The sequence below is a fragment of the Papaver somniferum genome, chromosome 3, assembly GCF_003573695.1.
Source record: "Papaver somniferum cultivar HN1 chromosome 3, ASM357369v1, whole genome shotgun sequence".
In the NCBI taxonomy this organism is placed as follows: domain Eukaryota; kingdom Viridiplantae; phylum Streptophyta; class Magnoliopsida; order Ranunculales; family Papaveraceae; genus Papaver; species Papaver somniferum.
The window spans coordinates 35,969,507-36,041,595 of record NC_039360.1 but is presented as its reverse complement, the minus strand read 5'-3'; the positions used below and the strand labels follow the sequence as shown (position 1 = coordinate 36,041,595).

The 72,089-nt window shown below is 36.3% G+C and overlaps 2 protein-coding genes and 1 long non-coding RNA gene across 4 annotated transcripts; 2 read left to right on the top strand and 1 right to left on the bottom strand.

The window, feature by feature from the left end:
* Window positions 1-49,434: 49,434 nt before the first annotated feature.
* LOC113359293 (aspartic proteinase CDR1-like) lies at window positions 49,435-50,862 on the top strand. Its single transcript, XM_026602956.1, has one exon. It carries the CDS (start codon window positions 49,435-49,437, stop codon window positions 50,860-50,862), a length of 1,428 nt encoding a protein of 475 aa, XP_026458741.1.
* Window positions 50,863-53,480: 2,618 nt separating this feature from the next.
* LOC113359292 (E3 ubiquitin protein ligase RIE1-like) lies at window positions 53,481-55,964 on the bottom strand (the record flags this gene model as incomplete). The annotated part of the gene is made up of 6 exons (XM_026602955.1): window positions 53,481-53,920; window positions 54,017-54,175; window positions 54,267-54,394; window positions 55,118-55,237; window positions 55,369-55,535; window positions 55,737-55,964. Coding segments are annotated over 6 exons (954 nt in total), but the record flags the coding sequence as incomplete, so codon positions are not given.
* Window positions 55,965-59,848: 3,884 nt separating this feature from the next.
* LOC113361142 lies at window positions 59,849-67,522 on the top strand. 2 transcript variants are annotated; one of them, XR_003364968.1, is made up of 3 exons: window positions 59,849-59,975; window positions 60,064-60,133; window positions 67,252-67,522. It is a non-coding gene; the product is annotated as an uncharacterized LOC113361142 (long non-coding RNA). The 2 variants fall into 2 exon arrangements; XR_003364967.1 differs by lacking the exon at window positions 67,252-67,522 and adding an exon at window positions 61,178-61,831.
* Window positions 67,523-72,089: the final 4,567 nt, after the last annotated feature.

The following is a 72,089-nucleotide window of genomic DNA, read 5'->3' as shown; positions in this document are numbered from 1 at the left end:
GTGAAGATTTATACTACTTCTAAGCTGCAGGTTAATCAAGATATCTTGCAGTTGTTTAATCCTTGTATCTCAGAAGAACAAAACTTTCAGCTCATCTGAGTTCCTGATGCTCAAGAAATTAAGGATGTGGTATTTCAAATTAGACCTTGAGCTTCTCCAGGCAATGACGGATTTCAAGCTGCTTTCTATCAACAATGCCGAGAGACTGTTGGCTCTGAGGTAATCTCTATTGTTCAATACTTCTTTACCTTCAAGCATATGCTCAAGGCCATAAATCATACATATCAAGTTCTGATACCCAAAATTCAACATCCCCAAACCCCAGCTGATTACAAACCAATCAGTCTGTGTAATGTTAGTTATAAAATTATCTCCAAAATTTTGGCGAACCGTCTTAAACCTATGTCTGACCTTATATCTCCTACTCAAAATTCCTTTGTTACAGGCAGGCATATTCAAGATAATGTTATCATAGCTCAGGAGATTCTTCATAGTATGAAGCTTAAGAAAATAAATAAGACTTTGGTAGGTTTAAAACTAGATATGTCGAAAGCTTTCGACCGGGTAGAATGGTTCTTTTTGTTATCAATTTTTCATCAATTAGGTTTTCATGAAGATTGGATTGCTTTAATTGATCAGTGTATATCTACAAAACATTTTCTCTGCTTATTAATGGTACTCCCAGTTCTTCATTTTCTCCAACTCGAGGCTTACGCCAAGGAGACCCTTTGTCTCCTTATTTATTTTTGTTTATCATGGAATCATTCTCTATAATTTTGCAGCATCATGTTGATTCTGGTCTTCTTAACGGTATTAAAATTAATCAACATTGTCCTCCTATCAATCATCTGTTTTTTTTGCAGATGATTGTTTGTTGTTCTTTCAAGCTACTTCTGGTCAGATGAGACATCTGCAAGATTTAATTCAAAATTTTGGACAAGCTTCTGGACAAGTTATTAACATGCAGAAGTCAACTTTATTCTTTGGTAAGCATACTTTAACTGCTGATAAGTCTAGTATTTCTGGTATTATGAATATGAAAGTTATGGGATTGGGTGAGAAATACTTGAGCATTCCCCTTTTGTTGCACAGATCAAGGCAAAAGAATTGTCAAGGTATTCTTGTTAACATGATTAACCGGTTGCAGGGTTGGCATAGTAAAATTGTTAACCAGTCAGGAAGAACAACTCAAGTGAATGCAGTACTGAGCACAATGGGTATGTATCAAATGCAGATTTTTAAACTGCCAGAAACAACAATTCATCAAATAGACAACATCCAAAGGCGTTACTGGTGGAACGATTTTATCAACAGTCATTCACAACAATTAATTGGTTGGAAAAATGTTTGCGTTCCTAAAAGATTAAGTGGTTTAGGTGTTAAAAATTTAATCAATTATAATTTAACTCTTCTTGCGAAATTGGCCTGGCAATTATTACATAATCAAGATGCTATTTGGGAAAAATTATTGAAAGTTAAATACTTCCCTCATAATGATTTGCAATTTTTCCCTCCACCGACATCTACTAATTCAAGTTGGGTATGGCAGAGTATATGTGTTGGGCTTGACATTGTTCTTAGAAATGCAAAATGGCAAGTAGGTAATGGTACTCGCATCAATATCTGGACAACTAATTGGATTCCTTCCATGCAGACTGCTATTCTAGATTGAAGTGATCTAAATACAAGTAATTTTCAATGGGTTTCGGAACTAATTGATCCTCTCATGCAACAATGGAATATCCCACTTCTTCGTCAACTATTTCCTGCAGACCAGGTGAATTCCATTCTCACTATTCCTTTACAATTAGATCAAGAAGACAAGTTGGTTTGGCCTTATACTACTTCTGGCATCTTTACAACTGCTTCAGCATACAAGATGCTATGTGAGAAAGATTTGCATATTGACATTTCAATGGGTTTATCTCAGAAATTTTGGTTAGCTTTTTGGAAATTGAAAGTGCCTTACAAGTTTCAAATTTTTATGTGGAAAGGAATACATGATGCGGTTCCTGTTAAAGCTCGAATTTTCAGACATCTGAATACTGATGATAAACTTTGTGTTCTGTGTAGTATGAATCAAACAGAAGACTTGGATCATTTGCTTCTTCATTGCTCCTTCTCTCAAGCAATATGGAAGAACTTTTTTCCTAATCAGTTTATCTCTATTGTGGAGCATCCTTCAGTCCTTTCCTGGATCCAGACTTGGCAGCTTAAGGATTTTAACATAAATATTAAACAAACACCTCAGGCTGTGCACTTGGCTCTCTGCATAATGCACTTTATCTGGAAGCATAGATGTAGGGCTGTTTTTAGTAATATAACACCCAACCATCACACAGTCATACATCAGGTAAACTCTTACAGGGCACATCATCATTTAGATACCTCTTTTGTTGATCATGGTCAGTCTCATAGGCATAACTACATCTTGCATTTGCCTTGGGAACCTCCACCTTTTCAGTTCTTAAAGATAAATATTGATGCTTCGTATAGTTCTGGATCTTTGTTAGCTGGTATTGGAATTATAATTAGAAATTCTACAGGAACGTATGTCATGGGAAGGGGAACACTGAAAAGAGCTATAAATATCCAGCAAGCTGAAGCCTGGGCTTTGTTAGAGGCTATGCAAATAGCAGCAACAAATGATTGGTCCAAAGTCATTTTCGAAATGGATAATCTGAGTATCAATTCCTTTTTACAGCATCAAACCAGTATCTGTCAGTGGCAATGTTTGCCTCTTCTTAGAAACTATGTTAACATGTGTAATAGTTATCATGTTTGATCTTGTGAGTTTGTTTACAGGTCTTGTAATAAAGCTGCAGATGCATTAGCAAAGGCAGCTCGTAAACATAATTTATGTGGGGATTGGTGGAGTTGCCCACCTGACTTTCTAATTCCTTACATAAATCATGATGTAAGAAACCTGCTCGTGTAATTCAAAGTTTGTTCTTTGGTTTAAAAAAAAAAAAGTTTGTCTCGTAACTTTGCGTTTGTTCACGTAACCTAAGTTTGGCCTCGTGACCTATATATTTTTTTCCTGACAATTTACCATTGTGATCCAAAAGCTGTAATGAAATCCAAGAAAAAAATAAAATCTCGAGACCTAATTTGTTAAGCGGTGCAAAATTTGCTTTGGAACCTGGAATGTAACTAAGTAAGCCGAAGTCTACATTATTCATGTCTCCAGATTTTCCACCTGATAGATGACCTGCTGCCTCCCTTGTGTCCCAAAATTTAGTTAGCGATCCAAAATTTGGCTTACTGACATTCCGAGCCAAAATTTGCACGCAGCCCAAAAAATCCCCATGAACCAAATTAGTCAAGTGCAACATTCTGGTACACAAATTCTGAGCTTGAGAAAGAGAGTTCAGGTGATAGTTATTTGGTGGCTTACGGCAATAGGTTGTTGTTTCGGGTTTTCAAAACTAGACTTTTACAACTGTCAAAGCGCTACCACATAGATCTTCTGATTTTCAGAAGTTTGTTTGACCCCAATCAATGTTTTGGCCAAGCTAAAAGAGATTGAAATAAGTGAATGAAGTGCAAAGCCTCAAGGCATTTGCCAAGACAATCTGCATGTGCGAAAGGGCATTGTGAAACGATATGGCACAATGTGTAAGAAGCAGATAACATTAAAAAATGGGCAGTAAGGATCAGATAAAGTTCCTAATAATCAAAATGGAGTGTCCGAACCACACAATTAGAGTCCTCTTCATATCTTCTTTACCATGGTACTGATGACGCCCTGTAGTATGACATACCACGAAAAGCATCTTCCCAAAGAATATCTATTAGCTTTTCTGAAAATTTATCCCGTTCAATCTCACCGAGATCCTCATCATCCTCATGGGCAATCCTTTTTTCCTTCTTCTCGTGCTTTGCTTTTGCCATTTTTGCCAGATAATGTGCAGCTTCATTACATGCCTTTGGATATTTTTCCAAACTCAGTTCTTTTTGGCTTTTAAGATCCTGGACAAGAGGCCACAACCCAATCAAGATAAGTCTTACACTCCCTGCAAATTTTGTTGTGCTCATATGAGTTTCTGCATTTATCATTACTGCAGTAATATGCAGCACGACGAATGAGACTTTCAATACGGAGCGAATTGCATCGGACAGAACAACCAGAAAGCTTATGATCCTCAGCAAGTTTGACACCGGCCTTTATTCCCATCAACACTTGATAAAGAAAAGATTTTCCATCTTCTGGGTACTTGGCTGAAGCAGTGATTGGCTTCGCATTGTCGTCATAGCGTAGAATAACTCCATATCCTCCTAAGCCTTTTTCCTTCTTTCTGTAATAAGCATACACATTAATCCAAGTCAAATGCTCTTGAGGATCTCCCTCATTCCACGAACCAACCACTCATCCTTGCTTAGCCGTTTAACAAGAGATTTGCTAACACTGTTATTGTCGCTTTCGCTCTCCGAGTCCTCATCCTGCAAACCTCTTTATTGTCATTACATCATCTAGAAATATACTGGATTTTTTTTTCAATCGAGTGTTTATTATTATACTCACAGTTGTTGATACGATCATTCTACATTCGATATCTGAAAACATCGGTGACAGATTGGAGAAATTAGTTACTTGTTCTTTCTCTTCCATTTCTAATATTTCAAATTCATTGTCCTCATCCTCATCTTCGCCGTCTTCATCTTCTTCGTCGTCTGCGTCATCGTCCTCATCTTCTTCATCATTCCCATAAGACTACTTGCTTGGTTCTTCTTCTTCTGAGTAAGTATATTCTATAATACTCGTAGTAGTAGAGATATTATCATCTTCGGTTTCTTGTTCAAGAGATTCTTCTTTATAGATCTTTGATGTTGGTCTTGTTCAACAACATTCGACTCAACTGGAGAATGGTTTACCAATCATTCTCAAACAGGTTACCACTCAAAATGTTACCGTTAAAACTTCTATTTCTGGTTCTGAGCCAATCCCTAGTGGTCTGATTCGTACTACCAACTCAGCAAGAAGGTTCAAGACTGCTGCTGTCCCAAATACCAACTCAATCACTAGAGGAACAGTTAACTCAACTGAACATGATGCTCTAACAAATCTCAAAAGAAAGATTAACTCCAGAGATGATTTGAGGAAACGTACAAGAGCTACTTCCAGTTTGGCAAGCATAGTGGTTATCTCTGAAGAACATATCACTACTCAACCTGATTATGCTCAATTGTGTCCTCCAATTACCAAATTGGGGGACTTACCAGCCATTGACCTTTCTACCTGCTCTCTCAACACACAACCAGTGTTTAATTCCTTTGGGAGCTATAATGTACCTGCTGACAGTTCCCCAAACAACAATGGTGTCCGCAATAATTCTCTTCTCAATGCTGCTACTTCTAGTCTCGATTCCTCCCAAAATGCTTCTCAAAGTGGTGATGATACCGGTGCTTCCCTTGGTGGTGGATCTGATTCTACCACTCAGGTAAATCAACCTCAACCAACCCATTTAATTGATACTGCAAATAATACTACAAACCCTTTCCATGTTAATAACATCAACCTGATTGCTTGGAACATTAGAGGATTTGGAAAGAAATCTGCTAATAAGGAACTTAGTCTACTGTGTAGGAATGTCAATCCAGACATTATTTTTCTCTCTGAAACAAAAATGAACAAAGGTATGGCAGCTAGAAAACTTAAAAATATGGGTCACTCATGTACTTTTAACATCCCTAGTGTTGGTAGAAGTGGTGGTCTTGCTTTTGCCCGGAAGAAGGAAGTTCATCTCAACATTGTTTCATCCAGTATGAGGGGTATCCATGTTACATCTACTGGCATCATTCACTCTAAGACCTGTCATATTCATTTCATGTATGGTGAACCTAATAGTAGTCTTAGACAAGCCTTTTGGGAACAAAAAGTCAGCAACCTAATGCTCCCTTAGATGAACCTGTTTTCTTCATAAGATACTTTAATGCCCTCTTAGGTACTGAAGATAAAAATGGTGGCCTAGAAGTTGATGATCATTTTGAAAACCTTAAAAATTTCTGTTCTGTATTTAACTTGCATGACCCTGGTTTCTCTGGACCCAGTTTTACTTGGTCCAATATGCAACAAGGTCCTGATTTAATTCTTGAAAGATTAGATATATGTCTAATAAACCAAACTGCTGAGGATCTTTGTCCTAAACTTTGTGTCAACAATCTCCCCAGAGACTCTTCTGATCACTGACCAATGCATATAGGTTTTAATTATGAGGATGATTGTATTCCTAGACCTTTTCATTTTATGCCTATGTGGATTGAGGATCCTACCTGCAGAGACATTATTGCTAACTCTTGGTCTGTCAATGTGGTAGGCTCCACTGCCTACTAATGAGCGTCGTTTACTCAACAAAATAATAATATGTTTCCCACTAATTAACAACTAATAAAGCGGTAGTAAGGATCGTTCCCACGAGGAGTAATGCAATTGATATGTTATCTAAATCAGCGATAATATAAAAGAAGGATAAAAAGGATAATAAGATAAAGAGGATGAAGAAATCCTTCGCCATTACTAACCGTTAACTCAACATTGTACCCGTTTATCTCTTGTTAGAATCAATTGTCACCAACCGTAGAATAGCAGGTACGCTTAGCTATCCCCAAAACTCCTTGTATCACCGGATATGGAAGCGCTCGACTACTGGATTCTATTCAAAAGAACCACCTTAAGGTTCGCTTATAATATGTAATTCCCCGAACGTATTAAGATTTATGAATTTAGGTTTGATCCCAGCAGTTAAACTCGGTACGCTCGGTCCACTTACTGGTGTTGTCTTTACTCGCAATTGCTCCACATAATCCCTCCGCAAGGTCTTGCAATTTATACTTGTGTAGGAGATAAGCGACAATTACGGATCGACTCAACTCTCTACTAGCATTAGAACGATTAATAGATTAATCTAGTTGTGCACCCAAACCAATCTAAGAGTCAATCATGAACCTTCAATATAGTAAAAACAATCCACAACGATTAACTTTAAAACTAGAAAAAAACTTGTAAATAATTGAGCTTCACAATTAGAACTTTGAATTCATCGTTAACAATAAAAAGAATATAGAAAAGATATAGTTCTCCCCCTAAGGGGGAGAAAAATGGTGAAAAGAAGATATATCAATTGTATCTAAATTTCCATATATATAGAGTTTTGTAACCTGTTCTTGAAGTAAACTAGGAAACCTAGCTAAAATAGGAATGTGCACCTCCTTAAAAATTGTATCCCGTGCATCACTTCCCGTGCCAGAGGGTTGCCAAACTCTTTCCAAATATCATCGAAACTCCAGTGGGGAACTCATGTCCAAGCTCTGCTCCTTAGAAGTGGTTGCAATCAGCTTACAGGCTCACGCAGGTGGTGAAAGTCCAGCCCACCTAAATTCATTCAACTGTCAGTTCCATAGAGCTGACAGTATACCCTTTAGTCTTCCCTCGGATCCATATCCATCAGCGTCTTTGATTCCAACTCTCATCACCGCAGATGCCATCCATTGTTTCTAACAGTCCCATTAATCCATTCCTGCACTCGAGCTTTATCTCTACTACAGACCCATACTTCGTCACTTCCATCGCCAGTAGCTGGCAACAACAGTCCTCAACTGTGATCATCGTGATCAACATCTCTCGCCATTACTGCCATCAATCTTCCTTCCCAAACTGATCCTACTCAAGTTCTTTCAAGCTCCCATTATTACCAGCATCGTATCTCCAAATGGCAGCAACCTCTTTCTTGTTCTGCTCTCAAACCCATTTACCCTGCTAACCTCGACGCACAGCTGAACCAGTGTTGTTGTTCGTGAACACGATGAACCACCTGCTAGTCACGTAAAGATGTGATACATCTTCTCTTAACTCGTTCTCGTCTGCCATCAAAATCCACGTCCAAACTCCATTCTTCTATGTTCTGTCACAGCTCGATAATTTAAACAAACCTAAATTCCATTACCTATACATTTCTTCAACCAGCACACATGTGCGATACCCTTGATGTGAACTCCATTCTAGAGTTTACACATTTTTCCAGCAAGTGTATGTGAAACATAAAGCCCATATTAATCCCATGTTGTAGACAACGGACTCGGTACCTCCAACCCATCAAGTTCAGTAGCAGTTGTGAAAATTATAAACTGATGAAATTTCTCTTTAGCTACAGACCGCCAACATCGTCTTTTGGTCTTTGAAGCTGACACGATCTTCGAGCGTTCGATATGTCCACGCGACTGCCCGAAGTGGTTTCCATGCGATGACAATTCTACCTTTTTTGTGGCCAATTGGACGATTTCTTGTTCTTTTCGGGAATAAGCTCCAAAATTCCTATAAAATATAAAAGAAAGCTAATAATACAATTTCGCAAGAAAACTAGCTAAGAAAGCATAATCAATCGACTTAGAGAGGTGTTTTCAAACACCTATCACCTACAAGCTCAAATCTAAATTGTTGAGTACTAAGAAAGGTCTAAGAGATTAAAATAAGTCTTCTTTTGGTAATATTCAAACCAGTATATCTACCATTAGGAAAAACTTAGCTGATCTCCAACTCTCTAACCCAACTGATACCAATAATACTGCTTGACTCAAAACTAGACTTGAGTATCTTTATAATTTAGAAGATTTATTTTGGAAAGATAAATCTAGGGAGGTCTGGCTCATGGAAGGTGATAGAAATTCACCCTATTTTCATAGAGTAACTCTCTTTAGAAGAAAAAGAAATGCCATCAGTTGGATTAAGAACTCCTTGAATACTATTCTAACTGATAGAGATAGTATTGGAAATTCTTTTATAGACTATTTCAAAAGCCTTTATTCTTCCCACCCTCAACAGTTTCAGGATGAAATCCTTGCTGATCTTCCTATTAAATTTTTCGCTGAGGATAATGCATTGTTAAATATGCCTCTAACTCCAGAGGAAATTAAGAATGTTGTTTTCCAAATGGGGAACAAAAGGCTCCTGGACCAGATGGTTTTACTGGTCTTTTTTATCAAAAACATTGGGATATTGTGGGAGATGCTGTCATTGATATGACCCAAATCTTCTTCAGAACAGGGCATATAGCTAAGGTCTTTAACCATACCAATATTGCTCTCATCCCTAAAGTTCCTCTTGCTGAACTTGTTACTCAATACAGACCAGTAGGGCTCTGTAATTTTATCTATAAAATTCTTTCCAAGACTCTGGTTAATAGACTTAAACCTTTTATGAACAACATAATTTCCCAAAATCAAAGTGCATTTGTTCCCAAGAGGAGTATCTCTGATAATATTCTGCTTGCCAATGAGGCTATATATGTTGTCAACCATAATGACAAAGTTGAAGGCATAGCTGCCATCAAACTTGACATGTCTAAAGCTTATGATAAGCTTGAATGGGATTTTCTAGAAAAGGTTTTAACTAAAATGGGTCTTTCTAACCACTGGGTCAAGCTCATAAACCATTGTGTGTCTACTGTCTCCTATTCTGTCCTTCTTAATGGGAGCCCAACTAGTTTTTTCCAACCTGAAAGAGGTCTCATACAGGGAGACCCCCTATCTCCATATCTTTACATCATTTGCTCTGAAGCTCTATCTTCTTACATTGATAGTCTTCAAAAAAAAGGTATTTTTGAAGGCATCAAAGTTTGTAAAGATGCCCCTGAAATGACTCACCTTTTGTTTGTTGATGACTCTCTCTTATTTTCTAAAGCTACTACTCAGAATTTTCAAGTCATTAAAGACTATCTTCAAAAGTACTGTTTAGCCTCAGGGCAAGAAATAAATTTTGAAAAATCTGGCATTTTGTTTAGCAGGAAGATTCCTGAACATAGAAAAGCTCTTCTAGCCAATATACTAGAAATTTCCAGCAGGGATTTAGGAGAAAAATATCTTGGCACTCCTAATGTGTTTCAAGCTTCTAAAATCCAAACTCACATGGGTATTCTCCAAGCTGTTGATGCCAGAATCTCTATCTGGCTTCATAAGCTCCTATCCCAAGCTGTTAGGACTACTCTCATTAGGCACATTGGCCAGGCTATCCCCCTTTTTCAAATGAGAGCTTTTCTTATTCCTAAGCACCTTTGTAAACAAATGGATTCTCACCTCTGCAAATTCTGGTGGGGGAAACTTTAGACCCAAAAGATAAAAAGCTGCATCTGCTTGGTTGGGACATTTTATGCTCCGCTAAAGATGAAGGTGGTTTGGGTTTTAGAAAGTCTGAATTAAATAATCTGGCTATGCTGGCTAGGAATGCCTGGAGAATCCTGTAAAATCCTAATTGCTTACTGGATACTGTTCTTAAGGCTAGATACTTCCCTAGAACTTATTTCTTGAATGCCAAGTGTACTGGTAAGTGCTCTTGGACTTGGAAGTATCTTCATTCCACAAAGGAACTAATCAAGCCTTTCATCTCTTGGATTGTTGGGGATGGTCAATTTATTGACCCATGGTGTGATAAATGGATACCTACTTTGGGTTCTGCTACACCCAACCCTCTAGTTCCTCCTGATCCTAGTATTAAAGTGTCTTACTTTATTGATCCTCAATCTAGAAGTTGGGATGTGTCTAGACTTAACACCCACTTTGATAATGCTTTTGTCCAGAAGATTATCACTATTCCCTTAAGCCAGCTTTGCACTTCTGATAGGAGGGCTTGGGATCTTTCAAAGAATGGCAAGTTTTCTTCTAAATCTGCCTACTTGGGTCTCAGAGGCCTCAGGCCTTCCCCTTGTAAAAACCTTTGTAAGCATATTTGGAAAGTTAGAGTTCCTTATAGAATTCAAGTTTTTTTATGGAGAGCAGCTAGACATGCTTTGCCTTCCAGAACTTCCCTTCACACTAGAATGCCTATGCATAGTGTGGATTGTCCTAGGTGTTCTGATCCTCAGGAAACTATTATGCATGCTATGATCACTTGTACCTTTGCTAGCAGAGTCTGGTTCATCTCTGATTTCAACATAAACACTCATTTTTTTCTTCAAAATAAGTCTTTTATTGATTGGCTTCTTTTCTGGTTAATTGATCCTCAATCTAAACTCCCTGAGGATGATCAATGTCTTTTTGTGCCTATTCTATGGTCTCTTTGGAGTAGTATAAACAATTTCAACTTCCAAAAAATTAAGGAAACCCATACTACAGTCCTTGCTAGAGCCAGAGCTATGCTCATCACTAGGAAGTTTAGTCTTCCTGTCTCTACTACTATCTCTGTCAGTATTTGTGATAAATGGATGCCTCCCTCTATTGGTTGGATTAAATGAAATACTTATGGTGCTTTTGATATTATCTCTGGAGCAAATGGTGCAGGGTATGTGATGCGAGATTTCTCAAGAAAATCAACCTTTTGTGTATCCTTAGTCTTTGAAATATTTTCTGCTAAAGAAGCTGAAGCAAGAGCCTTCTGGGCGGTACTGAAGAAAGCTTTGGAGCAACGTCTAACTCACATCATCATAGAAAACGATGCAAAGTCCCTTATCGACCAATTTTCAGTAAGGAATTTCGAGAGGAACTCGCATACAGATGCTATCTTTAAAGACATTCCGTTTTTTCTCTTCTAAGTTAGTTTCTTGTATCTTTACTTTCCAACCTCGTTATTGTAATTCTGTAGCTCATGAGATTTCTCAGTGGACTAAAAACAACAATTCTACCATGTACTAGTCTACCCCTCATGTCTGGATTTTACCAACAGTCGTGGAGGACCATTATGCTTTTTGAAGGCCTTCGTCTATATAAAAAAAAATATTTTTTATAAACATCTGACATTAACCTGTTGAGATTGACATTGATACCGATGGAAACATCACTGTATGAAGATACATGAGGATAAAGTGTAGTCCAATCTAGAGAATCAGAATCCACATCCACTACAAACTCCTTCTTCCCAAACCCTAACGCTAACAAGTAACTGCTTCTGCGGCTAGATTTCAGATTTATACTGATCTCAAGAAACAAAACGGGTGGAAAAAATCGGTCCATACTCGGCCTAAACGAGTTTAATTGTAGTTGTGGAAAATCCCACAACTACACCGAATGAAGTGATAAGAACACAAAATCTAAGCCATAGAGCTATACTTAAACATTAATGATATTATACACTTCTTGACACTAAATATGATCTTCAAGCGATACTTTATATTGAGAATATGATGTTCTTACAAATATTACAAAGATTCAAACACAAAACAATGCCAATGATGAGTAAAAGGTTAAACCCTAATGGATTCTCTCTTCTTGGGACGGTTTTTTTAACTCTTGTTACTTGACTGAATTCTTCCTCAACTTGCCTATCTCTTCACTATCTGAACCTTTATATAGGAAAATACCATGGTAGAAAATAACTGGGTTCACGTGCAAAATCTCTGCTAATTGATCTCTGTTCATTCTGTCGTATTCGCTAGGCTTTGGGGTGACGTTGTTGTCTTTTGCGTTGTTGCTTCGTACTCTTTGATATCGTGCAATGTCTGTCGTATGGTTTCTCTTCGTGCTTCTTTCTCTTGGTCGCATGATTACTCTTCGCCTAATTTCTCTCTTCCTCGTATTAATGGTTGTCTAAGCTAATGTGAGGTTATAATTTAGCATTTTGCGATATTTCACCCCTACATTTTGCCTCTTCTCGCGTTGTTCTTATGAAAGAGGAATAATGCGAGAATCCTTTGCTAGATGTTTCGTGTTTGGATTTATTTATTTACCTGACATGCTTCCGGTTTTCCAGTGTGGTTGTTTCCACGTGCAGTGATTCCTCATTTTCTTGATTGACACATCTAGGTTTTATGATGACCGACTACGGTTACAACCGATTATCCTATCTAAATAAATACCTCTGGAGAGAGGAACTTGTCTTCATCTTCTTCATTTCGTTATTCTTTCTTCTTTCCTGCTAAAAAAGAACCTGCCTCCGCGGGATCTGTTCATCTATAGATTTTATCACTATGTCGAGCCAATCTTCCATCCCTTCTTCCGGCGAATCGTCTCCCTGGTATTTTATATCTTCTTGGATTTTAGCGATTTACTGGGTTGCTTGAGTTTTTTCATATCTTGATCTTTTATTTTCCTTTTGGTATTCCCATGCTTCTATTTGTTATCTCAGGTCTCTTCTGTCTAAGCCTCCGGTTGACCCTGCTGTTGAATGAAGAAGGGTTGTGACGAAGGGTCCTGTAAGCGGAAACTTTAGCTGGTAAGGAGGATCCTTCGATCAAGATAAGAGGTTCGCGTAGCGGGTCTCTGGTTCATGTTGTTAGCCCTTTAACTCCGATGCATGTTGCGCCTCCAAAAGTCGAGATGACCACCAGTCTTTTCGCCCAAACACTTTCATCGCTTGCTCCTGAACATGCTTTAGAGGAGTCTACTATGGTCTGTGTCCCCCCAAGTGTCGTTGTTGCCAAGGAGGAACATGATGTCCCCGCCGGTGCTACTGCTGCTGAAGCTTCTCAATGGTCGGATTTAATATCTATTGCTCTGGGTTTGTCACCTCAACGGACTGGTGCTTAGTCTCCCAACTCTCCAAGCGCGATAAGCGTACCGCCATTGCCTCTGAGGTTAGTTTTCTCCCATTGTACTTGCTTTTTCCACCATTTTCTTTAGTTCCAACACTTTTGGTGTCTTGTAGGAATTTCGTCGCCGCTTGTTTGAGGTTGAATAATTGTCCAAGGCTGAGGAGGTTATTGATGATTTAAAGAGGCATTTATCTGAGCTATCTTCTGGAGCGAATGAAGTCACTAAGCTCCGCACGAAAAATGAAGAGCTTAGAAGTAAGATTCTTTGCGACATCATGATTTTTTGCATAGTTTTGCTTTCGCACTATCCCTTTTGATCTTAGGTCTTTCATACTTACGCTTTGAACCGAAAACGTACTTCCGAGCGATATGAGTTTAAATTCGCCGGGAATGATGCTCGTGCCGAGTGCGATGTCCTTAAGGATCAAATTTCCCAATTGGAGGGCGATCGTCTGAGTCTACGCGGTTGGGTATCAGGTCTTCAAATAGACAATTATGATTGGCGTGCTCGTTCGGATCATCATTGTGCTTTATCTGGTCAACTTGCCAGATCTCTAGAGGTGTCTAATATGTTGAATCTTGCTCTCCTTGATGAGAATCACACTTTGTCCGATGCCAATCGCGGTCTAAAGAATAACAAGCTTTCTTTTGATAATGCATACTATAGGATTTCTAGGGATCGTAATTTTTTGGAGAATTCCATTCAGTTTCAAAAGAATATATCAAATGATCTATCGTCCGAGTTAGCGAAACTGTCGAAGGAGATGGATGAATCCTGTCAGAGCAGAGATCAAGCTTTAGAAGATCTTCGGTTATTTCAAAGTGCTAACCATCATTCTGTTATTTCACATGATCTTCGTGTAGTTGTTTCGCCTGAAGCAAAGGTAGTCGCGGAGGCTGCTATGATTGTTGTCTTAATCTTGTCTTCCCATTTAAATTCTATTGTATTGTCATTCCTTTTCGCAGAGGAGGTAGTCACGCTAAAGAAAAGGCTGGTGTCTTCTTAGGAATGCTTGACCAAAGATCTTAAGGAGCGAGACTCCATGTCTCGGCAGTTCTCTGCGTTTTCCCGTTTAGTGACTGAAGTCTCACAGGAGCGTGATGATTTAAGGAGGGATAAGAAGGAGTTGGAGCATTCTTATTTGGTTCTGGATCAGAAGTATCAATATTTCGCGGATGAGTCTGAAAGGAAGTATTCTAAGTCATCCCAGCGTCGTGTTAACGAGGAGCCCCAACTCGCGGTTAATTGGGTTTGCGAGAAGTATAATCTGCCACGCGAGGTGTACCCTCAAGTTCCTGTTGGTGATGATGAAGAAGAGGAGGTTCCGGTCGAGAAAGGAGGTGGCGCGAATGTCGTAGCACCTGATGCCGCGAATGATGGCGATGGTGAAAGAAATGGGAATCCTTTTCAGGTTGGTGAGGATGTTTTGAATAAGAAGCTTGATGTTGATACCTCCTCTCACTCTTCTGTTACTGTATCTGAAGTTTCTTTTTTGTAGATTGTATCTTTGTTGTTTTTAACTTACTCTTGGTTCTGGGTGCTCCCAAGCTTGGGGGGGAAAGTTTGACTTGACTGTTTCCTTTTATTTCTGCATTTTCAGTTAGAATGAATAGAAAAAGTACTTTTAATCTTATCATATCTCTAAATGTTTTGACCGAGGAGGTGGAAGCATTATTCCCCTATTTGCCTCTGCTTTCTGCCTCCGTGGGGGGTTCGTGGTTTTAGTCATATGAGCTCTACTTGTGCAAACTAGGTCATGTTTTTTTAAAACGATGTGGTATAATTATGAGAAATTTGATTTATACTTTTGAGAATATAGATAAGATGTTTATGCGAAGAATATATTTCAGGGCTCATCATGCTCTCAAGTTTGGATGCTAATACATTAGTGCGAAGCAAACTTCCATAATGTGGATCTTTATGATGTATGTCGCATGATATCATGGCAAATGTGATAATGTGATCATTTTTTTAGGTTCTTCCTATCATTCTTTAGTTACTGGAATGTGTAAAACTTATAAGTTGAGTATACTTAGCTCGAGAGATGTGCGTTTTCTTCCTGCCTCATCGTGGTTTTTCCATGTATTATCTTCCATTCACGCTCCTTGGATGGCTTGCCTTTGCACGAACTTTATAGGTCTTATCTTCCTCCTAATTAAGGTCTTACTGCCTTCCCCACATAGAACTTTAAAATACTTATGATCGCCTTGGGTAGGGTCTTCCACCTGTTGGGCGACGAAATTTCAGTTCCATGTACTCTTGTGAGTCATTAGCCATCGATCTCGCCTTAACTGTGTTAGTATTCTTACCTCCTTAGGTTATTTCTATGACAATATACTAGGCCTGGGTACTCCCGTGAGTAAAAAGCCCCAGTACATTGTCGTCGTTGACACAATTCAGCTCCCTAATGGAGGGTGTCGTCCATTTATATTCCCCCTGAATCGCCCCTTCAAGGAAGTCACCCCTAACCATTTTAGTTGGGCTCCTCCCATCCAGTTATTCAACGACCAGTCTTGTCGCAACCCCATGTTTTTTTCCTAAGTGGCTTAATAGGCATGAGATCACACCCTAGGTGGGGTTTCTTTGGACCGAGTGTATCACAGGGCCAGGCCATCTTCTTCTCCACTGGTATGCTTTTACACCCCATACCGGAGATCTTATTCGCTGAGTGGTTCGTTCTCAGTTGCCTCCAGTGGATGGGCTTTTCTTTCACCCCAATAAGTAACTTTCCCAGGATACACCAGTTATGACGCGCGTTAGGGCTTAAGGGTCGCCTCTTACACACTGTGCAGTCCTCCAGTCGCACAATAGTGCGAACTAAGTTGACACGCCACAACTGTAATCCCATCCTCCCTAGGTAGAGGTTCTAATAATATCTTGTTTCCCCCTATTGAGGTCTTACAGAAATTTTTGTAGCTTTGTCGCATTGTTTTTGTTTCGCCTTTGGTTTGCTTGCTTGCTTATCAAAAGAACTTGCTTCATATTTGAGTTTCCTTGAATTGATACACAGCCTGCCTTCTTCATTGCATTGGGGTGTTTAATGACGTATTTTATCGCCTCCATTCTCAGTTGTTTTCCCCAGCACAGTCTCAATTTCTTGTAATTGCTTAATGGTTTTTCCCTTGTTTTCACGATTATCAGATTTTTCTTCGCAATCGTCAAAGTGCTCATTATCAATACGGCTCATATATTCATCGCATTGCTTCCTCCACCTTGATACCAAGTTTTTTAGGCTTTCATCCCGTTCTCTTCTTAGATTGAAGAGAATCTTCGTCCCCGTTATGAGCAATCCGAGTTGTGCATGGGTATTCATAAATAGTTCTTGCGACATGTCATCCATCTCCTGGTGGTACACATACTCTGACACTTTGTTTGGCTCTTTAATCTTCTCTGGGGATAGATTTCGTGACTGATTGACTTCGCGGATCACCTTCGCCTTTCTGCGCTTTAGCCTCTCCTTCCTTGTTATTTGGCTTTCTCCTCATTTTCTTATCATATTAATAATTACTCTTTCTGTTCCGATGTCATCTTTCACATTTTGCTTCTGTTTCTCTTTCAACTTTGCCTTTCCTTCATATTGTCGCACGTCCGCCTCATTACATCTTTTCGTGTTGACGCAATCTCTCACGATTTCTCCAATCCCAGATGGCATGGGGAATCGAATTCGTCTACGAAAATTTGACACGACTCCAATAACCCCATGAATCCAAGGTATCCCAATGATGGTATTATACGGCGACTCTACATCCACGACACAGAAAGTGACTATCGTTTCTAGAGTTCCAGTAGGAATGGTTAAGGTGATCTCGCCCTTTGGTCTCGACGCGACATTATTAAACCCATAGATTGTATACGTGGAAGGGATCAAGTCTGAGTCGCGATACCCCATAGTTCTGAACGCATGATAAAATAATATATCAACCGAACTCCCTGTATCCACTAGGAATTTGTTATCATCCAGGGTCACCCCTTTTCTCCTTAATATTCTTCTCACTTTGAGTGAGTTGCATAGTCATGGTGACTACCAAAGGATCAGAATGCATCCAATTCCTGTTTGCATATCCTCTGTCATGAAAGAGATTGGTTGCTTCTGCCATTCCTCGAGTGCGCGCCCCTTGGTTACTAGGTGTACTTCTTTTCCATTCCGATCTCTTTTGTAAACTCGGCTTAGAACATTATCGTGAAAGTTGCTGATGTCTTTGGCAAAATGGATGATCGAGTTTATCTTCCTCGAATTCTGTTCGATTTCAATACGATGGATCACGGCTGGTTATGGTGGTGCCCTTGGTGTCTCATTTTCTTCCAGGTATTGTTTCAACTTTCCTTTCTCGATTATATCTAGTATGAATATTCGCACATTTCTACAGTTGGCGGTAGTATGACCGTGAAATCGATGGTATGTGCAGAATTCGCCAGTTCTTGCTCTGTGTATGGGTTCATTCCCGAGATTGAATGTGTTAGAGAATTGCTCGGTCGAACTCGCATGCGTTGCTATCTCAATCATGTTTGTCAATGTTAGTGATCAAAACTATAAGTCTTGATTTCTGGTCTATTTTAGCTAAGTCTCAGACTAGGATAGAAAGTGTAGTTGAGCTCAAGGACTTCATGGAGATTCATCATACAAGAAGAAGAACTACTCAAGGAACCGATGGAAATTCTCGATAAAAAGGTATGTGAAGACTTGAACTTATCTGTCACTCAAAAGTCTATCTACTCTATCTCCTACTCTTTGAGACAAGAAGTCATATGCTATATATATAGACTGGATTATACACATTTGGTATTTCGAGCCGAGTATACCTCGCCTATCTATATCTTAAAATATGTGTTGGTAAGCGTTTCGCTTCGATCAAGTTCATATTTACCTAATGACGAAAGTCATGATATGTTTAAATCATTTTGAAAATTGCTTTGACGAGAAATGGTTTGTGAATAACAACTATATAACGTCCTCTAAGAATGTTTCAATGATTGAAATGAGAGTTTAGATTACATAATCAATGGTGGACATAAACATTGTTGTGGAAACACATTTATGTATAAGTCCTATTCCTTGAACCAAAGTTTGCGAAATTTGTTGATCAAGAGAAACCGGAGAATGGAGTGAGCCAAGTCCGCGAACTCAGTCCGCGAACTGCCGAACTTCTCATCCCGAGAAATTCTACTGGAGTTGACAAACTAGACTAGTCCGCGAACCCAGTCCGTGAACCGGCGGAAAGTCTTTGCCGAGATTTTCTGCTGGAGTTTGTAAACTTTACCGGTTGCTTAAGTCCGCGAACCTAGTCTGCGAACTTGAGAAAGGTTATATATCTGAAGATGATTTCCGAACTTAAGCTTATAAAAACTAAGGAATGAAGTTTGCAAACCGTGGATATAAAGTTCATGAACCGATTCGAGTGAACCAAATCATCTTTTCTTGAATTATGTCTTGTGTAGTACACAAGATTTCCTTACAATTGAACAACTATCTAACTAGTTCATTTGAGTCATTTGAACTAGTTGTGGTGAAGAAGAACATGGTTGATATGAGATGCTCATATGGCTAACCTTTTGGTTGACTATTATTGAACCAACAAGTGCATACGTTTGGGTACGGTTAACAAACCTAGAAACGTGCATTTTCAAGTGTGTATAACAAGCTAAGTTTTCGATCTAACGGTTGAGAAATATTAGCTTGAATCTAAATCAGGTTTTCATCTAACGGTGGATATTGTTTGCTTTGTGACCAAGGGAAAAACCTGATTTGAAAGACTATATAAATGAGACATCTAGTATTGTGCAAAACTAATCCCCACACCTTACGTATAATACTAGTTTGTGTACTAGAGTCGATTCTCCTTTAACCTATGGTTTTATTTTCTCAAACCGGGTTAACGACTTAAAGACTTCATTGGGATTGTGAAGCCAGACCGATACTACTTTTATCGTAGTTGTGTGATCTGATCTTGCATCATATATCGTACAAGTACAATCAGATTTATTGGCTTGAGATTGATATCTCCGATAGGCAAGATATAAAAAATAATCACAAACGTCTTCGTCTCATCGTTTGTGATTCCACAACATCTTGTTTCTCTACCATACAATTAAGATTGTTGTGAGGTGATTGATTAATCTAGGCATCTCTTCGGAAATATAAGACCGGATTATCAATTGGTTCCTGTTCACCTTGATTATTATCAAAAGACGGAACAAAACCTTTAGGGTTTATCTATGGGAGACAGATTGATCCTTTGATAGACTTGTCTGTGTGAGACAAATTTTTTTATTGTTAAATCCTACGATTTTGGGTCGTAGCAACACTTAGTTGTGGGTGAGATCAGCTAAGGGAATAAAGTGCGCAGTATCCTGCTGGGATCAGAGGCGTAGGAGCATAACTCTACCTTGGATCAGTGGGAGATTGATTGGGGTTCAACTACAGTCCAGTCCGAACACTAGTACAGAAATGGCCTTTAGCCATGCCAGGTATAAATTTCCCATTCACGCCTTTTTGGTTTTGGCGTGTCTGTAGGGTATACCCTATAGACACGCCATGTTCAATGGATGTGTTAATATAAGTGCTTTCAGCCACGCCAGGGCTAGTAGCGTGTCAAATATCAACCTTTTAGTCACGTTAACTTTAAATTTTTGATTGGGCGTGTTTATAGACCAGTCTATGGCCACATTAGTTAGTTGTGGCGTGTCCAAAAGGTTAGTCACGCCATTTAAGGTGTGGTTTTAAAGTTGGTTCATTAGACACGCCAGTATATGCGTGTCCATAGTGTACGATTGATTGACACGCCAGTATATGCGTGTCCATAGTGTACGATTTATAGACACGCCAATATATGCGTGTCCATAATGTACGATTTATAGACACGCCAAATTCAAAGTGTGGCCAAAAAGTTCCTTTTTTGGACACGCTAGTATATGTGTGTACATAGTGTGCATTCTATTGAAGCGCCAGTTTTATAGCGTGGCTAAAAAGTTTGTTTTGAAAAAATAAATAAAAAGCTTTTTCCCATATTCGAACGCATGATCTCGAAGGAGTTAGGTAACGAATCAATCCACCAAGCTTCCCATCTTTAGCTGTTTAAAATTAGTGTTTTGAAAAAATAAACTGGTATACGTTTTATAGACACGTTGGTTTATATGCGTGGTTAAAAAGTTGTTTTATTAGACACGTTAGTATGCGTGTCCATAGTGTGCGTTTTATAGACACGCCAGTTCTATTTATTACTGGGTATGGGTATGCATGAAATGGGCTGTAACTGCGAAAATACTGGCCCAGCTCTGTTGAAGGCCTTTTTCTTCTCCAGCCCAACAATCATTAACTGACTTTCAAAAAATAAATAAAAAAGATTCTTCCCAAATTCGAACGCATGGTCTCGACTCGAAGGAGGTAGAGGTAGGTAACAAGACGAATCAATCCACCAAGCTGCCCAGCTATAATTGTTTAAGATTAGTTACAATAACCTGTTTCTGCTGTTCCATAGGGACCAAAGGATAGTTAATTACAATCTAAAGATGAATCATTTGATGCTCCGCAACTCACAAAGAAGAAATTATTCATCTTCCTCCTCATGCTCTGCAACTCATTCATCCCCTTTACCCCAAACCTGTATTTTCATTTCCTCTTCCTTTACTACTCTTTCACCCCTTTAATCCCAAACACTAGTACTAATGCTTGGACTTGGTTTTGTTATTGTTTCTTGTTTTCTGCTGAATCCATTAAAATATTTTGGTTCTTAAGTGTTTTAATGGATTCAACAGCAAACAAGAAGACAACAACAAAAACAAGTCCAAGATGCTCTGCCAAGTTAACCTGCATCTGAATGGATATAAATAACTCATCTGATAGACTTTCCTTATATGAATGCATAAAACCAAACGGTTGACCTAACAATGCACCTCTTAATTGGGAGTAAAAGCTAATAAATTAAGCGACTAGATTTAGGCTTTGGAAATAGGGTTTAGCAGAGTAATGACGGCTTTGAAGAGGTTGCGCATGGCATTGAAAATGCGTTAATAGCCAAGCGACAGACACTTGAACAAGCTCCATAAAATACCATTTACGGCTAAGCTACTACTATTATTTAAACAAGGCAGGGGGATAAACAGATTATTATACCAAAAGAAGAAATCATAGAAACATAGATTAAGAAAACAGATAATGGCAGAGAATGCTATTAGTTCAGCCAATGGAAATCACAACGAGCCACCACCCGATTCAGATGCAATGGTACGTGCAAAGTTGAAAATTGAGACTTTATCAAGCTCTGATATTGAAAGGTTGATTCCTTTTCTGAATCAGGAGAAGATAAGGAAGAAAGATCAAGAGGAGCGAGAAGAATTTGAAAGATTAAGGGTTGAAAATGATGAGGAATTTCAGTTGTGGATGAGAAAGTTGGATGCCAAAGAGGCACGTCGACACATGAAGAAGCTTCAACGACGAGGAGAGTGAAAGTGTTCATGGGGGAAAACTCACAGTGCGACTGAAAGTGAAAGTGAAGATGAAGAAAAAAACTGTGAAAGAGTAGAAGATGAGGAGAGCAGTGATGATTCGATGAAGAGAGATGAGATAGCAAAAGAAGCAGAGAGGAAGAAGAGAAAAAGGAAAGAGTTTGAATATGTGATGTACAAGTGCTATCTCACAGAAAAGAAGAACAACCCTCGTAAGTTTGCTCGAACCATGTCAGAATCCCTAAACGTGGATTCTGACGGAGAGGAGATTCCTGGGTTAGACCTCCATGGGGAGCCTGTTTTTTCCGGCGGTGAGATGGTGGTTTGCAGTGAAGCGGAAGGTGAGGAAGAAGAAACCGAAGATGGTGATCTCCAGGGTCCCTACACATCTTCAGACAATGATGACGGTACTGGTGACTACTATGAAGATGTTGAGTTAAACTACAGCAGCAACAGTGATGTCGATTCTTGGTGATTGCCTTATAGGTACTGTCAAATCCCTTAGAACTAGAGTAATATGATATTTTGATTACTATTTTTCTTGTGCATCTTAGTGAAAACTTGTGGGGATGTTGATGGTACTTTATGTTGCTGAAGAAGTGTATTGAGAATGGGGTTCAATTTCAGACATTTGGTGGTTATTTTTTGTTTGATAGATGCATGGTGTTGATGAAGATCTTAGAAGGGTTCAGTTTGCAGCAGGTGCATGTTTGGATAGCAGCTGGGAGAGTTGCATTTTATGTCAGGTAGATTATTAATGTTGCAACTGAAATTTGGTTGTAAAAAGAAAGTTGTAATGGCACTGGTAGCATGTCGGGTGTTTAGAATTGGTATTATGTTTGCTTCTTTAGGTGTAATTAAACTAGTTGTGTTCTTCTAGTTGTTTGAAATTTCAGTAGTATTAAACTTGTGATGGATATAGGTCTGAAGGGTTTGAAGAAATTTGTCAGTTTTTCTTACTCTTTTGATTTCAGTAGTAATGGATTGAATACAATAGATGTACAAACAAGCAATGTTCTTGGTGAATGATTCTAAAATTCTAATGATTGTAAAGTAGGGATTGGTAGGAACGACTGAATTAGTGAATCAATAGGGTATATAAAATGCTGGTTAAGATGGTAGAAAGTAGGGTATTACTCCAGTATATAAAATGTTGTTGGAGTAAGATTAGAGAAGCTGACAGCACCAAAAGGAGAGGGAGGGAATCATTCTCATGTATCTGCGCTTTGGCATCTCAGGAATTGGTGTGGAGAAAAAACCCTGTCGTGCACCGCCGCAGACAACCCGCTGATCCCCCACCGGAACAATTCCTTCATTTATAACAAACCTGCTTCGATCAGGATGCATTGTAAACAAAACCCAACCATCCTTCACACCAACGAGTTCCCCATTCTCCAGACGACCTAGCTCTCCATGGTGTTGCTGCACACCTTCCCCTGCCACTGCATGTCGTTCACCACCACTTACAAAACTCTCATTTGCAATATTTCCTCCAGAATATCCATGCTTCCTACAATTACAAGTTCTGGGAGAAGATCCACTCACTTATGCAACCTCATTCTTGAATTTTTATGCAACATCACACAAGTTTTATTCAAAATCAATACCCATATTCACAATCATCTATTTAAAAATATAATAAATACCAAATTCCTCTGGAATTGCAAAATCATTTACCTGTTGCTTGGGCTGAATCAATTTGGCTCTCTTTGGTTCTCCTTGAACTCCTTCATTGGATCGGTTTTCTCCTTCCATATATTTCACTAGTAATCAAAGGCTGTTTTTTCCTTGGAATGCTACTCGACATAAAAAACTAAAAAGGTTGCTTGGTTCTTCTATGGGAAAACTGACTGAGAAACTAAAAGAACTTCTTCTTTCTATAGTTTTATTCGGTCTGGGAAGAGGAACAGTCTTCAAATCACAACCGTCAATCATCCGAGATGGCACTGCGATCTATACTCCTAGATATTGGACTTGCACGATGACACAATTTGGAAAGCCTACTGGCTACTCTCCTTGGCCTAGCAAAAGCAACTTCATCTCATTGGCTCATGCCCAGCGGAAACAAACACTTGGTGCTCATAAATTGACCATATATGCGGGTCAGACCCTGTATAAAAATCAATGGATATTACACGTGAATCTCAACCCGCCTGAAGTCTCTACTCAGCATGGAAGGAATTGTTTTGACCATCTGACTCAGAGGCCTCTTCACAGCATACCCACTCAGATGAAAGCTGATCCTAAGAGATTATTTTAGTCCCAATTCTAAAATAAAATCTATGTGCAAGCCTAATCTATTACTACTAATCCTAACATGACAAAATATTAATTCAACAATCAGTATATCCAAATCCAAACTCATCCAACATTGCTAAAACCCATCTGCATACAAACCCCACCATGATTTAAGAATCAATTTTTTTCAACAATCCATACATTCATTCTCTAGTTAACAGGAAATTCCAAACTGCTGACTTAAATTTGTACCAAATTCAGTACCATGATGATCATCATTACCAAAATAGTATAGCCCAAAACCAAAAACAAAGGCTAAAAGTATATAATTTAAACTAACTAGTTCCTTGAACAAAAACCAAAAAATGTTCCAACCTAATCATTCATCTATTAGCAAACACAAACAACTACATTCTATCACTTGGCTCGCTTAGTCCTTGGAAATTGTTGCTCAGATGTAGTCGTTTGAGAAGCAGGGACTGCTGTTGGTGTTGGTTCTTTCCTTACAGTTCTACCCTTAATATCGTCCCGATAGTAATCATCTCTGGATGTCTTTTGCAGGTCAATTTTATCTACCTTCGGCAATTTATACTCATTCCGACAAATAACTGCCATACTGAATTCCTCGTCGACTTCATCACCAGCATATTTCCAGCTTTGGGTAGGTGCACCTAACACAATAGACTTTTTCTTTATTTTCCTGGTCTGGCACATAAAATACCTGCTTAGCTTGGGAGGCTACAATGAAAGGATCATCCTGGAGTCCCAACTTATCAAGCTCAACCAAAATATAGCCATGTTTGTCTTTTGAGACCCCTGCTTTGATAACCCATTTACACCTGAAAAGTGGCATTTTCAGTGTATGATATGTCAGCACCCATATCTCTTGTAAATCACCATAATAACCCACCAGATTAAGGGTAATCCCTGCTTTTCTAATGTGTGTGTCAGTTGCCTATACGTAAACCCTGTTATTCTGGTTAACGGAACCATCATGAGATTTTGTGCGAAACAGGTATCCATTGATGTGATATGATTCGTATGTCTCTACTTGTACATTCGGTGGGAATGATAGCCACCTTAAGTCCTGATTGAAGTTTTCCCTAGAGTATGACCACTCACTCTCAACCTGAAATACATTATAAGGATTAGCCTCTGTCTCAACGCAAAAGTTACATAGCAAGAGTGACATTTTCTGCAAACTCTTACCACTTTTTTAACCATTTGGCGAACACTTGATGATGTTTTTGATCTAGTTGTTTATCATCTATACCAAGATATTTCTCCTTCAAAAAATTCTAGTGTCGGCTGGACAGTGCAATGATTAATGTTATTATCTTTACAGAAATTCAGATACAGAATCAAAAACTAAATAAAAAATGAGGTTATTTGGTTAGATCTAGTTGTGCTTACTCAATGTAAGGATCAACTTCAGGAGCATTCCGCAACACATAGAAATGCGCTTTATCAAACAGATCCTTATCAACACGAGGAAACTTAGGATTTGACATTAGTTTTCCCCTGAAAGAATAAGAATCTTCGCCAGTGTCAGATGTGTTGAGTTTGTCTGGTGGAATTCCGACCGTATCATTCATGCTTTGTTGGTGCTCATTGATAACCTCAATTGTATCTTCCACAAGGTTCCCTTCAGCAATGCTTCCTCCAGGTCTGTTTCTGTTTCGCACATGCCATTTAATGATCTTCATGCACCTTTCAAACAGATACATCCATCGAAAGAATACAGGACCACAAATTTGCACTTCCCTGGTAAGATGCACAGTTAAATGAACCATGCTGTCGAAAAAGGATGTAGGAAAGTATTTATTGAGCAAGCACAACGTCACAACGAGATCCGAATGCAATTTTTCTAGCTCCGCCACCTTGATTTATTTGCTAGATATTGCTCTGAAAAAGAAACAAAACCTGATAATAGCATACCTTGTTGGCTGCGGCATAATTGATTTAATCACAATGGGAAAAAAATGTTGCATTAGCATGTGATAATCATGCGATTTTAGTCCGATAAGCTTTCGATCTTTTCGATTCACCAGGGTTGAAAAGTTTGAACAATACCCTTGTGGAACCTTTATCTCGGATAATGTTGCACAGAACTTGTCCTTTTCCTCCGGGCTTAATGAGTGACATGCTGCCTTTAGTATATATCCCCCTTTGCCATTTTCCCGAGGTTGCAACTCGTCTCTAAAACCCATCTCCTTCAGGTCCATTCGAGCAGCAAGGTGGTCTTTCGACTTAAATTCATTGTTCAACAATGTTCCAACGATACTCTCGCATACATTCTTTTCGACGTGCATGAAATCTGTGCAATGATGGACAACATGATGCCGCCAGTAGGGGAGGATCCGGAAACATATATTGAACTTTTTCCAGTAGGGACTGTCGGTCTCCTTCTCCTTCCTCTTCCCCTTTTTTGGGTCGATGGTCTTTTCGATTCTCTTCATCTTTTCACCGCTTCCAGGGTTATCCTTCATGAATTCCACCACAATGTTCTTCCGTCCTTTTCCTCATTTATTCTTTATAGACTTTACCTCATTGTATATTTCTGACGGGGTCATAAGTTCCGGAGCCTTTTCATTTTCTTCTTTTCCGTTGAACCCCTTCTGACTTCTGAATGGATGATTGTATGGTAGGTATCTTCTATGCCCGGTATAAACCTCTTTTTTACAATGTTTTATCCTGACATAGTAAGTATTTCTCCCACACACCTTACAAGCGTCTCGTCCCTGGTAGGGGCAACCACACAGTATACCGAGAGCCGGGTAATCATTTATTGTCCATAAAAAAACCGCACGTAGAGTAAACATCTCCTGTTTCAGCGCATCAAAACATTCGACTCCCTCAAACAATTCCTTGAGATCCTCGACAAACGGTTCTAACATAACATCAATGTCCTTACAAGGCCCCCCATCGATAATTAATGACAGCATGGTGAACTTTCTCTTCATACACAACTCTACCGGAAGGTTGTAAATCACTGTCAGAATTGTCCACACACTGTGTTGTTTTTGCATACTGTTTACGTCAACCCCGTCAGCCGAAATGCCTAGCCGCAGATTTCGAGGATCATCACGAATTACACGATATATTTCGTCTATATTTTTCCATGCTGGTGAATCCGCCGGATGATTTAAAACACCCTCTTCTTTGTTTCTGGATTCGTGCCACAATAAATATTCGACAATTCTCTTTGATTGAAACAGCCGTTTCAGTCTTGGGATAATTGGGAAATACCACAAGACTTTTGCCGGAATTTTTTCATGCACCTCTTTGGTGGTGTCATCAACTTTCTATCTTGATTCCCCATAGGTGGGACACTTTATGTGATCCTTGTAATTCTTCCTATAGAGAATGCAGTCATTGATGCATACATGTATCTTTACGTAACCTGAACTCAAATCTCTCATCACCTTTTTAGCTTCACGTATACTTTTCATCATCTCATTTCCTGGAGAGGGAATGGATTGTAACAGTGGTAGAAGTTCATTAAAGAACTTGTCGGAAGCTTCGTGCTTGCTCTTCAAGTTAAACAGTTCACACATTGCAGATATTTTTGTAAAATCCGCACATCCTTCGTATAGGGGTTTCCCAGCATCATTGAGTATCCATTGCATCTTCTCAGATTCCTTTGAAAATTTATCTCCTAATAAATCACTAACCATTTCTATAGTCTCTGCATCATGTGCTGGTTCATTGGAGTGCGGAACGTGGCTGCCATTACCATCCAGAAGTGTCCACCATGATGACTCGTCTCCTTATCCATGATTATTACATATGGCATAATTTTGAATGAATCCAGAAGAATATAAGTGAAACTTAACTGTACTTGCCTTTTGCACGTAGAGGTTGAGACATTTCACACACGGACATAGAAACTTAACTTTGCCCTTGTCGTATGGTTTCCGTTTCCCATTCGCAATATCCTGTTGGTATTATGTGTAGAAAACTTTATAAATGCATCGACTCCGTCTTGATAACGCCATTGGGTTCTATATGTATACATCCAAGATTTATCCATTACTCTAGGATCCATTATGAATTCTCGGATTCCTGGACGGAGAAAAAACTTGTCAACACCTTGTGAAAATGTTATTGTGGTCCGAATAAAACTACGAAATAATAAAACTTGTCACAAAGAGTAATCACAAATCACAATGTGAGTTCAGTTATCATATATGAATCATACAAATAATCAGAGGTTATCTACCTACATATAGTTGCATGTGAAAGACAATATTTACTCTACTATGACCATTAGAGTTACAATCTCAGTTAACAAAGCAGTACTGAAAAGAATTACTTACACGGTCGATCCGATTAATCCGCAAAGCAAACTGACAGGGGAATATATGGTTTATCCAGGAGATGAATCAGATGATCAAAGTAAACAACTTGTTTTGTTTTCAAGGGGGAGGTTAGAAGATTTAAGAGAAGAAACATGAAATGATTTAAGACGAGAGAGATGAACACGGAGGGTAAATGGAGATTTGGCAATATCTTTACTAATAAATAATTTGGCAAAATATTTAAGTGTATATCGTAAATAATTTGGTAAAATAGGAAGATAAAGATCCTTCAATTTGCATGCTACACGTTCTATGTTTATAGTTTTCTTAGTCAAATCTTATTATCCTACTGCATAATTTTCTACTTTGACGGCTCTAAAAGACCGGAGTTAGATGCGATGCAATTAATATTCATTCCATACTGAATATTTTTTTTGTTCGTACCCGAATTCAGAAAATAAATCAAAAAAAAATAAATAAATCAAAATGATAGGTAAAAAGCGGAGTACGTGTTGCTGCAGTTGTTATAACGCTACTAAAGTAAAAAAGTATCTTTGTATAAAGTGGAGTACGTGTTGGTGCAGTTGAAAAAAAAATCGTAAGAACTGGAAGAAGCTATGGCCCCAATTAGAATTAAGTGAACTAAAACACACTACTATATTTGTGTGTTCTGTCCAATTAGAATTAATATCAAAAACCAAAGATTGACTCATCCAATTAACATAATAGGTTTGATCATTGATGGATTTTATTAAAGTTTGACAATATGATTCAAAGATAACATGATTAAAGTTTGTGCCAGAGTAACAGCTGCCATCATAACCTTACATTCCAGCTCATCAGCTTCAACTCCTATCTTCATTCCTCCATTTAAGCATTGTCCTTGCACCCGAATGCGTCTACTTGCACAATTCCTCACTATTAGACCTATTCCACCTTGTAATGAATCTGACTTAAAAGAAACATCAAAATTTGTAAACATTATCAGGAGGTTTCCATCTTAGCGGCTGCACAACCCCATTAGTAGAAAAACTAGATTAGTTCCAGGAGGCACAAGTTTATTAATGCCATCTATTGACATTTTCCTATTTGGAGTTATGTTCTGAAAAATCTTTGAACACAAATAGTCCAAACTGATGCTTCAAAAAAAATAATTAGTCCAAACCGAAACCATTAGCAATTTATTAATATCATGTCTAATAATTCCTGCACCAAAGGTAATATTATTTCCTGCAGAAAACCAAGAGAGAATCTAGCTCCTAAATGAACAATGTTGTACCATAATATTACTAAAATTGATATTTAAAACCAAACAAATAGATCTAGCATAACCACATTCAAGGAATAGGTGATTACTGGATTCCACAGGATGATTACACAAACTGCAATGCAATTCAATATCATTTCCATATCTAGCTAGTTTATATCTTGTTGGGACTATATCTTTTAAGCACTTCCAAACAAATAATTTAACTTCCACAAAGCTTTCCATACCTGTGGAGAAACAGAATTAGTACCTGCAAAAGTATTAGATGCATTAGACAACACATTATAGACACTCTTAACAGAGAATTGGCCTTTGCTATATGGAAGACAAATAAGAGTATGGAGTCCAATTCACCCACCATTGAGTTCTGGTGGTACTCCGAAAATATGAATACTATGAAGTAAATGATTTCATCAAATGTGAATGCTTTCCCCTTTTCCTCTAAGTAGCGCGCTTTAACAGCTTCATGCTACAGAAACAACACACAAACTTATTTGGTTACATATAAACTGAAAAAAGTATTGTGCCGAATAAACCTTAAAGATACGTACAAGTTGTAGAGGGGACAAGCTCAGGTGGCTTGCGTGCCAGATCCGGTGTTTGATTTTAAAAAACCCAGCTACCGCATCTAGGATGATGTTGTGCCTATCCTTGATTTGTTGAACACTTCTTCTTTTCGGGTTCCCATAATCTTGGCTAAATTTGTTATGTATCTTCGCCCAAAGGGTCTCGGTCGTGGAGCGATCTAGAACTCGACTTTCGGCTGCCCATGCTTTGGTGATTGACAAATCTTCTGCGGAGTCAAACGATGCCATTTGTTGTATGTGGAGGTATGGAATGAGTAGGTTCTCTAATAGGCTACAAGTGGAGTGCACGTGCGTTGCTTGTCGAACGCCGAGTTTCAAATACGCCTTCTTCCCTGTTAAACCAATTGCTTAGCATGATAGAACACCGTTGCGAAGTGAATAAAAACAAAATCGATAGAATACAATAACAGATTCTCCTTTCCAGCTATATAACAACGCCTGCCTAATCCACAATGTAACTTTTACTCCTTACAGCAACAAAAGCTAATTCCTAAATCCATTAACATCCACTAATAACAAAAATTAACTCAACCTAAACCAAATTCCATAAGTTCCGTCACAAAAATCACACAAAACATCAATTGTTTCAACCAATTAATACTAAGATATGAAAGACCTAAATTGGTGTATAATCATAAAAATATGAAAGACCTGAACAAAACAAAAGAAACCCTGACAATAAAAAACTCTTAAAATTCTTACTAAGATATAGAATCACAGCCAAGATCATAAAAAACTCTTAAAATTGACAGAACCCTAGGTTTACATAATACAATAGAAAACGATTTAAGTTTTGGGAAAGGTATATACCTGAAACTCTAGCAATAGTAATTTCAAATTAATAAAAACATCCCCCATTCATGAAATGAAACAAGTAAGTTTGAATTTAATCTGATAAGAGAAGGAAAGAATCCCTTACCTAGGGTTTCTCTATTTCACCTCTTCCAGTCTTTCTCCCGCGCAAGTAAGAGAAGGAATTTTTTTTTTATTTTTTCGTTAAAGCACTTTAATTAACCAAAATGCCATTTTACCTAGGTTTATCACGTCATTATGACATTGTGGGTTAGAATAGGTGCCAATTAGACTAGGGTACGTGTTCGATTAAAGATTTCTCTTGGGAATAGCCGTGACCCTACAAGAATATAGTTTATTCCTGAGAGAGAATAAACAGGGAAACCAAAGGTATTAACAGGGAAACCAAAGGGTTAAGGAGCAAAAAAATTGAGAGAGAGAATTTGTAGAGGGATATTACTGTTTTCAGAATTTTTCTCAATCAAATCAATCAAAATGGCTGGTGATGATGATTAACACAGACGAAAGGGTAACGCCCCCATGACTGAAGAGCAACTATTGAAAGAGTTAGAAGAGAAAGAAAAATGTGAAAGGCTATCAGCCACTATGCAGATGATTGGGCAGATAACTAAGGATGATCTGGAAAAGGTACATAAGAGAGTAAATGACTTGTTATATGATATTGAAGTCCCGCCACTCTGGTAAGAGATGCATGCTGCAGTGGATGTAATCAAAGAAGAAGAGAAACCAGTTGAAAAACCGATACAGATTTTGCAAAACAAGCGTCGTTTTTATCTTTTTAAAGATGAAGAAGAGGAGGAGAAGTTCTGGGAAGTGCATGCTAAAAAGATGAGGTTGGATGAAAGGGCAGTAATGAAGAAAGAAAATGACAGTGATGCTTCCGAAGATGAAGAGCCTGCTGCTTTTTTTGGGTATCGAAGTGATAGAGAATCTGCTCTAAGAGTGAAGATTGAGGATTTTCGCGAAGATGAGAGATTTGGGATTAATGATGCAGTGTTGGCCCAAAAGACCGATTTCGAGGCGGACGATGCAGATGAAGACGAGGAGGAAGAGTGGTTTGATGAGGAGCAAGAGGGGTCTGGCGAGGAAGAAGAGGGGTCTGATGATGAGGAAGAGGGGTCTGATGAGGAGGAAGATGAATCTGATGATTCTGATTCCGAGTGATGGGTATGACAATGAGTAAGCCTTATCGACATTTGAATTCTTCTGTAGAGAGATGGTGGATTTTTGGGTAAGTGCTCGAATGGAAATGATGACATAATGTTAAGAAATAGCTATTATCAAAGTACAGAGAAGAATTCGAATGGAGAGGGGTCTAATGCAAATGGTAAGTCACTGAATCATGTTTTTTTTTTGGTTCTGGCAATGGAGACTGAAAATGCAGGGGAATGTTATGTTTATTTTGCTTTTTTCTTTTTCTTTTTGATATTTAGATTTTTTGTGGGTAAGATGGTGAAACTTAAATGGGTATGTTTAAGTTTATGAACATGTAAATGTTGCTCAACACTGAATGAACAGAACGGTTGTAACTTTTTTAAATGCAATATGATGAAGTCAGCTTATTTATATGTCCAATGATTGTGCGTCGATAATGTTGGAGATGCAGGGTGTATTCTAGAAACTAAAACTACAATCAAAGAACTGGATCATGTACAAGACTAAGATGTATTGAAAACAAATGCATACTGACAACAAGTCACTTTTAGTGTTTTTCTATCCAGTCTAATTCACTTGATAGAGAGGCATATACAAACCTAGTCTTAATCTACAATCTGGCAAAGGGACAAATTACGAACATCCATATATGTTTGATCTTTATATCTTCTGTCAAATACATGACTAACAATAATTGGCTTGCGTTGGTTGCGTCGTATTCGACTTGCACATAATTGACATGAACACTACTTGGTGGAGCCTTATGCACACCTAATTTAATTCTACAATCTGACAGTGAATACAAATCACAGTGACTCCTGAGATGCTGCTTCTCAAAACAGAATACAAGCTTTATTCACCAATGCTGACATCATACAACCAAATATTATGTCTGAGTTTAGGATCATCTGTCAACTGACATATAAAACTACTTGGTGGAGTATTAAATCATGCAATTGAGATGTTCATAATCACCAATACATTCTCAAAACAGGATACAATTCACATTAACATAATAAACATAAAATCTGAAAGATAGAGATATTCATAATCACCATCAGAAATTGTACCATTCAAAATCAGTAGTGTGTAACCTCCAATTTGTAAAATCATTAAACCCCCAAATGAATGAATGAGAAATAACTTAGATGAAGATGACCAAGATTTGCATTTCCAAAATTATGAATCACTATCAATACTTCTATGAGAGATCGATTAAACTTAAATCTAGGCCTGAATCGATCATTCACAGAAGAATCAATTGATTCATTGTTGTTGATGAAGTTTTCTGCAGATGAATCTCCAAGAAATCCCCAAATGAATCTTACATGAAGATAACCCAGATTTTCATTTCCAAGATTATGAATCAGTGTCGATACTTCTATGAGAGATCGATTGAACTTAAATCTATCCTTAAATCGATGTTTTATAGAAGAGTTGATCGATTATTTCCTGTGTATAAGCTAACTTCCTTATACAAAGCTACCCCACAACAACACGTATCTGAAAATCACTGAGAAAAAAGAAAAAAATATTAACTAGGACTACAGGAAAATTATAGCAATGTAATCATGGGCCACCAAAAAAGCATTAGAAATCATCTAGTGTATCTTTACCTTGTAAGGTCCCCTTAATTGAAGTAGAAACCTATGATATCATGGCAGTTGGTTTCCTCCTTGTATGCCCATCATACTAAGCCTCACACTCTCGCACCCGATATCCAAATTTATGGAAGCCTTGGTTAATACTTTCACCTGCAAGGAATCCAGAACATGAAGTAGATATAATGAAGACACTTCCATATTTGAATGTTATTCCAATTTCATAAGATAAACAAAGGGTGATACCAATTTCTGTTGAAGCATATTGTAACGAAGCAGAAATAGATAATGTGCAGGGTAACTAGGGCAGACAATTATAACTAAGAAAATTGGTCCATTAAATATGATGATGCCAAGTTTGATATAACTAAGAAGACTAGTCCATTGAAACGAAGAAGTGACTCTAATATATATAGGACTACCCTTATTTATAGTGCCATAAAGTGCTTCTATCCTAGAGAAAGGTTGTCACTAAAGTGCATGATCCTGATACATTAACCTATATTTCTCAATCCATCTCATTCTTGTACCTTGCTAAGAGTTCAGATCACCTTTTGGAGTTCTCTGTTTGAAAATGATTTTAAGAGAAAAAAAAATGCACTAAGTAACAAATCGAGACCCGCCTTAATTTATAATCCTAATCAAATACCATCAATTCAACATGTTTAGACCAAACAATTGCAGCCATTTGTCTAAACCATCAACTTTCTTTGATGAAAAAAGGGAAAAGAAAAATTAATGAGAAATCAACAATAATGGACCACAGTTCATATCAGTATAGCAAAGAAGGTTTACCGGAATGGTGATCACTATCCGTTGGTATTAACTCATGAATCAGCACCAGCAGAACACACGAAGTGCCTTTGTAGAGGAAGTGAACCTGCACATGTAAAAATCATTCACAAAACAACTACTTATCCTTTTTAAAGGAAACCAATACAATTCAAAACTTTCAATAATAATCATTTAGTGAGAAATGAGAGCCTAATAACTATGCGGGAAATTAGTTGATGCCCCAGTTTTGGGTCATCCTTCCACAAAAACCTGAACAACTTTGGGTTTACACATGAAAGTAAAAACTTGCAAAATGAAAATACAACCTCTGGAAAATGTAAAAGTTATACCAAATTATCATATACGACCCATTAATCTTACCTCAAATTGTTCTTCAATCAGAATTTTTTTACCCAAATCTGAAGTTTGCAATCTTCGATTAGAAAAAAATTAATTGGGATCTCCTGAAAAATGGTTGATGATTCTATGCAAAGTAATCATCGTGGAATTAATTTAATGAATTCACCCAGTCTTCGATTAGAAAGCAGAGAACGAACTTGGTGATGGTGGTGGTGGTTCGTTCAATTCACCCAACTTTGAATTTAGGGTTACAGGTTGGAGAAGATTGAATATCCAATCAACCAAATACAAACTTTGTACTCTAAGTCGAAATTGAGTGATGGAGATTTTAGGGTGTGAAATTGATGAACATGAAACTGGATTTTGACGAAAAAGAAAGGATTCGAGAGAGATTTATGCTGCTGTTCGTTTGGGAGAAAGAATAGATTATGTCTCAGGCGCTGTTGACATAGTGTTGGTAGTTTCCCATGCTAGCAGCAGTTCAAGATATGGCCCGTCTGTTAACTAATTAAAATTAAATAAATATACACAATTGTGCAGGGACCTATTATGTTTGACCATTTTTTGATTTTAATTGTTGGTAAGAGACTTGAGATATGGCATGATACATGAGCCAAACCATGCTGCAGTTCAAGATATGGCCCATCTGTTCTGATTAATCAAATCAACATATTGCAGTACACCAGCGTCACATAATGCCTTTCAACAGGTGATGGCTCTTCCGGATCTGCAAACGCGCAAACCCTGGTAACCTTGCATGATCAACAAGTGCTGGTGTCTATGAATTTTATAAAAAATCAATTATGATTGTAGTAATAATGTAGTAGGAAAAATTGCGTATGAGATTCAATAAGGAAGGACTATTTTGTTAAATAAGGAAGGAAAACTTTTAATTTTAACAAGTGTACTATCTCATTGACATTAATGCTTAACGTGTCAGGATATTTAGACATTTCTTTAGGGTTTCAGCAAGATTATATGCATCTAAGTAGAACTGACAATCAGTAGTCTAATCCTAGAATCCTAATGCAATATTTTTCTGTTGGGTCTCGCAAAATCCGTAAAATCGCACTTTCCATATATCACCTTGTTTTTCGTTTGTCATATTCATGGTAAACATAACCCACCCACTATATTTAGATTTGCATACTAGATATTTATAGAAAAAAATAATATAGTTAGCTAGATTTGGATCGTAGAAATAAGAAATTAGATACCTCGTTCATAAGTAAAAGAACGAAGGAATTGATAGGATGAGTTCTAATGAGAAATGTGTTGTTCCTGCCAATGGTCTTGTTAATAATGATCCTCCTCCTCCGAAGGGATTTGCTTCATGGGATGACTTTGTCGAAAGCATTGGTGATACACTAGAAGAGTATGTCGATGAAGAATGGGAATTAGTTCATATTAAGAAAATGACCCATGTTGAAGATGATCCTCCTCCTAAGGGTTTTGCTTCTTCGGATGCATTTGAGAAAAGCTATGGTGAACATTTGGATAATGATTATAGTGAATAAGAACATGGGAAGCAACCAAGACGAGCAAATTTATGGCTGAGCACTCGGCATATACTAAATTCAAGTTTTTTACATTATTTTTAGAATGCTATTTTGTTTGTGTAAGCAAAATTAAGCAGCAGTCAAAGGCCTACTATTCAATTGTGCTCTCAATTCTGATTTTTTTTTGGTTAAGTTTGTCAGATTTGGCACTGTAATTTATGAAAAATTTGACTATATTTTTGAACTTTGTGATACAAGACTCAGTACATATTCATGATCCTATCACTTTAACAGCAAAGCCACAACAAAATCATGGTTAACCTTAACTCTTCAGATCCAAATCTCTAAGCCAAACCCTCTTAAACACATTACTAGTTCATTCTATTTTATCAAAATATTGATACACCAACAGATGAACAATGGACAGAAATTAAACAATATATGCACTTGGAATCTAAGCAAAATATTGCATCCGTAAATATTAAACATTCACAAAAAGTAAACTTACAAGCAGCTTTACAAACAGACTAATTAAACATCTAAAAAACAATATATATATATATATATATATATATATATATATATATATATATATATATATATATATATATATATATATATATAACTAAACAAAAGATGATGGATCAAGATGTGATTTAATACCATTCTTGCATAGCAGAACCATGAAAACAGAGGACTAGATCAATTAGAATCCCCTTCTTCTTTACTGCTGCTGTCGACAATCGTAACCACATATTTGTACGTCCAATCATCATCATCATCATCAACATCATCGTCTTCATCTTCATCCTCAAGCGCTGGCCCAAACTAAAAGAAGTGTTCTGGATCATCTAAATCATCATCATCATCATCATCAGAATCATACTCATCATCCTCTTCATCGTCAACAACATCATAATCATCATCCTCTTCATCTCCAAAATAAGGAACAACCTTGCAACCAAAATAACCAACAATCTCGTTGTTTTCATCATCAAGAAGAAGAAATCAGAAGGAAGTTACTACTATAACAGTCATTTTCTCTAGTTTGATACTAAAACTTTCAGTTTTTGATACTCAAACCCTAGGTTCAGTTTAGAGAGAGACTTGGAAAAGAAAAAGCCGAGTAGTAGTACTCTCCTAGTATCCCTTGCTCGTGTTTTATATCGTGACACACGTTTTCACTTTACGATTCAACCTCTAGCTTAGCTACGTACAAGCATGAAAACTTGGCTAGTGAACAAGTATAGATTTGGAAAATAAATACAATATAATTTAAAATCAAAAAATTGGGTGGAAAATTAACATCAAGGAATTTAACTTGGAAAAAGTATAAATTGGTTTACAAGCTCGTCCAAGAGTGACATCGATAAAAATGAAAAATTAACATTAAGCAATTTGTCTCGGTGGAAATACTCCCCAGAAACTTAGATTTGGACGAATTTTTTTTGCTAAGATCGTGACATCGAAATAAATAAAAATTGGTTTAGAAGCTCGTCCAAGAATGACATCGGTAAAAATTAAAAATTACCATAGATCGTGACATCGAAATATAAATTGGTTTACAAGCTCGTCCATGAGTGACATCAATAAAAATAGAAAATTAAATCAATTTATATCGGTGATCTCCGAAAACTTAGATTTGGACGAAATATACTTGCTAATATATCTTGACATCGAAATTAAAATCTGGGGTTTAGAAGCTTGTCCAAGAGTGACATCGGTAAAAATTAAAAATTACCATCAATCAATTTATCTTGGTGGAGATATTCCCCGTAAATTTAGATTTGGACGATAAGTTATACTTGCTAAGATTGTGACATCGAAATATAAATTGGTTTATAAGCTCGTCCATGAGTGACATCGGTAAAAATAGAAAATTAAATCAATTTATCTCGGTGATCTCCGGAAACTTAGATTTGGATGAAATATACTTGCTAAGATATCTTGACATCAAAATTAAAATCAGGGGTTTAGAAGCTCGTCCAAGAGTGACATTGGTAAAAATAGAAAATTACCATCAATTAATTTATCTTGGTGGAGATATGCTAGAAACTTATATTTGGATGATAATCACTTTCTAAGATCGTGACATCGAAATAAAAAATGGTTTACAAGCTCGTTCAAGAGTGACATCGGAAAAAATGGAAAATTACCATCAATCAATTGATGTTGGTGGAAATACTCTCGGAAACTTAGATTTGGATGAACTATACTCTCTATGATCGTGACATCGAAATAAAAAATGGTTTAGTTGAATAAGCCATGTCCAAGAGTGACATTGGTAAAAAACTTGGATATCGAGTCTTGTCGACGAAGCCAATCATAGTCGTTCGTGAATTCATAATGCCGACCAATCAAATAAACTAGTTACACCTGATAACCTAAGATCCCCAAACATCCTTGCCAATATTATCGGCTGATCGGTCCGATACGACCAATAATGCGGTAATATCGGATATTCATATGTATGTATCATTGATATTTCATGTTTCGTTCAGATTAAAGGCACAAACATGATAAAATCCTATATTATTGGCCAGTATTTCAAAAAATAAATACTGATCGATTCTTTTAATACAAATTTAACTTGTAAGAGCTAGCTAGAATTGCTTCTAAGAATATGAATTGGGATTTTAATCAAAAAAAATTGCACCAAAAAGCATTTATGATCTTCCAAGGCACTAGCTAGTACTATATTATTAATTTATTAGTTTTATTTTAAGAATATGTGAATTGGGAGTAAAATAGTGCAATGTAGTTTACTAAGTAGTAAAAAAAGATACTACTATATATCCAAGGCACTAGTAACAAAGGAATTAGCTAGTACAATAATAAGTACTTCAGTTTAGATGTTAAGCAGTAAATAGTATACAAAACAAGTAATTATGCCAAATAACAACAACAAAAATCTAAAATATCTTGAAGGGAAATCAAATTTCAAAAACGGTAGTGAGGCACAATGGTTCACTTTAGTTATAGTAAGTTTGAGGTCTGAGGTTCGAAACTCTCTAGACCTTTTTATTTTTCTTTAGAATTTAGGCATTATGTGGCACAGTGCTGATTTTATTTTACTTGACCTATTTTGTTTTTGGTCAGGACTCTGGGACCAGGGTATTGAGATATGGCATGATGCCTGAACTAAACCATGTTGCAGTTTAAGATATGGCTCATTTGTTAACAAATTAACAAATCAAATAATTATGCCAAATATACACTAGTGTACTGATTTTATTTGGCTTATTGACCTTGTGTTTGACCATTTTTTGTACACCTAACAAATCTCATCAATGTTAAGCCATTTCAGGTGTGAACACTGCCATTATAGATGCAGTACACCAGCGCCACATCATGTCTCTCAACAGGTGTTTGCGCTGCAGTATCTACCAAAAAATCAAATATGATAATTAGTGTTTGGTTGAACTGTCTATCAACCCCTTAATGGCATATTTATTAGATACTGACAATCGGAAGAGTCTGCAATTAGGCTATGGGGGTGTACCAAATTAGTTGGGGGCTTACCAGCCCCAAGGCAAAACCAGATTTCTCTTATGATTTTGGAACCCACCACCCACTAATTTGGTACACTCCAATTAGCAATGTTGGTTTGCAGGAGTTATTATGATGGGTTTAGGACTTGTTGCGCATGTCTTTGAATAGGCGTGAATTGCTAAGGGACTAGACGTTCCACCGAATGCCTTAAATGACTATTAATGTCATCTACTCTACAAAAGGAAATTAAACAGAGAATTTCCAAAACATACAAAATCATCCTAAATTAGGTAAGGAAATTAAGAAAAGAAAACATAAATTAGAGATAATGGGTGATCTAGGAAGAAACAATGTTAACGGAGATAATCAGCCTTTTGCACCTTTTAAGTTCGCCAAGAAAGTTTCCAACACTCTGTCTATTAGAGAGTTGGAGAATTTGAGGGATCTTCTGCAGCAAGAGATTGACAAGAGAAATCGTCTGATTGAGTTCGAAAGAATTCGTTAGGCAAATACTCCACTGTATGAACAATGGAAGAGGAAGAGAATTGCAAGAGATGTGAAGAAATCTAGAGAAAGAGAGGAGAGAGAGGAGAGGAGAATAAGCAAATTTGTTTGGAGAAAGACCGGCAGTGCAACCTCTAGTGATTCTGAAGAGAAAGAAAATGATTTTGAGAGAAGTGATGATCATCTGAGAAATTTAAGAAACCATAAACCTTAATTCATATTATATTAGATGACCGTGAACTGATATTGAGATGAACAATAACTCAAACGACTTTTTGAATTCCAAAAGTATGAAGAGAAAACAACACCACTACTGGTAAATCAAGCACTACTACGACAAACTCAAAAAATATATTTGTTAAAGATCAACCACCACTGGTTACCACCAACTGGTGGCTATACATATAAATCAACTAGAAATCTGCAAATAGATTAAAATGACATTGAATTGGGAAAGATAACAACTTTAAACAAGAATTGATAAATATCTTATAAATTGGTTACTAAATATATAAGAATTAAATAAGCATAATTGAAGTTCAAAAAGAGAATGAGTTGAGACTAGATTACTTGTAAAAGAAATCTAATATTCCTAACAATCAAACCAATTAGAAAATTTTAAGGGTTTAGGATGATCACAAAATTATAAAAATCAAATAATAGAAGGAGTTGAGAAACCGATTTTGTAAAACTAGTTGACTCAGAAACCGCCTGATCCTCAAAGATTTTTTTTTAACGCATCTATTAGCAAAAATGAACATTCGATTGAAAACCATGATGATAAACCTTAAATTGCACAAATAACAGCTGTATTACTCAGGTTGTGGAGAAGAAGTTTTGAGGACTGATAAGATGACAAAATACGGTAAGTTATCATCAACTTCTAACTTCATCGCAGATTTACACTTTCTCACAATGTCCATCATAGAAATCAAATCCCAATTATCCTTGTATATTTGTGACACCCATTCTAAACCTGAATACGCTTTCTTTGACCACACCCATTAGCCTAAAACCTACGAACACAACTCTAGCTAGCAGGGTACCCCAGATTTTTTCTTGTCATATCTCAAATTCCTACTCTTTACGATCGAGCAGGTCTAATCTATGCAACTCGGGGATTTACATGAAGCTGAGCAACCACTCTCTTTCTAACACTTCCTTCTAAGTAGTAAACACACTAACTCAATTTAATTAGCTAAACCAATTAAGTGTTAGTGGTTTTATTAAATTAGTAATTTGATTTAATTTTCTAGAATCAACGAAACATGCGCCCCTCTCACTTTTTCATTTTCAAGGCATATTACGGTAGGAGTTAATCATCTCTTAGTCGTAAGTAAGACGTACGGCTAGAAATCAAGACTGTGGTCGAGCCACAATACATAATCAACGGTTAGGAAAATACTATCTATGGCTAGAAACTGTGTGACGAGAGTATTGTATTTTTCAGAGTCACATACGCCTTCAGGAATTCATAATTTCATATCCATAAACAACAAATTACGGCTATAAAATGATAAATTGATTTTTAGATTTTAAGAAAATGATTTTAAGCTTGAGTATAAACTGATACTCATTCCAAAAATGATTATATATTTACATGAATGAGTATATTTTTTAATTTTGGAATTTTGGATCCACCTACAGCTAGGATCCTAGCCGTAAAACGCCCCAAAACTAGGAATTCATCAATTTCTAGCTTTAAACAACAAAAATACGGTTGAGAAATGACAAATTCCTAGCAGTAGGTGAACTACTTACAATCAGGAACTGGTGAGCTCCTAGCCGTAGAGAGTATTTACGACTTGAAGTTTAGATGTTCATAGCCCTAAGTAGTTCCTGAAATTGAAATTGGATTCTACTTTGATCATTTTAATATATTTAAGAAACCAAAAACAACAAAAAAAAAAGTATTAAGTTTCCTGATTTTCACCTAATATCGTAGATTCTTGATTTATTAATCCATTATTATTATAAAATTAACATATTATTATTATAAATCAACATCAAAACCAACATTACAAGGAATTGTGGGCAACCTAGAAACATTATTATTATAAAAGATGCCACTAAGGCTATATTGAAGAAAAAAGAGTTATTATTATTATTATTTTTGAATTCATCATCTTCATCATGATTTGTGAATGAGGAGTATTATGTATAACTGTTAAAATTATGTTTATTTATAGAATAAGCTTTTTTTTTTTTTTTTTACTTTTACTATATATTAAGTCTGCCTATCCATATTTAAGACATTTGAGTCGTAGACAACCGTCACAGTTCAATCTCCGAAGCGCCAATAATATTGTTCAATAATAATAATAATAGGTAATAGGTTCCACAAAAGCAAATCCAATGCTGGTTCTTCGCAGGATTTATAGGTTTATATGCCAATGCCCTTGGCCCGTCCAAAATCCAGTCACACCCTTCACGTGTGCGAGACTGAGAAGTTGTGTTAGGGTGGTATGATGTACTATTGAATTGTCTGAATACCACTTAAAAGAAAGAATTTTTTTTTTGTCTGAATATGATAATTATCGCTACCTTAGGACAATTATAATTACGGCCTTCGTTCACCGGGGCTTCGGTCGCCGGCTTCCTTGTCATCAGGTCACCAACTTCCTTGACCTTCCGGCACTGGGCAGGCGTCAGACCCCATACATGGTCTTTACGATTTTGCGGAGACCTGTGTTTTTGGTAAACAGTCGCCCGGGCCTGGTCACTGCGGTCCCCTTTATGAGGAGGCACCCCTTCTCCCAAAGTTACGGGGAGGTTGTTCGCTATTTCATTTTCTCTTCTTCCAAGTCCTTCTTAGAATCACTGAGTTACATTGATTCAAGTGTCTCGAGACGCATGATAGAAAGTAATCCGATGATTTGAGTTTAATTACATTAAAGTTGATATATCACGATTGCTATAGGGTGTTACCGAAATTAGCAGGGGTACCGTTTCATATGAGATAAAAGAGTTACATTCGATCCTGACTGTCAGATCACTCAAATGGTAACCCCTGCTAATTTTGATAAACCCCTTTAGAAATCATGCTGATATATATCTACGAACGGGTTTAAATAGTAGTAATTAGCTTGACGTGATGGTAGGGGTACTAAATTACTAATATAGAGGGTGATGTTAATAGCAGTAGACATGATAGATTTAGATATGAACAATATAAGCTAGGTAACAATAAAATGTTATGTTGGAATCTTGAAAAAATGAACAACACGTTGGATAAATCAAAAGTATATATAAAGAACTGAATCAAAACAACTCTGTGGCAACAACTTGACGAGGGCAGACTTACAGGTTCAAGAACTTGCTCTTAACAAATTAGTTTGCGTGTATATTCAAGATGAGCAATGCTAAACCCCAACGTGCGAAGATGTGTCTAGGATAAGAATGTCCCATATAAATTGTGTTAGCACAATGCAAGCTACCCACTCTTGAACTTAGAAACAAGGACTGGAGGTAAATAAACAAGCAGAGCACAAAACAAAGAAACTAGATGTGAAAACAAGACGTGATAATAGCCGCTTCTGGACGAAAGTTGAAAACAGAATTTCCAATTATGTATTTATAGGAAAACTTGCTTGCAAATCAAGTTAGGTTTAGGTTTTCTTCCATTTCTAGGAGAACTTACTTGCAAATCACGTTAGGTTTAGGTTTTCTTCTAAAACGAGTTTCGCTTTTTGTAACAAAAAGGAAATTTTTCCATAAATAAAACTCTTAAAGAAAATACTTTTAAAATTAATTTCCTAAAAAAAAACTTGCAAAAATAGTTTCGAGTAGACAAGAAGACTTGGTGCATGGTATACGCGCATATTTCATAGGAGGTGCCATTAGGTCAAACCATACCAAGACCAAAAATATTTTTTAATTAAAATTCATTCTCTCCAACATGTTATAATTCGGTATTGAATGCGATATAAACTATGTTGTTGGTTGAGTTTTTTAGAATAAAAATAGACGGTATAGTACATCCATCCCTTGCAATGTTACATGTAAGGTCCAAGTGACAATTACGGTAGACAAAATATTGTGGAGGACTGGCTGCGATACATCTTTTTTTTTCTCTCTTTTTCGGCTCAATTACACATCAATAGTTAGAAGTCGGGTAACAATTTGCGCTCCAACACCTTTTTGAATAATAATACCTAGTCTATGAAAAAGAGAACTACCAATTTTATGATTAACATCATATCTAACAAGGCAGTTTCTCAAACGCCTAAGGAAAGAAATAGTGTCTTCACCCAATTCACCTAAGGTGGTGAAGGCCAATACTTGGAAGCCATAACCATGTGTTCTGCATTGGTCAATGTATTTGTGCAATTTGCGTGTTATAACAGCCGAGATTGCATGGCCGGGTGTGAAAGATCGAGTTCTAGCACTTGTAAACGGAGAGACCCCCGTGACATCTTTACCAACTTCCCAATTGTAGACAAGAATATCCGCTGGCTTTAATGTGGTTCCGCTGTTGGAGAGAAAACCCAATGAGACTTATTTCCTTGCGGCAACTCCGGCCTTGTAGCATATGTGAGCAAAGACGTCTTTGACCGTGTCATGTCTAAGTTTAGGACCCACTTCACTGGCACAATGTAGTGTGTGGTCACCATAGATATCCATAAACACTCCATTACGAAAGGGCGTTCCTCTTTGCACTCTGAATTTTACTAATGGTACCTCTTCTAACTAGAATAACTAACTATAGTTCGATTAATACAAAAAGTTTACTTTTTCTAGAAATTTTTAATATATGTACCCCTTTCCTTGTAAAAATGAAATTTTATTGACATAAACCGTAGATTAAGAATAAATTCCGCAGATAAAACAATTCCTTAACTAATAACATAAATCTCCCATATCTTTCTTCTAAAATATAACTAGAACACCGCTGCCACGGTGGGGAGGGCCGACCGAATAAATAGGTCAAATTGGAAAAGTGAAAGTATCACATTTTCCTAAAACGTAGGAAGTACATCATTTTATTAGCTGCAACGGAAAATTAATTGATTCATAAACCAAAATATAGTTGCATAATGTGTTATGCATCTTTTGTGGTGGTTTGCATAATGGCCATGTATTCAATTTTCAAAAATTGTGCCTAAAAGGATAAACACCTCCAATGAAAACTTTAAATCTGATATTGTTGTTTATATTCACTGTGTAAATCTCTTTAGAAGCTTTCCAACTAGATAAAATTTGTAAAATTCAAAGGCACGGATTTTTAAATATGTTATATTCCAGTTTTCTTACCAATTATACCCCGGAAAAAACAGGATACATAAAGAGTTATAGTAATTGGAATAAAAGGAAGGGACAATTGTGTCAAGTGAAAAACTAACCATGAACACCAAAGATTTCCAATCTTTTTATCATATTACACATTTGCGTGAGGCTTCATTTTACAAAACAGTGGTCATAAAAGGGACTCCCTCCCTTCGGGCCCTCCGATCGATCGTCCTAATTTAGGAATTATTCACGGCATTAAATAATTTTAGTCTTTTTGATGAGATTGCACTGGTTATAGGCAAATTAACTCAAGTAAATGGATGGATCAAAAAAAATCTCTTACTAGTAAAGGTTTGTGTTGTAATCTCCATGACCTAATAACTTGTACTCTAGTTATTAAAAACTTCAACAAAGCAGAAACGTTCATGGGAAGCAACTGATCTATGAAACAATCTTCAATTTCTTTGTTCTTGTTACCCCATTATTGGATCGTAATTTTTGGAACCCATCGTCACCATTAGATGAATAACCAAATCCAAAGAGCTCTTCTTTTTGAATGTTTAGTTCTAAAACCTTGAGTTATTACAAGAGATTGATTGAAAGAGATAGCAAAGGGGAAAACCCCCTGCCTATATGGTTTATCAAACCGATTAAAAAATAGACAAGACTAACCTTCATTAAATACAAAATAAATAAATTGCGAAGCTAAAAACTAGAGGAAGCATAATTCTATGGGGTAGCAAGAAAGAAAAATTATGCTTATAAATAATTTTGGGCTTGGAAATTAGGCTTGGAAGTCCAATGGGGAGGGGTCGCAATTGTGCACGTTGCTTCACATTGGATTCACCACTGATTTCCTTGCTTTTAATAATAATTTCCAGAGAACAGAATAATAATTTCCATAGAACATACTTACTCTTTATCATGCCCTGGAGAAATCAGGAATTGTTGACAATAAAAGATCAAGGATTATGTTTGTACCTAGAAATATTTCCAGGCACTACTAAACACAATGATTTTGGTGATGAAGATGTAAACTAGAGTTTTATACAAAACAAGCATAAAGATGATAGACATGAATTTTACGTGGTTCAGCATGGTTTGCCTACATCCACAGAAGAATCTCCGTACGGAGAGATATTTTATTGATGTATGGATTCCAATGATTTCTGATCCCTTTTAGAGTTTGCTGGTGTATTTTCATCTATCAGGACGTGTCTATTTAGGGTTGAGATTCCCCTCTATTTATACAGTTGAATACATGGGTTAAACCCTAATTTCGAGAAAACTTCCTTTGCAAGTAACTTGGTCAGGAAGACATCTGGAAACTTCCAGATCCTTCTTACAGGGTTTTTGCACTGGATTGGTGTAAACGGGCCAAATCGACATGGGATTGAGGGTTTGATCAACGACCTTGACTTTGACTGATAGACTGCCTTGACTGGAGACATGGCTGGAAACTGGATAAAGGCTGGCTGGCAGTGTGGCTGAGTACTTGGCTGGAAACTAGTTGGCAGCACGCTGGCAACATGACTGGAAACTGGCTAGAAGCGCGACTGGCAACTTGGCTTCGACAATTGACCGATGGTTGACTATGATCGTTGAGTTTGACTATTGACCAAAGGTTGACTTTGACCATTGACTAGGGGTTGACTTTGACCATTGACCGACCGGGAGATTCGGTAGCCTGCATGCTGAGCTGGTTGGACGAATGAAAGACTTGAATGAGGGCTAAATGGTGGTTTAAGTAGCAATCTGGCCCAATATACGATATTTTTACTCATGGTACAAATAGATTAGTTTTTTTTTTTTTGAAGCAACAGATTAGTTATACGGGTTTTCTTTTTCTTGATGTGTAGGGTACACAAATTTATACTTTTGATGGGGTAGGAAGATAAAATCAAAGTGTACATAGATAAAGGGGTACCACTAGTAGTTTTGGGGGTTATACAAAAACGCCCTTACGGAAAAACAAATAAATAAAATTTCATAAATATTTAAAATTGATCACAAAGTTATCATTAAAGGCTCCGTATCAGTAAAAGATATGGAAACACTCAAAATGGAACATATGTTATGTTGGTAAGACAGGAAAAGATTTGTCTCTAGTTATATATAAAAAGAATGTCGACATGCGAAATCTTAATTACGCAATAAGTTCCGGTTTTGATACTTTTTCAATAAGTGTGTTGATATTCAAAGATTTGATAGATATATCCCTTCTTAAAGTATTTTCAATATTTGATTGATGTGATTAACTAATCCATCTCTATTCTCCCATCTCTGATCTCTGATATCTTCTTAGAGATGGCTATTAAAACTAAGAGCTTCTCCAATGGTTGTTGTATGTATTTCCTATGTGGCAACACAAACAAGACACTTATATTCCAAATATTCCTTAAGTTCAGGTGAAAAAAGTTATTCATCTCCAATGGTGTTGTTTGATTAAATGTAAATTTTATGTTTAGTACTTTTTAAGATTTTATTAGATCTATAAATGATTATTTATTGTATTAGAATTAATTTTAGTAAATAAAATATATTTTTAACTAAAAAAGCTGACTAGGATGGTAGATAATGTCAAGGGGAATGTGAGAAACTAGACATTCCCCTTGACATTTTCTACCTAAAGTCATGCATACATTGATTTATGACATCCGGGTTGGAGAATAATTTTATAGAAAATCGATGTGCATCCTAGGTCGATTTTGACTTTTATCTCTACACAAATGCCATTGGAGAAGCTCTAAGTAATTACCATTTAGCTATCTTAGCTAAATTATCATTCCCGTATGCTTGGTGACGTGCGCTAAATGTATACGACTATACGAGCATACAGTTCGGTTGGTGATTCGGTGCTAACAACACAACCTATATGTCCTTTAACCTTTGCATTTATGCCATGGTGTCTGAATACATTCAGTTCACATTCCCTGTTTTAGAAAGGCTTCTCTTAAACATAGCCCATGTTTTTATTAACTATAACCCACACAAAATAATTCATTAGTCTAACCAAACGGATTCTTATAATTATTAACATAACCCATTAAATTATAGTACACAAGTTTTATATACAACCCAAAATAAATTATCAAATCCGTAAATCAAAAAATAAAATATAGTTAATTATATAATTTTAGAAAATAAAATCATCTTAAATATATTATTTATAGAATAATAGTGCTTATGGAGTTTTAGAAAATTAATTTTTTGGAAAAGAATCAAAATCTTAGTTGATTTCATTTCGGTTTTCGATTGATATTGTTGTGGAGAAATTTTAAGTGAATAAATATGTAACTTAAACCCATATTGTAATCATGATTTAGGAAAAATAACATCCTTTTAGAGAAAAGGAGAAAAGTTGGGTTTAGTTTATTTTGAGAAAAAAGTATAAATGATGGTTTATAATTGGGAAATTTGTAAGAATAATGAGTGAACAATTAGAAATGCACACAGACATTTAAAGATTTTTCCTTTTCTATTCCTTAACAAAATCGTCCGGTTTAACTAGTGGTAATTACAAATTTAGCTACATGCTGTCGGGGACATCGGTACTCCTCCATGTACGTGTAGTATATTTATAAGAAAAACACTCTTTTAAAGTATAAATAATATAATTTACGAACATCAATACAAGAAGATTTTGTTTTCTCAAATAGTGTTGTATATATTAAAGTTCTCGTAGTTGTGTCCATCAAGATTCATTTTGGATAAAAAATGGGGAGAACTCTTTTCATTTTTCTTCTAACAATTACTCACGTTTCACTATTATTTAACTCAGTCATTGCGACGAGTTCAAAGAAAGGGTTCAGCATAAAGTTGATTCATATAGACTCCAAAGAATCACCTTTATATCCAGGTGACCAGTTAACGCGAGACGAAAGGCTTCAGAGACTTGTCGAACTATCAAAAGCTCAAGCTCGTTATATCCGGTCAAAAATAATGCTCTGTAATGCAACACGCTCTATGAATCCCGATGTTGCACGGTTTCCTGTAATTTACGGACATAGAATGTTTTATGTTGCAAAGGTTGGTTTAGGTACATTTCTAGGTAGTCAACAACCATTTATTAATTATTATTTGATAGTTGATTCAGGTAGTGATGATACGTGGGTTCAATGCGAAGGTGCCACTGAAGCTTTTAACCAAGATATGCCATTTTATCCTTGGAGTTTGTCATCTACATATTATTATGTTCCTTGTAATACACATCCTCGTTGCATGGGACAAAACTGCAATTCTGATGGCCAATGCACTTACGTAACAAATTATTTGACTAGATCATCATCATCTGGTATTTTTGCTGCAGAAAAATTCACTTTAGGTTCCGATATTGGTGGCTTTGAAAGTATTGAACTACGCATGGGTTGTGGTTTCTGCCAAGAGAATTCCGACCACGTTATTGGTAGCAATCATTTACGTGGTAAACCATATCTTATTGCAGGAATACTCGGTTTAGGACCCGGACCATGGTCTTTTATAAATCAACTGGGTGCAGCTGGACAAGGTAAATTTTCCTACTGCTTCGATATTTATAATCAGAATATTGAGGGATCGGATACATATTTAAGATTTGGCGCAGATGCTACAATCGGAGGCGCGGGTCAAGAAGTACATACAACTCCCATGGTTGCGCCTAAGTCTGATTTTTCGTTCTATTATTTAAGTCTAGAAGATATTAGTGTAGGTAACAAAAGAGTAGGATTTCCCAAAGGTATTTTCAAGCGTCGCAGTGAAGGAAAAGGCGGTACTGTCATAGATTCCGGTACTCTGATATCTATGATGTATGGACATCATTTTGATGTGGTTGCAGATTTGGTGAGAGCACATTTTAACGAACTCGTAGTTGAATATATTGGTTCCCTACAAAATTTTGATGCTTGTTTCCGTATACCGGGAAGATTTGATATTACTAATTATCCTTCCATTACACTTCACTTTCAACAGGACGACTATCTTATTTCAGATTATATAGCTAATTTTATAATAATCAGGGAAAATGTTTGTTTAGGCATTTTCCGAATGGAAAATGATTTACCGACTTTTATTTTAGGAGTTAATCAACAAGCTAATAAAAGGATTTTGTATAACATTATGGATGAGTCACTCTCATTTGCTACAGAGCATTGTGAATTAGGTTCATGAAGAGACATTGTTGTTCGCTAGAAATCTGGCAAGAATAAATTCATTTGTCTGGAATCCAATAAAAAAGAAATAAAAGATTCGAGGCATGTTTTTCTTAATTATGTAAAATATGCATGTTGTTAATCCTTTCACTAGTTAGGTAGAGACAAACAACCATCTAGTCTTTTCTAGACTGGTATCAGTCTCCCTTTTGGAGCAGGTATGGCACCTCAAACAACAAAGATTTCTACTTCTTTCCTGAGATATCTTTCTATTATTTTTATTTTCATGGGTAATTTAACATGAAGTCTGGGTGTATGGAAACACATTGCTTATATCTTGATAGTGTTTGCCCTGATTAAAGAACGTGCAATAGGAAATTGCGTCATATTTTATGTACTTATATGATGATGTGGCTATTTTAGTTATACCTCGATTAAGCCTTCAAACTGAAAATGCTTTATCATTCCTTATTAGAACTTAGAAGTGCTATAGCTGACTTCTTGTAAAATAGGGATGCGAGGGAAATTTTGGAAATGAGTAGTACTTGCTAGTTAATTTCTATTTTTTAATATTAAAAGAGAATTTTCTTCATTATCTGTTGTAACAAACATAGTTTTCTCCAAGTAATATCAGGAGGAAAGTTGGAATCATAGAAGAAACATAGAGCTTCAAGTCTAGCTTTTCTAGCTAGAGCATGAGTTACACTATTACCTAGTCTATTAACTACCTTGCAAAATCAAAAGTCATTACTTAAAAATTTGTTCTTGACTGCGGAAACTAAATGTTGATTAAACCAGGGCACTTGAGTTTCTCTTCTGTTAAATAGAGTTCACCACATTTTCGTTGTCCATCTCAAAGATCATTTGGGTCATCCAATCTACTGCCATGACCAGAGCTTTGCATTCAAAATGTTCAGCTCCCACATCTGCATCCACCTCTTCCTATGAATGTAAGCCTTTAACTCCTATTGCATTTCCTGTATGATTGCGAATAATTAGTCCAATGCTACATTTCCTAGTTTCAGTCATGTAAGAAGCATCAATATTCAATTTAAGAAATCCTTCCTCTGGTGGAATCCAGTCCTTGATGAGAATATTGCATTGCATGTTAATATTAGTAGGAGCAATAGCTGAATTACATTGTTGAATTGGATGATGTATTCTAACGAGAGTACTATTAGGAAAAGTATCATGAAATAATAAATTGCACTTGTCTTTTCAAATATATCAGAATGTGCACATAATTTAATCACATAATTCTCATTTCTATAACCATTTTGAAGCTCTTCACCTGTAGTAAACCAAGATACCACCCATGCCTGAAAGAGAGAAAATTCTGAGTAACAACAATGATATCTATATTTAAAGCATTGAACCACTATTTTCTGTAGAGGCGATCTTGAGTTCCAAAGGGCCATGTGCCAAAATTATTGGGTCTTTTTTGTAGGGTCCAATTTTTTTTCTACGATAATTTTATAACAACAATAATGCTAGTTATTAGCATTTTGTAAATATTTTTCTTTAAACGGAGGTGCTGACTCATACTCTAAAAAATAAAAGAAAGTATAAAATAAAAAAAATTGGTTGATGTCCACCGACGAGAACAAAAATATATTAAAGAAAAACTAAAAGATATAGTCACGAGCACCCGTCAAAGCATGTAGGTATTAGCCGTGAATCACTGTTTTGGCTTTTACATTCTATCTTCTATAGAACGTTTTTTTTTAAACGTTTTTTTCTTTACAATAACTAAAAAAAGATTAAGCGGATGTGTGACCCTCAACAGAGCTGGCCCTGTGCGGTCGGACGGCTTGCACGGTCTCAGGCCCAGCTCTGATTTTCCGTCTTAAATTCTTAATCAAAAACTGTGAAACACTAGACAGCTTTTCTGCCTTTGCAGATCAAGAACTTCAGGATTGCCCAGAATAAATGGGACTGAGGGATAACACATGCTCAACAAGAACCGAAGCGTTCTAATTCAATACCATGTCTCATTGGTTACTCGTCTAATACCATGTTCTTAATCTACGCACTTTTCATCAGCTAAGTTTTAGTTGCAGTCTTGCAGGGGCTTATATGAAATTCTTCTCATCTAATGTGCAAAAGAATTGAAACTATCTTATATCTCGAGTATCTTAGAATACAAAGATAGCAAAGGCAATATTGAGAAATTCCTCTTACCTATATAACCTTGTAGCTAAAGATAATGCTAGACGATCATTTGTTTTTTGAACGTCTTATGCTCTCTAGACTCTGGTAATACAAATGCTTCTCCATTTGGCGAAGAAAATAATGCATACTGTGGAATGAAAATCAGAGTTGTAATTGATCAATTCAAGGACTGAAATAATTTCACGAGTCACGACTTTTGCAACATCACGAAGATTTTCATCATCTTCAGGGACTTAAAATTGCGAAGCACTGTCCTGCTATCAATCTTCTGTTTGTTGCAGTATCCTTTTCTTTGGTAAGCACACCTCTACTGTACTGCTCACAAATCTAATATTTCTGGTATTGGCAATATGAAATTGATGGGACTTAGAATTTTTTTTGGGGATTCCTCTTTTGATGCACAGGTGAAGACAAAAAAATTGCCCGAGAATACATGATCCAATGCCAGTAGCAGTAGAGTTTTTGAATACTAACTCCGTTTCAAAAAAATTGCCCAGGTATTCTTGTGTACAAATTACACATGAATCTTTTTGAACCTGAGGGAGTATAAATAATGGTCTTTTATTCTAAAATTCACCCATAAAAAGCAAAAGATTACTTATTACAAGTAACAATCTGAGTGAAACAACTCTATGAAATGAGACAACAGATAGCAGAAAAGACTTGAGAAAAAGCTCAAAATTATGTGATTCCGCTTTTTATATACACGAAATCTGGTCTTGCTGTTGGTGTATTAATATCTTTCAGACTTGTTTATTGCTTCCCTTTAAGACATTGAACTTGCGAGGGGGCACGAGGTATTGATCTTAAACCATTTCGCGATGCATATTTCATGAAACTGATGATTGCATGGCAGGCCATGAATTTCAGCTCCATCATCATTTGAAGTGAGGCATATAGCATTGCTGTGCAACAATTGTTGGAAATTATATTCTTAGAACAATAAAACTTTATTAGCACCAAAAGGACTATCCAACTCCACGATAAAAAGAAACAATTACCGCATCGTGAAAGAACACGTTCATCTGCCAATTCTCCAACATTCATTGCTAGAAGAACCATTTTCCCTCCTCCTGTGCTAGGTTTCTCCTCGCTATCACTGATCTGGAATCTATATCTTGGAAGCATACTGAGATCTGCTTCTGATGCACCTCTTCCTGCTTTATCAATCCCAATATGATGAAATTAAATAGTTGATAGATTTGTGTAACGGACTTGGGGATGGGTGATCTTCTCTCAGTCATACCTGGCCTACCTCACCATAAAGAAATTCAATGATGCAAGGTAAACAGCAGTGAAGTGCGATCCCAATGACACATGCCAAAGCAACACAAGAGATGGCAAAACATACATCAAGTGCCAGAAAAACTACAGTCAACCTGCACATATAAACAGTTTCAAATGTAAGAACAAGAAACTTCTCATCCGTTCACTGAAATGAGAAAATGGAAGGAGGGTGTAGTTTGTGATAATTGTTTATAAGACAACAGGTAAATCAGTTACTTCACTTGTTACTGCAGTATCTTTGGAAATTAGGTATATTCACAAACGAGCGATTTTCGCCCATGATGTATATCTCGGGGGGACGAGAAATCAAGAGAAGGGCTGCGCTGGACATCTGTAAACCAAGATCAACTGTTCGACTCTAAAGTCAATAAAATCATACCTAAGGCTGGCTAATAATATGTACTCGTCCCTACTTGAAAAAAAAAGGAAAACAAGAAGAAGAAAAGACCATTCCCATGAATTTTAAGTGCTTTCATTAGAATGTAATAACAATGATGCATCATAAGTGTACAGTGCACTTGTTAGTCTCAGAGATAGAAGCCCTCTGTAAGACTTAATCCATCAATCTCTTTTGTCTTTCTTATTATAAAAACATGGTTCATTTGGAACACACAATCTCACTTTGAATGCTATGGCCTTCGTAAAGAATGGGCAGAATCAATGCCTCACAAAACATGCAAGAAGCAACATAATCAAATAGGGAGCAACCAAAGAGAAAGCAAAAATAATGTAAACAAGTTTCAATGACAGCCTAAGATATTGCAACCAGTTATATTTAGTCAATTCCATAATTGTATCAGGTATAAGGTGTTTACCAATATAGACGCGGAGCATTCTGCAAGAGGACTTCACCACCAGAGACAACCCGGTAGAGTCCTGTTATCCACCACATAGAGGATGCTATTGTACCGAGGAATTCACATCGCTTACCAACACTGAAAAACCAATTCACTACCAGAATGAGCAAGGACAACACTGAAGAACTAAATACAGAAAAAGGATTGATTGCTTTGTACATGATGTTTATAAGTTATAAAGTTTGTCCTGTAACTCCTGTTTCACTCACTCAAAGTAACGAGTCAAAAAACCGTGTTCAAGTGATAATGTGTGTCCTGTTTCTAAATATCCTATGCTTTCAATGATTCCATGTTTCTGCCTCGGTATTCTGTAAACAAACAGATAACTACTGAAATTCCTAACACAGATTTCATTTGATAACCATGACAACTGAGACTGCAATGTGAGAATGGCTTGAAGGACTCCAAGATTTCAAACTTTCAATACTATTTTAGACTCAACTACTTTCTAATCCAAAAATCTTAATTCAGAATTCTCAACAAATATCTAAAATTGGTTAGTTGAAATTTAACAAAACGAAATTATATAAAAATTTGAATAAATTCCAATCCGTGATTCCATAACAACTAACCTTCAACGACTCCCAGAATTTGAATCCCCTCCTCTTTCTTCCTCCTCACTATCATCGACATCAATCGGAAGACCAGTAGAAACAATTTTAAAAGCTAAGCTCCAAATAATATCAATTGCAACAACAGGTTTTAAATACCCCCAATCAACTCTACGTTCTTCAAGTTGCATCGCTGCTGTTTCTCTACCTAAAGTTGATGCACCGCGACGACGACCAGATAAAAAGATAGTCGGTTAGACCTACTTTATGGTGATGGGAAAGACTTGGACTGAATTATGTCTAAGCTGAAGTGAACTCAAGTCGAGTCTCGACCTAGTTATTAGGCCGGTTCCTATTGGGGTGCAAACCCTCGTATGCCATGTCTGGTGGTTCGGCAAACCGGTCGCGCCACTATAGTAATAAGGTTAAGCAATGAAGTCTCTACCCAGCGGTAGAAACTAAACTGTTGGCGATTAAGGGTATTGGTGTTGTTTAACACGGACGTCTCACGTAATAATGAAAAAGGTTGCCCCCAACAATTCACTTAATTTCTCTTCTTAGACAAGAGATCATACAACTAAATATTCTGGCCAAAGAAAATACGGATCTCTCTGCAAAGTAAAATAAAACACTTCCCAGGAAAAAAGGGTTCAATCTATGACTCTGGTTAATGATTCTGTTATAATCTCTTCGGATGAAGAAATTAAAAGTCCTTGCTCGACTATTACAGATCGTGATGACAAGACGTGTTTGATCACATCTGAAACAGATCATGATGATGAAGGTAGTATGCATAATTACATCAAGTCAGAAGGGAATGAAAAACCTCTTTCTATGTCTACTAATGATCAAACGAAATCTAGTTCAAATGAAACTTTGAATTAGTTCCATGTAAATGATCATAAGGAATATAACTTTCAGTCACTTGACAGGAAACTTGTGCTTCTTCAAAATACTCTTGTAAAAATATCGAAAGAAGTGTCTTGTCTTAAAAAACTTAAAGATCATTCCTCAGTAGAAATACAGAATATTCCCCAAACTGATAAAATCAATTCAAAAAGCTCAGATGAAAGAGTTGATAATCACTTCTGGAAAAAGGTTCCACCTCACTCATGTCGAAACAGTCTCCGTTTATATGTGTCATATCCCCTGAAAAAGCGGGGGTCTAACAACACCACCCAATATTTCGCTTAGCAATCTGTATGGACCAACTCCAATATACTTTGCTAGAGAATCAACTAGACAATCAGACTCAATCTAGACTAAAGTATATCGAGGAGTTAATATCTCTCTCTTGTTTTGATTTACTCGAGCTAATAGAAATCAGCGAGTCTTTAATCAAACACAAGGAATAACTTGGATGGTACAAAAGACCAATATCCAAGGATCAATCAATGACAATCAACATCCAAAGGTTGGATTATTCTAATTGATGATCTAATGCAAAACCTGTATTATTTCAATTATAAAGATAAAACAATATAATACGGAAATTGAAATAACACAGACACCAGAAATTTTGTTAACGAGGAAACTGCAAATGCAGAAAAACCTCGGGACCTAGTCCAGATTGAACACACACTGTATTAAGCCGCTACAGACACTATCCTACTCCAAGCTAACTTCGGAATGGACTGTAGTTGAACCCCAATCAATCTCCCACTGATCCAAGGTACAGTTATGCTCCCACGCCTATGATCCCAGCAGGATACTGCGCACTTGATTCCCTTAGCTGATCTCACCCACAACTAAGAGTTGCTACAGCCCAAAATCGCAGGCTTTGACAATAAACAAATATGTCTCACACAAACAAGTCTATCAAAGGATCAATCTGTCTCCCACAGATAAACCCTAAAGTTTTTGTTCCGTATTTTGATGATAATCAAGGTGAACATGAACCAATTGATAATCCGGTCTTATATTCCTGAAGAACAGCCTAGATTAATCAATCACCTCACAACAATCTTAATCTTATGGTAGCGAAACAAGATGTTGCGAAATCACAAACGATGAGACAAAGACGTTTGTGATTACTTTTTATATCTTGCCTATAGGAGATAACAATCACAAGACAATCAATCTGATTGTACTCGTACGATAGAAGATGCAAGATCAGATCACACAACTACGATAAAAGTAATATCGGTCTGGCTTCACAATCCCAATGAAGTCTTTAAGTCGTTAACCCGGTTTGAGAAAAGAAAACCAGAGGTTAAAGGAGAATCAACTCTAGTATGCAAACTAGTATCACACGTAAGGTGTGGGGATTAGTTTTGTACAATACTAGATGTCTCATTTATATAGTCTTTCAAATCAGGGTTTTTCCTTGGTCACAAAGCAAACAATATCCACCGTTAGATGAAAACCTGATTTAGGTTCAAGCTAATATTTCTCAACCGTTAGATCAAAAACTTAGCTTGTTATACACACTTCTAGGTTTTTTAACCGTACCCAAACGTATGCACTTGTTGGTTCAATAATAGTCAACCAAAAGGTTAGCCATATGAGCATTTCATATCAACCATGTTCTTCTTCACCATAACTAGTTCAAATGACTCAAATGAACTAGTTAAGAGTTTTTCAATTGCAAGGAAATCTCATGTACTAAAAAAGACACAATTGAAGCAAAGATGATCTGATTCACTTGAATCGGTTCATGAACTTTTATAGCCACGGTTTGCAAACTGCATTCCTTAGTCTTTTTAAGTTTAAGTTCAGAAATCATCTTCAGAAATATAACCTTTCTCAAGTTCGCAGACTAGGTTCGCGGACTTAAGCACCGGTAGAGTTTACAAACTCCAACAGAAAATCTCGTAAAGACCTTTCGCCGGTTCGCGGACTAGTCTAGTTTGTCAACTCCAGCAGAATTTCTCGGGATGAGAAGTTTGGCAGTTCGTGGACTAAGTTCGCCGACTAGGCAAAGCCATTCTTCCGATTTCTCTTGATCAACAAAGTTCGCAAACTTTGGTTCAAGAATAGGACTTATACATAAATGTGTTTCCACAACAATGTTTATGTCCCCCATTGGTTATGTAATCTAGACTCTCATTTCAATCATTGAAACATTCTTAGAGGACGTTATATAGTTGTTACACCATTTCTCGTCAAAGCAATTTTCAAAGTGATTGAAATATATCATGACTTTCGTCACTAGGTAAAGATAAACTTGGTCGAAGCGAAAATCTTACCAACACATATTTCGAGATATAGATAGGCGAGGTATACTTGGATCGAAATACCAAATGTGTATAATCCAATTCTATATATATAACATACGATTTCTTATCTCAAAGAGTAGGAGATAGAGTAGATAGACTTTTGAGTAACAGATAAGTTCAAGTCTTCACATACCTTTTTGTCGAGAAGTTTCACCGGTTCCTTGAGTAGTTCTTCTTCTTGTATGATGAATCGCCATGAAGTACTTGAGCTCAACTACATTTTCTATCCTAGTCCGAGACTTAGCTATAATAGACTAGAAATCAAGACTTATAGTTTTGATCACTAACATTGACAAACATGCTTGAGATAGCAACGCATGCGAGTTCGACCGAGCAATGCTCTAACAATCTCCCCCTTTGTCAATTTTAGTGACAAAACTATCAATACATATGGAATACAAAAAAGATAAGAAACTTTAGTACCTCCTATTCCACATGTCTAATATTCAACATTCCTCGAAATTTTCGTCACTTCCAAGTACTCCAATGATCCCAAAGGTTGTAAGTTTAGTATCACCGTTGTTGAAGATCTGTAGCTATAACAATGAGAAAGCATCTGTAACACTCGCGGAAATTTAATCGAGTTGTGGGCTTGACCTCAACCTACTCGTTGTATACTAGGATTGTGCAATGTGGGTGCATGAATCTTAGTATTGTCGTGCCTTGCATTTGGAATGCGAGCCGAGTGCCTTGAGTCTCATGTAGGGTTTTATTAACTGATTTATTCATCCCTTGTAGCAATTGAAGAGTCTCATTAGTATTACCATACAGTTGACTAAGACTAGAGTTGACTTATTTGACACCTGGATGTAAATGTGCCACAAAAAGAAGTCATAAGGGCATTTTCGTCATTTAAATTCTTGTACAAAGATAAAATGAAAATAATTTCTTTTTCTCCTTGTTGTTGCCGTCTTCTTCTTCTTTTGTTTATTTACTTTCCATTTCCAATTAGTTCAGAAACAAAGAAGAGAAGAAATCATTTTTCTTTCCCCTAAATTTGAAATACCAATTTAAGGAATTGCGATTGCGATTAAATCTCGGTTCAAGGTAGGGATTTCTTCCATTTACCTTTCTTCAAAAAAAAAAAACAATTTCATTTGTGGTTGATTTGGTTGGGTTTGTGTTAACATTTCAGAAATCTTCACTTACTTATCCAAAACGTGATGCTTGGATTCTCTCTGAATTGTTTTTCTATTTGCTTCAAGGTAGGGGGTTTTCTTTCCTTGAATCTCTTTTTTTTGTGCTAATTAAATTGATTTGATGCATAAACTTGACCTTATTTTTGCCTTGTATTCATATGATTCATGAAATTCTGAAACATGCATGGTTTTGAAACCCCATATATGTTTTTTGTTTGCATAATGAGTTGCATGTAAATTTAATTAAAAATGATTTCTAAAGATTGGGAGTGGTTTTGAACTCATCCAAGTTCTGGTTTTCATCAAAAAAAAAAAAATCAAATCGTTAATTAAGTTTCTTAGATAGCCCATTTTCTAAGATAGCCTATTAAGTGTTTGTAAAAAAAACTTCAAGTTTCTGAAAATGTAATTTCTGTCCTGTTTGTGGTACACTTTTTGGCTTAGCTATCAAACCCATTATTGTTTCTTATAATTTTTATGTTAAGTAGGGTCTCCTAAGATTTCTAAAGAGACCAAATTTGCTGAATTCCATACACTAATGAATTTTCTACGAATTTTCTATTAGAGTCTCTCAAAACTGAAATTTTTCAGAACGTGTGCTACTTCCCTGTTTTATAGAGACGTCTTTTGCACAGCTATAATCCCTAATACCTTCCCCTTTTATTTTTCTGTTAAAGATGACTCTCTCAACTTTCCAACAAGACCAAATTTGATGAATTCCATGATTTAATGAAATTTGTATGATTTTTTTAATCGGTGCCTGCCGAAACTGCAATTTTGTTGAAAACATGTTTCTGCCATATTTTATTGAGACTTTTCAAAACAGATATACAACTATTTTCTCTTGTTTATTATTTTTATGTTAAAGAGAGATCTCTTAACTTTTCAACGAGACCAAACTTGCCTAATTCTGTTTCCTAATGAATTTTGGACGAATTTTCTACTGTACACTGCCTAAAACTACAATTTCCTGAAAACGTGATTATTGTTCTGTTTTGTTGAAATATTTTGACACAGTTACGAACCTCGGCATTTTTTTTTCATGTAATTTGTATGTGATAAATGGATTCTTTGGGCTTTTAATGAACTATAATTTGCTGAATTTTACAGGAAGCCGATGTGAATTTTTGATTTATGACATTCAAAACTGGAGTTTACATGGATATTACTCTTCGATTTGGTTTTCTACCAAGTCATGATATTCTTTTTGTTTTAAATTCTTGTTAGACTTTCATTCACTGTCTTACTCTCTCTCTTTTGCATATATGGTGGTTCATTACTTCTCATTTCCATTATTTTGAATTATTTCTGTTGATCATGGATTATATATTGCACTTTGTGGTAAGTGATTTTCACTCTCATATGCCGAGTTCTTATGCAATTGCTGTCAATACTTGTTTAAGCTTCAGTTATGGATTTGAGAGATTTTCATAACTTTCTTTGTTGATGTTTCCATCATGACACTTTTATTTGGAAACTAGATAACTCTACTATAGGACCGTCAGGCCCACTGGGTCCCCCCACTCACGAGTGGCAACCCGGAAGACGGTTAGCTGTAACGGTGGCTGGTATCCAGAACTACCCTGACGTTGGCACTGGCCTTTGTAATGAGTAGAGTAGTTTTATCTGTATTTAAATGAATGGCAGTTTAAAAATGTTTAATTTGGAATGAATATTTTACATGAATTTCATATTTCAGTTTGAAGCTCTATTGTTATTTTTATCTTGTGACACTTTTTGATTTATCTTGGCACTCGGTCATCGTTATATCCCCTACTGGGATGTGGCTCACCCCGTTTGTTTTGTTTTCCCATAGAGTTTGGATCTAGCTCGATGTAGTAAGCTGAGGAAAGCTTATGACATGGAGCTATGGACACAATGTGGTATATATTGTTGTCCTTGTATATATATATATCATGGGATGTTTTGGGTAGTCATGGGGGAACTGAATTATGTTTTCATTTCATGTTTTGCTTCGAAAAAACTATGATCTGATATATATTTTTTTTGATGTATACACACTGTGTTTGAAACTTCTTCGTTGTAAAATACCAATCCAGTGCAAAAAAACCTGAGATTGAATTTTGACAAACTCTGTTATATATTTTTGTCTTAACATATATTTGTATGACTACAGTTCATAATACCTTAAGTCTCATTTGAACTGGCTAGAACTGCGTACAAAAATGTTTGTGTAAACTGTTGCTCAAGTATATTAATGTGTTATGAATTTGTTTTCTCTCGTTGCTCTTTGCTTTCTTTACATCTATTTTTTCTTTCGAGTGACGTGCCAGGAGTTTGGCCTTGCTAATTGGGTTGAAAATAAACCCATTAGAAGGGAAATTTTCTGGTCTGTTACAGTTGGTATCAGAGCACAGTTCCGATTTACTTGGACTGTGAGTTTTTGGACTTATTGGTTTTCTCCGATACCGTGTATTTGATTGTGGTTAAACAAAATTCTTTGATTTTGGCCATCCGCTGATTTTCATTCAATTTTGGGCAATCGAAAGCTCCATAAATTTATTTTGAGAATAATCGCTTCGGGGTTGGTGGTGAAAATTTCAATCCCATGATATATATATATATATATAGCTTGTTGTGAGTCTTACTATCTTAGGCTCCTATTATAATAAGTGTTGCTAATATGATATAGTCTTAATGAGTGTTTTTAGTCTTTTACTCTTCTCAAGATGTCATGAAATGCAAGTTAGGAAACTGTCACTTCAGCTGGAAAGACAAAGATCTTAGAAACTATACCAAGCACGTCGAGAAAAAGTTAGAGGAAGGAAACACTTCGTTGTTTATCTGTGGAGTTGGAATCTTATGTAGTTGATGTCTTAGTTTTGAAATATCAAAACAGGTATTATGCTTTCTCCTATTTAGATTCAATTTTTAATTGATTGGTACCTCTAAATACAGTTCCTGCTAAATTTTAGTTTTGGATTGTCTAATTTCGGAGATTAGTAAAAACCACAGTTTCCTTCTAAAGGTTTGTTAAAATTTTTGCTCTGGAAATTGTCACATGTGTCCGTTAAAATACGATTTCATATTTTGATAGATCAAATTGCTTAGTATCTTTCTTGGTTGAAATCTTGGTCATTTTTTTGTACGTTTTGAACCTTATGTTTTATATGTGTTTTGACTTGATTCTATAGAATGGTGAATTAGGTTTTAAAGATTTTCTTATGTTTAAGAAACACTGGTAACAAAATTATTAATTGTTTATGATCTTTTTAATTTGATTCATGAATCCAATGTGTCTTGTTTTGACATGAGTTGATTCTTCATAACCTTGGACGGATTTACATGACCATGTCATATTTTAACTCGTTAAGAACCTTAACTGTCATCCCAATTGTTATTTTTTTTGAGTTTGACTTTTGATTTTGAGTAACACTCGTTTGAGTATTCTTTCACTAAGAATTTCTTTGAAATTGATGTGTTGTTGTTTCTTAAGAAATATAACTTTCCCATGAATCGTGATTATTACTGATTCATTTTCCTAATAATTTGGCTTGTGGTTTTCATTTTCTTTTGTATCAACATGAATTTGTTGTTTACTTGAACTCTTTTATCAGCTTAAGAAAATTGGAATACAAACAAGTATCATGATATTGAAAATTGAACGTTTTGTTTATTCATAAGCTTTTCATATCAGATTTTGATTGTTAACTTGGAAACTTAGTATCTTGTAACATGTTTTAACAACGACTTAGAGGAAACAGTACGGTTTCCCTTATTGTTTAATATTTTTTTTTAAATAATAAAAATGGATGGCGAATCTTTTCCGTTGAGTTGAGCTTGTTGGGAACTTTAAATGTTTCTTACTGCCTATAAGTGGATACTTAAATTATGTTATTTTCAGTATTAACTTTTTACTGGCGTTTTTAGTACATGGTGCAAAGAGTATTTTTTCAATTTTCAATGGTGTTCCTTTATTTTTATTTGAACTCCCCACTATTTTGCAACCTGATAATCTGTTCGAGCTTGACCTTAGTACGCAAACTGGAATGAACACTTATTATTCGTCAAGTTCGCATAAGCCAAACGTCATAGAAAGCTTCTCAAAGTTGAGCATGAAGTGCCAATACACCATTATGTCAAGTCATCAATGAAGTGTTTTGGGTCCAGAAATGACTCCAAAGACGATAACAGTGATATACATCATGCAAGACCAATTGAAAGGACCTATTATCAAATTTGAAGATGAGAATTTTGGAGTTCTAAGATTTGACACAAATGCTTTCCAGGAAGCTAGTACAACGCGATCCTGTAATGAGAGTAAAAGGGTTGCGCGCAATGTGAGAAGGAGTTTGTTGTTTTCCACTAGCTCTGTGGACATAATCCATAGGTGCACACAAAGTTGACCTTTTTCACGTGCTTGAATGACAAGGCTTAGGTTCGAGATCGAACACAACGTGACTTACACGGAGAACTGATTGTGGATTATTGGCACGAAGGGAAAACTCATCAGGATAGGGACTTTTAGATGGTGATGGTGTTGTGCTGACATCATAGCTTGAAAGAAGCGTCTAGGTGAAATGGAGTTGAAATGGAGTTCATATGGGACAATAATACTAAGGAGGTAATCTTTTTTCCCCTTAGTTTTTTTTTTTAATTTTCGGGGACGAAAATATTTTTTAGTGGGTAATGGTGTAACACTCGCAGAAATTTAATCGAGTTGTGGCTTGAGCTCAACCTACTCGTTGTATACTGGGATTGTGCAATATGGGTGCAGGAATCTTAGTATTGTCGTGCCTTGCATTTGGAGTGCGAGGTGAGTGCCTTGAGTCTCATGTAGGGTTTTGTTAACTGATTTAGTCATCCCTTGTAGCAATGGAAGAGTCTCATTAGTATTACCATACAGTTGACTAAGACTAGAATTGACCTATTTGACACCTAGATGTATATGTGTCCCAAAAAGAAGTCATAAAGGCATTTTCGTCATTTAAATTCATGTACAAAGATAAAATGAAAATAATTTCTTTTTCTCCTTGTTGTTGCCTTCTTCTTTTTTTTCTTCTGTTTATTTACTTCCCATTTCCAATTAGTTCAGAAACAAAGAAGACAAGAAATCATTTTTCTTTCCTCTAAATTTGAAATACAATTTAAGGAATTGAGATTGCGATTAAATCTCGGTTCAAGGTAGGGTTTTCTTCCATTTCCCTTTCTTCAAAATAGAAAAAAACAATTTCAGTTGTGGTTGATTTGGTTGGGTTTGTGTTAACATTTCAGAAATCTTCACTTACTTGTCCAAAACGTGATGCTTGGATTCTCTCTGAATTGTTTTGCTATTTGCTTCAAGGTAGGGGGTTTTCTTTCCTTGAATCTCTTATTTTTCTTTGTGCTAATTAAATTGATTTGATGGATAAACTTGACCTGATTTTTTCCTTGTATTCATATGATTCATGAAATTATGAAACATGTCTGGTTTTGAAACCCCATATATGTTTTTTGTTTACTCTTTGCATAATTAGTTGCATGTAAATTTAATTAAGAATGATTTCTAAAGATTGGGAGTGGTTTTGAACTCATCCAGGTTCTGGTTTTCATCAAAAAAAAAAATCAAATCTTTAATTAAGTTTCTTAGATAGCCCATTTTCTAAGATAGGCTATTAAGTGTTTGTAAAAGGAACTTCAAGTTTCTGAAAATGTAATTTTTGTCCAGTTTGTGGTACACTTTTTGGCTTAGCTATCAAACCCATTATTGTTGCTTATAATTTTTATGTTAAGGAGGGTCTCCTAAGCTTTCTAAAGAGACCAAATTTTCTGAATTCCATATACTAATGAATTTTCTATTAAAGTCTCTCAAAACTGAAAATTTTCAGAACGTGTGCTACTGCCCTGTTTTATAGAGACGTCTTTTGCACATCTATACTCCCTGATACCTTCCCCTTCTATTTTTCTGTTATAGATGACTCTCTCAGCTTTCCAACAAGACCAAATTTGAAGAATTCCATGATCTAATGAATTTTGTACGATTTTTTCAATCGGTGCCTGCCGAAACTGCAATTTTCTTGAAAACATGTTTCTGCCATATTTTATTGAGACTTTTCGAAACAATATGCAACTATTTGATCTTGTTTATCATTTTTATGTTAAAGAGAGATCTCTTAGATTTTCAACGATACCAAACTTGCCTAATTCCGTTTCCTAATGAATTTTGGACGAATTTTCTACTGTACACTACCTAAAACTACAATTTCCTGAAAACGTGATTATTGTTCTGTTTTGTTGAAATATATTGACACAGCTACGAACCTCGACATTTTTTTTCATGTAATTTGTACGTGATAAATGGATTCTTTGGGCTTCTAATGAACTATAATTTGCTGAATTTTACCGCATAACGAAGCCGATGTGAATTTTTGATTTATGACATTCAAAACCGGAATTTACATGGATATTACTATGTGGATTTTTGAAGCCGATGTGGATTTTTGAAGCCGATGTGAATTTTTGATTTATGACATTCAAAACCGTAATTTACATGGATATTACTATGTGAATTTTTGATTTATGACATTCAAAACCGGAATTTACATGGATATTACTCTTCGATTTTGTTTTCTATCAAGTCATGATATTCGTTTTGTTTTGAATTCTTGTTAGACTTTCATTCAGTGTCTTACTCTCTCTTTTTCATATATGGTGGTTGATTACTTCTCATTTCCAGTATTTATAATTCTTTCTATTGTTCATGGATTATATATTGCACTTTGTGGTAAGTGATTTTCACTCTTATATGCTGAGTTCTTATGCAATTGCTGCCAATACTTGTTTAAGCTTCAGTTATGGATTTGCGAGATTTTCGTAACTTTCTTTGTTGATGTTTCCATCACGACACTTTTATTTGGAAACTAGAGAACTCTACTATAGGACCGTCAGGCCCACTGGGCCCCCACTCACGAGTGGCAACCCGGAAGACCGTTAGCTGTGACAGTGGCTGGTATCCAGAACTACCCTGACATTGGCACTGACCTTTTTAATGAGTAGAGTAGTTTTATTGGAAGTTTAAAAATGTTTAATTTGGAATGAATATTTTACATGAATTTCATATTTCAGTTTGAGGCTCTATTGTTGTTTTTATCTTGTGACACTTTTTGATTTATATCTTGGCACTCGGTCATCGTTATATCCCCTACTGGGATGTGGCTCATCCCGTTTGTTTTGTTTTCCCATAGAGTTTGGAGCTAGCTCGATGTAGTAAGCTGAGGAAATCTTATGACGTGGAGCTATGGACACACCATGGTATATATTGTTGTCCTTGTATATATATATATCATGGGCTGTTTTGGATAGTCATGTGGGAACTGAATTATGTTTTCATTTCATGTTTTGCTTTGAAAAAACTATAATCTGATATTTTTTTTGATGTATACACACTGTGTTTGAAACTTCTTCGTTATAAAATACCAATCCAGTGCAAAAAACTTGAGATTGAATTTTGACAAACTCTGCTATATATTTTTGTCTTAACATATATTTGTATGACTACAGTTCATAATACTTTAAGACTCATTTGAACTGGCTAGAACTGCGTACAAAAATGTTTGTGTAAACTGTTGTTCAAGTATATTAATGTGTTATAATTTGTTTTCTCTCGTTGATCTTTGCTTTATTTACATCTATTTTTTCTTTCGAGTGACGTGCCAGGAGTTTGGCCTTGCTAATTGGGTTGAAAATAAACCCATTAGAAGGGAAATTTTCTGGTCCGTTACAGCATCGGTCTTGATAATTGTTATATAGTGTCATAGTATTATTACACAGTGTCAAAGTTCAATTGTATCACAACTTCAACAATAATACTATGGTGATACATCACTCTCCCTTAGTCAATATTCCATCTCACCTGGAAACCACTCTCCATTACACAATGATCCGAAAACCCTATGTATTTGTAGTGTGAACTATATATTAATTCTCTCCCTTTTTGTCAATAAAATTGACAAAGGTACAAGAACGGGATCATAATGAAATTTCCATAAGAGACATTTCATAAGTAAAACAAAATACATATCATCTAATTTAGATGCAATCATATAGCCGAAGCTAATAGCATTCATCAAGGAGTTTAAAGATACAAGATAACCCCTCTAATATTACACAGCCGCACTCCCCTTAAGATATTACCATTAAGCACAAGTTCAAAAGAACTCTCCCCCATTTGATGTCATTCCCGAAAGAACAATAAGAGCGACCTTAATTTCAAAAGAAAAGAAGGATTTTAATGGACACCAAAAACCATGAGAATGATTTTCTATGTCCAATAACTCAATCAAATTAATCACAAGTAAACCCATGATTAATTTAATCGGGATACTCAATCAAATTAAACACAAAAAGTGATCAACTTAATTGATTATGCTCGATATAGGAGAACTTACGGAGCATACGACTAACATAACCATTAGAAAATGAATAGGATAGTCGTACATATACTCAACATAAGAGGAATCTTACGGAGTATGAAGATACTCAACTAGATTAATTACAAGAGAATCCATAATTAATCTAACTGGAATACACAACCAAACTAACTACAAAAGTAATCAATTCAATTGTCAATTGTTCTGCTCAACATAAAAAGACTTATGGAGCAATAACTAAATAACCAAACAAGATGATTAATTTAGTTCAAAAATGCTCAACATAAAGTACCTTACGGAACAACCAACAAAGCTAATCAAAAATTAATCAACTCGGTCGTATCGTGCTCAACATAAGATACATTACGGAGCCTCATAGTAATACATAAAATATGGATCAGGGATGATCAATATTGCGGAATACACAAGGATTCATTCTATCTTCAATAACTATTTGCATAACGATAATTAATAGACATAATCCGTGAAAACAAAAGATTTTAAGCTATCTTCCATCAAAGAATTGACAATATAGGCTTAAATTTTGTATTTGTCAAAAGTATATTCATCCTTTAATTAATAGTGAATACCAATTCATGAACGACTTTACTTTTGACAATATTTGGGACATTCAAGTTCACGGACGTAAATATACATATCCCATGACAAATTGCAATATAACAAATCATAAAGATTAATACTGCAAAAACATCATCCTCCAAGTATTTTTAGAATTTTAAACCCAAAAACCTAAAAAAAAAAGAAGATGAACAATAATAGCTATGTGTAGTCACAATCATTGCTATTCAAGCACTAGTTATTCTTCCAACTAAACCAAAAGAAGACATACTAGGCATTGTATATCTTTCTCATAGCATCTACAGAAAATTCCTTCTCATTATTGAAAAACCCATTGATTATGGGATCGTTCAATTCCTCTAGATCTTCAGAAATATCAGTTAACTCACTAAGTTCTCTTTTTAGATCACGCAGGGTATTCTTGGTCAGAGACAACCTTTTTTCATAGTGAGTTATCTCTTCCAAAGAGGAAATGATTCGAGATTTTAAATCATTTCGCTTGTTGATGAAAACTTTCACCATGTCTCTAGCACGACAAACAGAAAAAAAGACAGTTAGAGGAAGAACCTTCTCCATTGGTTGTTGACTTCTTCTTTATCATTCTCGAGAAAGTGATTCCTTTGCACAGATATACATTAACTGCCTATACTGCATCACTTTTAGTAGTACCTCTAGTTACAGGAGCCATGAGAACGTAATTGAAAGAAGGAGAAAACCAACAATAAAAGGAGATTTATAAGTGTCAAGCCCTAAACCATTTTGACACAGTCTTCCAAGAATCTAAAAATAAGATTACCTACACAAATGTAAATTGAAATTCACAAACATTGACTTGAGCCACTTCTCAGACACTTCTCATCTTTACCAAGTTAAAGATGAGAAGGCAAACGTCACCACTCAGTTGGTGATCGGACGGGCCAAATGCCCACTTCCCTTGTTTTTTCGTGGCTTGTCACCGTTGGTTGTGCTAACAGATTTCTTACTTCTTCTGGAATATTTACCTTGCTTATCTTTATCCAGACTCACTCTTTGCATGTTCTTTTGAAGTTTGGTGACTCTTTTGTTACTTTTCTTGAATCTCCAACATATATCTTTATCATGCCTTGAGTGTCCACAGAAGGAGCAGATCAGTGTGGATTTTTCGTCTCCATGTAATTTTTCCTTTTTGACGCAACACCCAACCGTTGTTTCCTGATTTGCAGAATCCATCACTTTTGCTGCTTTGCTTTTGAATCCTAAACCATGATTGTTTCCAAAGGATCTCTGACCAAACAACATTGCTGCAATTTTGTCAGAGCTTCCAGACAGCCTTTGCAGGTCATCTCTGAGAGAATTAATCTCTTCTTCCTTTAGCGACATGGTTTTGACGAATTTAATATGAAGATGCTCTATCTCAATATTTTTCGTCTGGAGTGATGATTCAACATTCCTCAAGGAGGCTTTAAGACGAAGGTTCTCTTGAAGAATCTCTTTATTCATGAGATCAACCAACTCAGTGTAAAATTCAAGTTCCGAGTCAGAATTTGAAGTTGAATGAGAAACTGAAGTAAGGAAGTAAATCCATTGCACCCGTTAGACTCATCTGAGTTATATTGAGAAGTATTGTCTTCTGTTGAATTATCTCCAGCAACTAGAGAAGATAGAAAACCTGCAAATCTATTCTTCATTTTTATTAGATTCTTGACCTCTTTGACTACTAGTGAATGATCACATTTATCAGCCCAGGACAGGTGATAGGAAGACATCTCAGGTTTGTTCACAGTGTTGAGTGCGAACGTTTTTCCTGTCTCTTGATCAAGAATTCTTAACTTTCCAATTAGTGAAGTCTTGGAAAGTGTATCAGGATTATTTCCCTCAATGATGGCATGCTTCTTAGAATCGTATCTTGATGGCAGCGATCTGATGATTTTCATCACAATGTCCTTTTCAGGAATGGTCTTACCCAATGCAAATGACGCATTAACAATTTCAGACACTTTGTGGTAAAAATTATCAATCTATTCATTATCTGCCATACGAAGATTTTCCCATTTAGAATTCAGATTTTGAAGTCTGACTTCCCTTTCACTGGTATTTCCTTCGAATACGTTTTCTAAGATATCCCAAGTATCTTTAGACCTAGTGCAATTTGACACATGGTGCTGAAGATTTGGGGTAATAGCATGTATGATGGAATTCAAACAGTCGTAATTTTCTTTGCAGCAAGTATCTCGGCAGGATTATATTCACCAATATTTTTGGGAACGTTTACATCTCCAACTGCCACAACGGGAGCATCATAGCCATTAACAACATATACCCATGATTGAAAATCACATGCTTGAAGAAAATCTCGCATAACAATTTTACACCATAAGTAATTAGAGCCATCGAAGACTGGTGGTACATTAATAGAGATAACACCTATGTACATAGAGTCAGATCGCTAAAAACACAGACTTGTAAGGTCTTGAACGTGTTTTCCTGTTGTGATACCAATCGAAAAAGCGTGGGTCTAACAACACCACCCAATATTTCGCTTAGCAATCAGTATGGACCAACTCTAATATACTTTGCTAGAGAATCAACTAGACAGTCAGACTCAATCTAGACTAAAGTATATCGAGGAGTTAGTATCTCTCTCTTGTTTTGATTTTCTCGAGCTAAAAGAAATCAGCGAGTCTTTAGTCAAACACAAGGAATAACTTGGATGGTACCAAAGACCAATATCCAAGGATCAATCAATGACAATCAACAACCAAAGGTTGGATTATTCTAATTGATGATCTAACGCACAACCTGTATTATTTCAATTATAAAGATAAAACAATATAAAGCAGAAATTGAAATAACACAGACACCAGAAATTTTGTTAACGAGGAAACCGAAACTGCAGAAAAATCCCGGGACCTAGTCCAAATTGAACACACACTGTATTAAGCCGCTACAGACACTAGCCTACTCAAAACTAACTTCGGATTGGACTGTAGTTGAACCCCAATCAATCTCTCACTGATCCAAGGTACAATTATGCTCCTATGCCTCTGATCCCAACAGGATAATGCGCACTTGATTCCCTTACTTGATCTCACCCA

What these genes read in the sequence shown, in the direction of transcription:
- LOC113359293 (XM_026602956.1), top strand. Translation starts at nt 49,435, where the DNA reads ATGGGGAGAACTCTTTTCATTTTTCTTCTAACAATTACTCACGTTTCA.